Source organism: Oryctolagus cuniculus, chromosome 17, assembly GCF_964237555.1.
Source record: "Oryctolagus cuniculus chromosome 17, mOryCun1.1, whole genome shotgun sequence".
Lineage (NCBI taxonomy): Eukaryota > Metazoa > Chordata > Mammalia > Lagomorpha > Leporidae > Oryctolagus > Oryctolagus cuniculus.
Genome location: NC_091448.1, coordinates 5,757,808 through 5,825,005, shown reverse-complemented (window position 1 = coordinate 5,825,005; position 67,198 = coordinate 5,757,808). Strand labels below are relative to the sequence as shown.

The window sequence follows — 67,198 nt, the reverse complement described above, 5'->3', positions numbered from 1 at the left end:
CATGGCCAAGGGCGAGAAAGTGTAGACTGCAGTGGGTGGTGTTGGACTGATCCGGACTCTGACCCCTGCATGCACTACTTTTTTTTTTTTTTTTTTGACAGGCAGAGTGGACAGTGAGAGAGAGAGACAGAGAGAAAGGTCTTCCTTTGCTGTTGGTTCACCCTCCAATGGCCACCGTGGCTGGCGCTCTGTGGCTGGCGCACCGCGCTGATCCGATGGCAGGATCCAGGTGCTTCTCCTGGTCTCCCATGGGGTGCAGGGCCCAAGTACTTGGGCCATCCTCCACTGCACTCCCTGGCCACAGCAGAGAGCTGGCCTGGAAGAGGGGCAACCGGGACAGAATCCGGCACCCCGACCAGGACTAGAACCCGGTGTGCCGGCGCCGCTAGGCGGAGGATTAACCTAGTGAGCCACGGCGCCGGCCCCCTGCATGCACTACTTAGAAGCTGTGTGACTGTGGACAGCTTACTTAACCTCTCTGAACCTGGGGTTCTGTATCGGCTTGTAATGATTGTTGATTAAATGAGAGAAAAGGACGCCAAGTTCTGAGGACACAGTCCTAGGAGAGTTAGCACAGTGAGTTGGTAGCTCTGTGCAAACCAGATGGAAGAGCAGGATAAAATCAACCGAGGGCAGAGGTTAGAAGGAGGCTGCCGGGTTCCCTCACAAGGAAGAGGGAAGGTCCTAGCCCTCGCCTGACGTCGCTGAACTGGGACCTTCGTTCATAACCCAAGGGCTAAATTCTCAAAGAACACTCTGCCCAATTTCTTTCCAGGTCTCCAGAGCCTGCCATGGGAGAGGACTCTCTCCCCGGAAGCCCTGTGGTTGGGGCAGCTCAGGACACACTCAGGGGTGCTGAGGGATGGAGTGGGGCTCAGTCCTGTCCTGGGGGGGCCTGGGAGCACCCAGAAAGCGTGGGGCAGCAGCATGGGGTCTGGGGCGTGGGCCTCGCCTGCTGGGTGTGAGCCAGGTCATTGCCTCCCCCTGTCCGTTCCTCGGGGAAATTGGAGCGAGTTTGCTTTAGTATAATTCATCACGCTCGTAAAGGAGAAAAGTCACACAGTCAAATAAGCAGGTACACACAGCACCTCTGAAGTCCACGACTTTTCCTGAGAAGCTGCGAAGGCAGGAGGTCCTCCCTCTAAGACCCAGAAGAGGACAAGGACCCTGCAAGTCCCCACCTTGCTCCAGCATTTGCTTAGCTTGCCCAGCACAGAGGACGCGAGGGTTGGGAAGGCAGAAACCTCTATCTAGCACCAATACGGAAACATATTTAAAAGTAGCATATAAAGATCAATTACTTATCTACACACACAAGGAGCAACTTTATTTATTTATTTTTTCTTTGACAGGTAGAGTTAGACAGTAAAAGAGATGGGGGGGGGGTCTTCCTTCCGTTGGTTCACTCCCCAAATGGCCGCTACGGCCGGCGCACTGCACCGATCCAAAACCAGGAGCCAGGTGCTTCTCCTGGTCTCCCATGTGGTGCAGGGCCCAAGCACCTGGGCCATCCTCCTCTGCACTCCCTGGCCACAGCAGAGAGCTGGACTGGAAGAGGAGCAACCAGGACAGAATCCGGCGCCCTGACAGGGACTAGAACCCGGTGTGCCGGCGCCGCAGGTGGAGGATTAGCCCAGTGAGCCGTGGCGCCGGCCCGGAATTAAAATTTGAGCAAATATCTGAGCAAGTTTCAAGGAGAAAATAATATGTCAGCAAAAGACATTTGTTTTTAAGATTTTATTTATTTATTTGAAAGGCAGAGTTAAAGATAGTGAGAGGGAGACACAGAGAGAGAGGTCTTCCTTCTGTTGGCTCATTCCTCAAATGGCTGCAATGGCCAGAGCTGCACCAATCTGGAGCCAGGAGCCGGGAGCTTTTTCCAGGTCTCCCATGCAGGTGCAGAGGCCCAAGGACTTGTGCCAACTTCTACTGCTTTCCCAGGCCATAGCAGAGAGCTAGATGGGAAGAGGAGCAGCCGGGACTAGAACCGGAGCCCATATGGGATGCTGGTGCCAAAGGTGGAGGATTAACCTACTGCACCACGGCACCAGCCCCAGCAAAAGACATTTTAAAATTCAAAAATAATTGGAATTACCTACCATGTTCATGGATAGGGAAATTATCATGATGATGACTTGATACACTTACATCCAATGTTTCAACAGAGATTTTTTTTAAAAATTCCATTTTAGAAACTTGCCTAATTCCAAAATTTTTGTAGACAGGGAAATGGCCAATGTTTGCAAAGACAGTCGATAACAAAGAACATGACCTACCAGATATCAAGATTTCAAAATCCAGCTGTAGTGCTGATAACAACGTTGTGTAGGCTCCCTGATTGGCAGTTATCAATGTAATCAGAATAGAGGTGAGAAACAGATCCACACAGAAACTGAAGGGAGAGGATGCCGGGAGCGCCACTGCAGGGCAGCTGGGAAATCTGGATAATGTTGAAGCAGACAGAGGAGAGACAGTGGATCACTCCTCAGTCTAGACACAAAGGTCACTGACAGGCAGCTCAAGGGATTACATGTGAAAGGGAAACTCAAAAACACTTAGAGGTAATGTAGGGGAATATTTTTAAATTTTGGGGGTGGGTATCAATAATTTCTTTAAAAAAAGATTTATTTTATTTTCTGAAAGGCAGAGTAACAGAGCAGGGAAAGAGATAGAGAGTGATCTTCCCTCTTCTTGTTCACTCCCCAAATGGCTGCAATGGTCAGAGCTGGACCAGGCAGAAGCCAGGAGTCAGGAGCTTCATCCAGGTCTCCCACGTGGATGCAGGGGACCAAGGACTTGCCTATCCTCCACTGCTTTCTCAGGCCATAAGCATGAGCTGGATTGGAAGTGGAGCAGCCAGGATTCAACCTGACACCCGTATGGGATGCTGGCACGGCAGGCAGTGGCCTAAGCAGTTACACCACAACGCCGGGCCCGGGGACAAATACTTTCTTAAGCAGTTGCAAAAAGTATGAACCATAAAGGAAAATACTGAATAATTTGCTACAGGAAAGTGAAAACCCATTTCCCAAGATCTCATGAAGCTGACAAGCTACGAGAGTGTATTCAGAGCCCACAGACTAACGAAGGACTTGCAAAGAGTTTCTGCAAACACCCGAGGAAAACTCAGACAACAGAAATAGACGGAGGGGCCGGGCTGTGGCACAGTGGGTTAATCCTCCGACTGTGACACCAGCATCCCGTATGGGCGCCAGTCCTAGTCCTGGCGGCTCCACTTCTGGTCCAGCTCTCTGCTATGGCCTAGGAAAGCAGCAGAAGATGGCCCAAGCGCTTGGGCCCCTGCACTTGCATGGGAGACCAGGAGGAGGCTCCTGGCTTTGGATCAGCCCAGTTCTGGGCACTGCAGCCATTTGAGAAGTGAACCAGCGGATGGAAGACCTTTCTCTCTGTCTCATTCTCATTGTCTGTAACTCTACCTGTCAAATAAATAAATAAAATCTTATTTAAAAAAAAAGTAATAGATGGAAAACCAGAAGAGACATTTCACAACAATGTGATCCAGGTGGCCAACAAACCCGTGGGAGGGGCTTCAACTCCTGGGTCCTCTGTGCAATGAAAATGCAAATGACATGCAAATGACGACACAGAGATCCCATTTCTTCTGCCCTCAGTGGAGGAGGCTGGAGAGGCCTACAGGGTTGGGGCGAAGGGCCGGCGGGTGGGAGGGGCGGCTGCTGGGGTGACGTTGGGAGACAGTTTGGGGTTGTGTCCGCGGGGAGCTGCCTGAGCAACACAGCAAAGCACGCCCATGGCCCTGGAGTCTGGGGAGGCGCCTGCACTCCGGAAGCCGCGAACACGAGGGACCCAGGGGGGCATGTGCTTAAGGATGTCCTCAAGAATGTTGTAACAGTCGCCAAAAACAAGGAGGGGGAAGCACAAAGACAAAGAAGAAGATGACCGATGCCACCGACAGAAGGGACAGACGAGTCTCAGTGCCTTCATGCACAGAGCACAGAGCTTGCAAAGGACCGGCTCAGCCACGACCCTCCCAGGGGCAACGCGGGCGAGAACATCCCCGCCCTCAGCAATGAAGCTGGGTCCTCTCGTCTCGGCACAGTTCAAGAGCAAACGAGGCTGAAGGAGACGCCCCTTGGACATCCCGTGTGCTTCCTCCTCTGGCAGAACCCAGGCAGTGGCGAGCCCGGAATTCCGCAGAGCTGTGCAGGGGACGGGGCTCCCGCGCTGTGTGAGCTGCTGTGGCCCGCAGTGCGAGGCGTGCCCCAAACACCACCGCGGGTTACAGGCACATCGCGTGTGTATTGGCCGCGTTCATTTCTGTGTGGGCCTCACTGGCAGGTTAGGAAAAGCAGAGAGCATTCTCATGGAAATCCGGATCCTTCTGTTCCCCAAGGGTCTCCGTGGCATCAAGGCTGTGCACTCTTCCAGCTCAGCTGACTTGGCCTCGCCCAGGGCCCCGCTGCGGCCGGTTCACCCACAGGACAGCAGCCAGCATGGCCAGGAGCAGGGGCAGCTTCAGGAAGACCAGCAGCAGGCCGTGGACGCTGCCGAGCAGGGACCTGCAGGGGACGCCATGACACAGTGACTCACCTGGCCCCAGGGAGGCCCCGCTGCCCTGTGCTTCCTTCCTGTCCCTGTGGCTCAGGTCCTGTGCCCACTACACTCCAGGACAGGACCAAACCTGGACAGGGCAGCCCTGAGCCAAGGACCCGGGCCCTCTGACTGCCAGCCGAAGACTTGCCCTTGAACTTCGCCTGGTGGACGTCAGGAAAGGCAACGCCATGGCAGGGCTCCAGGGCAGTCCTGCGGCCAGGGAGTCCCCCTCCGCCTGCCCCATTTGGGGCCCGCTCCTCCTGGGATGCAGCGGTCAGTGCCGAGGTGTTGTTTGTTTCCTGTCTGCCCCTCCCAGGGCAGCACTCCCCGTGTTGGAGGGGCTGGTGTCGTTATGCTCAGGGAGGGAGCGAGGGCCTGCCCTGCGCATGTGCAGTGGAAGCCTGGCACGTGATGGTTGGAGAAGGAGGGATGAACGGCCCAGCTCGCGTTTGCTGGGCCTCAGAAGGTGGGGTTGTCAAAGTCGGATGGCACCGGTGACCAGGTGGAGGGGCGGAGGGAAGCAGAGGGGAGAGAGCACCCAGGTCCCTGCCCCCCACCCCACAGCAGCTGCTCCTGTGCAGCCCAGCCAGCCCTAAAGGCTCCTGTGCAAGGCATTGGCACTCCCTGCACAGGGGTGCCCGGGACTCCCGCCCCTGGATGCCTGACCCCCGACCCTGCAGGTCACTCACAGGACACGCGTGCTCCCCGAGGCTGCAAAACAGCAGCTCAGCAGACCCCGCCCACTGCCCCCACCTTCAGTGCCGCCGTCTCTCCAGACAGTCAGCAGACACCACAACTCCCAGCTCATTCCCGTGGGACTCCACCCCGCAGGTCAGACCTCCCGGCCTAGCGAGAACCATGTCCACGTGCTCACCCTTAGTCCGGGCTGAGAAGAGGGTCCCGCCCCAACTAGGACCTTCTCAGTGAGGCATGGGACCATGAGTACAGGCAGGGCTGGGAGGAGGGAGACACAGCCACACCCACCCAGAGGAGAAGCCCCCAGGAGGCACAGACCCAGACGCGGGCCCCTTACCAAGGGTGTGGGCTGGGCTGAGGGGGCTTCTCTCCGGTGTGTGCTGGCAGGGTCTTCGCTGGGATTGTGGGGCCTCCGTAGCTGGGGGCTGTGGCCGGGGCTGTGGGTGAAGCACAAGTCAGCAGGGGGCCCTCCCTGGGTCTCCCTCGCTCAGGCACAGCTCTGACTCCCACACACCAGGTCCCCCAGGGTGGGAGGGACGGAGGGCCCAGGGCCAACTTGTCCAGTGGCACAGCCAGGCCTGACCCAGGCTCCTGGGCCCCTCTCCAGTCCCGGGGCCAGGTGCTCCAGGGCCAGGTGTGCTCTTTCAGTTTGGCGGGGGGATCTGAGCACCTGGGGAAAGGCACACGGTGCCCAGGCCCGCCCCAGCCACACCCCTCCTTCTCAGGGAAGCACTTGCGATGCCCACTCTGCAGGCCCATCTGGCCGGGCCCTGGGCGTGACCAGGCAAGAGCACGGACAGTCAGCTGGAGCCACGCTCTACGTTGGAACCTGGGATCTACCCAGACCTTGGCCCCGAGCAGGTCCCCGGACCGCCCTCTCCAAGGGGCCTAATGACCAGGAAGAAAGATCTAGAGAGAGTGGACCGTGGGGGAGAGCGGCTTCTCCGGAAGCCAGCAGGGCAGAAGGCGTTCCCGTCAGCCCCAGCGCCCCGAGTGCGAGTTCTGCTCCCTGCTCTTCAGTGTGAGCCCACACGGGGGCCAGAGGGAGCCTCCCATGGCCAGAGAGCAAGGAGGGAAGCAGAGGAGCCCAGGACAAGGTCAGCAGACCCCGAAGGCAACGCAGCTCCTCGTGGGTGCGCTCAGACAGGCTGCGTCCCATTAGGGAGCGTGAGCAGCCCCGGGTGTGACCGCCCCAGACCCGCTTCCCACCCCAACCCCCTGCCCCGGGGAGCAGCCACTTTCAGGGGCTGTCTGGGCTCCCCCACAGGACAGCCTGGGGCAAGGATGGGGGAAGCCCACCCAGGAGCCTGTCTCCCCCTGCTGCCCCCTGGTGGCCGCTGCCAGGCTGGCTGCTGGGACTGTGGGTGGCAGGTGCAATGCAGCAGGGCCAGGGTCAGGGCAGCCTTGGGGGGAGGGGAGCTGTGCACTCAGGTTCAGTTCCCCCCAGGGAGGCTCCCGGAGAAGGGCCACGGGAGGTGGGTCTCATCACGACAGGAGGGCAGCAAAGACCCTGGGCCACGCCCACTGTCATCCAAGAAGACTTAGGCCTTGGGGCAGTGAGGTGGAATGTCAAGAAGGGGGTGGGACCGCGTAGAAGCCAGTGTGCTCCCTCTCCCCTCACAGATAATGACACACACACAGGGGGTCCTGAGCACCGGCCAACCTCACCCTCCATCCCATTGCTCTCCTTAGGGAAGGAACGGGCAGCCCCGGCTCAGGCAGCCCTGGTGCTGGGGCGAGGGGACTCACCCGGGGACACGAGCACCGTCACCAGGAAGAAGGTGTCCGGCTTCCATGGCTCATCCACCGCACACAGGTACGTGCCCGCGTCCTCGATGCTGAGGTTCTCCAAGGTCACAGTGAAGGTGAGGTTTGCAGGATGGTCCCTGATGGACACTCGGCCGCTCCGCGCTTCTACCTCTGGCAGTTTTGTCTTCACGATCTTCTGTCCTGGCAAACACGGGTGACGGCACCAGAATTTGGCCCGCGTCCTGTGTTCTTCCTCGTACCGGCACTGCACGCTCAGGGATCCCCCCTCGGTGCCTCTCACAGTGCTGGGGCCGCTCAGACAGAAACAGCCTGGAAGACACAAGCCCGAGTGCTGGGCCCTCCCCAGGCAGTCACGTGTGGGTCACGTGTGCTGAGGGCCAGCGCTGGAAAACAGCTTGCCCCCCCCCGAGTCTGGAGTTGGGGATGGGGTGGGAATGCAGAAGTGGCCACACAGCCGGGAAGGCTGGGCACAGGAAACAGCTTGTGTGTGTGTGTATGTGCGTGCACATGTGTGTGTGCGCACGTGTGTGTGTGCACACGTGTGTGTGTGATGTGCTCGAACAGCATTTCAGGCTGTATGATCAGGCCAGTAACTTTCGTTTTGTTGTTGTTGTTGTTGTTGTTGTTTTGTTTTTGACAGGCAGAGTGGACAGTGAGAGAGAGAGACAGAGAGAAAGGTCTTCCTTTGCCGTTGGTTCACCCTCCAATGGCTGCCATGACAGGCGTGCTGGGGCCTGCGCATCCCACTGATCCGAATCCAGGAGCCAGGTGCTTCTCCTGGTCTCCCATGGGGTGCAGGGCCCAAGCACTTGGGCCATCCTCCACTGCACTCCCTGGCCACAGCAGAGAGCTGGCCTGGAAGAGGGGCAACCGGGACAGAATCCGGCGCCCCGACGGGACTAGAACCTGGCGTGCCGGCACCGCAAGGTGGAGGATTAGCCTAGAGAGCCTCAGCGCCGGCCCGGGCCAGTAACTTTCCACGGCACCCCTCTTCCTGAGTGCTGACTCTGCAGTGGGTGTTGGGGGTCCTGACCCCCTGTATCGGGCCCTGCAGCCCACCTGTCACCTGTGAGCAGGTGCTGGATGCCCCTCAACCTCCCGCCCTCTCTCCACAACCCACCGCCCTCTCTTAGCTGACCCTTGCCCCTCGTCCCGTGCAGCCCTGCCCCTCTGTCCTGGTCCAGGCCCGGCCCACCCACCTTGAATGAGCAGGAGGAGCAGGGGAGGAGACAGCCACACAGCCCTGCGCCTGGAGGGCGTGTCTCCAGCACAGGTGTCGCTGGCAGCCATGCCAGGCCCAGGCAGGAACAAAGTGGAGCCTTGTCACAGAGGCAGAGTGTCCACTGCCCCACTGGGCTCTTCCACCCTCTCCACTTTCTGGTCCGGCCTCAGGTCTGACGCTAGAGGTGGTCAGGATGCAGGCAGTGAGAGACAGCAGGCAGCGAGAGATGGCAAGTGGCAGGGACTTAGAGTCCTGGCTCCTCTCACTCCCAGTGCCGGGCTTGGCCAGGGCTGTGGGTGTGCGTGCAGCTGCTGGTCTCAGGGCCCCACCCACGCCCAGCAGAGCCCACTGCACTGTTTCCTCCTCATTGGGACCTCCTCCCCTCTGTGATATGTAACTTCCTGTCTTCAGAAGTGATCGCCCCAGGGGTGGAGGCCATTCCCCTCCATCCTCTCTAGTTACTGTGATGACACTGAAGGGCTGTGTCCCCCCCACCAGCTGGACCAGAATGGTCGCTAGGGGGCCCGGACCCTCGGGGCTCTTTGCAATGGCTGATGGACCATGGTGCTCCTAGGGCGGGGGTACAGCGTAACTGAACAAAACTGAGGAGGGAGAGAGGGTGTGAACAGAAGGCTGTGTTAGCTAATCAGTGGGAACTCGTGAGCCCTCCCTCCGTGTTCGCACCTGTGACCTTTCTCAGACTCAGTGTCCTCAGCTGAGATGAAATCCTGGGCTCTTTGAGGACGCTCCCTGCAACACCGCAGCCAAAAGAGAGGAGAGCGGCCTCCCTCGGCCTCGCCCACCGCGGCGTACAACACCCCTGGGAAAAGCCAGACAGGGAGGCGCCCAGACCACCCCAGGGCTGTCAGGTGGACCCAACGTCTGAGCTGTCCCTGCTACCAAGGGACCCTCAGACACCGCCCCTGTTGGACGTGATCCCTGCTGGGTGCAGCCTGTGTGGAGGCCAGCGCCATCTCACCACCCGTCCCGTCCTGGGCCCCTCGACCACCGCGGCCGTATCCTAGAGTCACGACAGCATAATTGGGGTAGTTTTCTTAAGAGCTGCTAGGACCCTCATTTTGGCCAAATGAGCTAACAGAGACAGGATGGCAGGAAGCTGGGCCCCTCCCCCACGGCGGTGCAGGCTAGTGCAGCACCACATCCCGAGGATGTGGGCGAGATGGATGACCTCCCTCAAGATCTATGATGGGGGCCGGCGCTGTGGCGTAGCGGGTAAAGCCGCCACCTGCAGAGCCGGCATCCCATATGGGCATGATTGAGTGCCATGCTCTGCTTCCCATCCAGCTCCCTCTTAATGCGCCTGGGATAGCAGTGGAAGATGACCCAAGTCCTTGGGCCCTGCACTCCCATGGGAGACCCAGAAGAAGCTCCTGGTTCCTGGCTGCTGGGCCACCTAGGGAGTGAACCAGTGGATGGAAGATGGAAGACCTCTCTGTCTCTCTCTGCCTCTCTGTCACTCTGCCTTTCTTTGATTTCTCTTTTTCTTAAATAACACTAATTCTTTTTTTAAGATTATTTATTTGAGATATAGAGTTACAGACTCACTGAAAGGGAGAGACAGAGAGAGAAGTCTTCTGTCCTTTGGTTCACTCTCCAGTGGCCCCAAGGGCTGGAGCTGCACCGATCTGAAGCCAGCAGTCAGGAGCTTCATCCAGGTCTTCCACATGGATAATGCAAGGCACCAGGACTTGGCCATCCTCCACTGATTTCCCAGGCCATAAGCAGGGAGCTGGGTTGGAAGTGGAGCAGCCAGGACTCAACCCGACACCCGTATGGGATGCTGGCACGGCAGGCAGTGGCCTAAGCAGTTACACCACAACGCCGGCCCCGGGGACAAATACTTTCTTAAGCAGTTGCAAAAAGTATGAACCATAAAGGAAAATACTGAATAATTTGCTACAGGAAAGTGAAAACCCATTTCCCAAAGATCTCATGAAGCTGACAAGCTACGAGAGTGTATTCAGAGCCCACAGACTAACGAAGGACTTGCAAAGAGTTTCTGCAAACACCCGAGGAAAACTCAGACAACAGAAATAGACGGAGGGGCCGGGCTGTGGCACAGTGGGTTAATCCTCCGACTGTGGCACCAGCATCCCGTATGGACTCCAGTCCTAGTCCCGGCTGCTCCACTTCTGGTCCAGCTCTCTGCTATGGCCTGGGAAAGCAGTAGAAGATGGCCCAAGCGCTTGGGCCCCTGCACTTGCATGGGAGACCAGGAGGAGGCTCCTGGCTTTGGATCAGCCCAGTTCTGGCCATTGCAGCCATTTGAGAAGTGAACCAGCGGATGGAAGACCTTTCTCTCTGTCTCTCCCTCTCATTGTCTGTAACTCTACCTGTCAAATAAATAAATAAAATCTTATTTTAAAAAAAGTAATAGATGGAAGACCAGAAGAGACATTTCACAACAATGTGATCCAGGTGGCCAACAAACCCGTGGGAGGGGCTTCGACTCCTGGGTCCTCTGTGCAATGAAAATGCAAATGACATGCAAATGACAACACAGAGATCCCATTTCTTCTGCCCTCAGTGGAGGAGGCTGGAGAGGCCTACAGGGTTGGGGCAAAGGGCCGGCGGGTGGGAGGGGCGGCTGCTGGGGTGATTTTGGGAGACACTTTGGGGTTGTGTCCGCGGGGAGCTGCCTGAGCAACACAGCAAAGCACGGCCATGGCCATGGAGTCTGGGGAGGCGCCTGCACTCCAGGAGCCGCGAACACGAGGGACCCGGGGGGGGGGCATGTGCTTAAGGATGTCCTTAAGAATGTTGTAACAGTCGCCAAAAACAAGGAGGGGGAAGCACAAAGACAAAGAAGAAGATGACCGATGCCACCGACAGAAGGGACAGATGAGTCTCAGTGCCTTCATGCACAGAGCACAGAGCTTGCAAAGGACCGGCTCAGCCACGACCCTCCCAGGGGCAACGCGGGCGAGAACATCCCCGCCCTCAGCAATGAAGCTGGGTCCTCTCGTCTCGGCACAGTTCAAGAGCAAACGAGGCTGAAGGAGACGCCCCTTGGACATCCCGTGTGCTTCCTCCTCTGGCAGAACCCAGGCAGTGGCAAGCCCGGAATTCCGCAGAGCTGTGCAGGGGACGGGGCTCCCGCGCTGTGTGAGCTGCTGTGGCCCGCAGTGCGAGGCATCCCCCAAACACCACCGCGGGTTACAGGCACATCGCGTGTGTATTGGCCGCGTTCATTTCTGTGTGGGTCTCACTGGCAGGTTAGGAAAAGCAGAGAGCATTCTCATGGAAACCCAGATCCTTCTGTTCCCCAAGGGCCTCCGTGGCATCAAGGCTGTGCGCTCTTCCAGCTCAGCTGACTTGGCCTCGCCCAGGGCCCCGCTGCGGCCGGTTCACCCACAGGACAGCAGCCAGCATGGCCAGGAGCAGGGGCAGCTTCAGGAAGACCAGCAGCAGGCCGTGGACGCTGCCGAGCAGGGACCTGCAGGGGACGCCATGACACAGTGACTCACCTGGCCCCAGGGAGGCCCCGCTGCCCTGTGCTTCCTTCCTGTCCCTGTGGCTCAGGTCCTGTGTCCACTACACTCCAGGACAGGACCAAACCTGGACAGGGCAGCCCTGAGCCAAGGACCCGGGCCCTCTGACTGCCAGCCGAAGACTTGCCCTTGAACTTCGCCTGGTGGACGTCAGGAAAGGCAACGCCATGGCAGGGCTCCAGGGCAGTCCTGCGGCCAGGGAGTCCCCCTCCGCCTGCCCCATTTGGGGCCCGCTCCTCCTGGGATGCAGCGGTCAGTGCCGAGGTGTTGTTTGTTTCCTGTCTGCCCCTCCCAGGGCAGCACTCCCCGTGTTGGAGGGGCTGGTGTCGTTATGCTCAGGGAGGGAGCGAGGGCCTGCCCTGCGCATGTGCAGTGGAAGCCTGGCACGTGATGGTTGGAGAAGGAGGGATGAACGGCCCAGCTCGCGTTTGCTGGGCCTCAGAAGGTGGGGTTGTCAAAGTCGGATGGCACCGGTGACCAGGTGGAGGGGCGGAGGGAAGCAGAGGGGAGAGAGCACCCAGGTCCCTGCCCCCCACCCCACAGCAGCTGCTCCTGTGCAGCCCAGCCAGCCCTGAAGGCTCCTGTGCAAGGCATTGGCACTCCCTGCACAGGGGTGCCCGGGACTCCCGCCCCTGGGTGCCTGACCCCCGACCCTGCAGGTCACTCACACGACCCGTGTGCTCCCCGAGGCTGCAAAACAGCAGCTCAGCAGACCCCGCCCACTGCCCCCACCTTCAGTGCCACCGTCTCTCCAGACAGTCAGCAGACACCACAACTCCAGGCTCATTCCCGTGGGACTCCACCCCGCAGGTCAGACCTCCCGGCCGAGCGAGAACCGTGTCCACGTGCTCACCCTGGGTCCGGGCTGAGAAGAGGACCCAACCCAACTAGGACCTTCTCAGTGAGGCGTGGGACCATGAGTACAGGCAGGGCTGGGAGGAGGGAGACACAGCCACACCCACCCAGAGGAGAAGCCCCCAGGAGGCACAGACCCAGACGCGGGCCCCTTACCCAGGGTGTGGGCTGGGCTCAGGGGGTTTCTCTCCGGTGTGTGCTGGCAGGGTCGTCACTGGGATTGTGGGGCCTCCGTAGCTGGGGGCTGGGGTCGGGGCTGTGGCCGGGGCTGTGGGTGAAGCACAAGTCAGCAGGGGGCCCTCCCTGGGTCTCCCTCGCGCAGGCACAGCTCTGACTCCCACACACCAGGTCCCCCAGGGTGGGAGGGACGGATGGCCCAGGGCCAACTTGTCCAGTGGCACAGCCAGGCCTGACCCAGGCTCCTGGGCCCCTCTCCAGTCCCGGGGCCAGGTGCTCCAGGGCCAGGTGTGCTCTTTCAGTTTGGCGGGGGGATCTGAGCACCTGGGGAAAGGCACACGGTGCCCAGGCCCGCCCCAGCCACACCCCTCCTTCTCAGGGAAGCCCGGGGCGATGTCCACTCTGCAGGCCCATCTGGCCGGGCCCTGGACGTGACCAGGCAAGAGCAGGGACAGTCAGCTGGAGCCACGCTCTACGTTGGAACCTGGGATCTACCCAGACCTTGGCCCCGAGCAGGTCCCCGGACCGCCCTCTCCAAGGGGCCTAATGACCAGGAAGAAAGATCTAGAGAGAGTGGACCGTGGGGGAGAGCGGCTTCTCCGGAAGCCAGCAGGGCAGAAGGCGTTCCCGTCAGCCCCAGCGCCCCGAGTGCGAGTTCTGCTCCCTGCTCTTCAGTGTGAGCCCACACGGGGGCCAGAGGGCACCTCCCATGGCCAGAGAGCAAGGAGGGAAGCAGAGGAGCCCAGGACAAGGTCAGCAGACCCCGAAGGCAACGCAGCTCCTCGTGGTGCGCTCAGACAGGCTGCGTCCCATTAGGGAGCATGAGCAGCCCCGGGTGTGACCGCCCCAGACCCGCTTCCCACCCCAACCCCCCGCCCCGGGGAGCAGCCACTTTCAGGGGCTGTCTGGGCTCCCCCACAGGACAGCCTGGGGCAAGGATGGGGGAAGCCCACCCAGGAGCCTGGCTCCCCCTGCTGCCCCCTGGTGGCCGCTGCCAGGCTGGCTGCTGGGATTGTGGGTGGCAGGTGCAATGCAGCAGGGCCAGGGTCAGGGCAGCCTTGGGGGGAGGGGAGCTGTGCACTCAGGTTCAGTTCCCCCCAGGGAGGCTCCCGGAGACAGGGCCACGGGAGGTGGGGCTCGTGACGACAGGAGGGCAGCAAAGATCCGGGGACCCTGGGCCACGCCCACTGTCATCCAAGAAGACTTGGGCCTGGGGCAGTGAGGTGGAGCATCAAGAAGGGGGTGGGACCGCGTAGAAGCCAGTGTGCTCCCTCTCCCCTCACAGATAGTGACACACACACAGGGGGTCCTGAGCACCGGCCCAACCTCACCCTCCATCCCACTGCTCTCCTTAGGGAGGGAATGGGCAGCCCTGGCCTCAGGCAGCCCTGGTGCTGGGGCGAGGGGACTCACCTGGGGACACGAGCACCGTCACCAGGAAGAAGATGTCCCACCCCTGTGGCACATCCACCCCACACTGGTATGTGCCCGCGTCCTGGATGCTGAGGTTCTCCAAGGTCACGGTGAAGGTGAGGTTTGCAGGATGGTCCCTGATGGACACTCGGCCGCTCCGCGCTTCTAGCTCTGGCGGTTTTGTCATCACGATCTCTCGTCCTGGCAAACACCGGTGACGGCACCAGAATTTGGCCTGCATCCTGTGTTCTTCCTCGTACCGGCACTGCACGCTCAGGGATCCCCCCTCGGTGCCGCTCACAGTGCTGGGGCCGCTCAGACAGAAACAGCCTGGAAGACACAAGCCCGAGTGCTGGGCCCTCCCCAGGCAGTCACGTGTGGGTCACGTGTGCTGAGGGCCAGCGCTGGAAAACAGCTTGCCCCCGCCCCGAGTCTGGAGTTGGGGGTGGGGTGGGAATGCAGAAGTGGCCACACAGCCGGGAAGGCTGGGCACAGGAAACAGCTTGTGTGTGTGTGTATGTGCGTGCACACGTGTGTGTGTGCACACGTGTGTGTGTGATGTGCTCGAACAGCATTTCAGGCTGTATGATCAGGCCAGTAACTTTCGTTTTGTTGTTGTTGTTGTTGTTGTTGTTGTTTTGTTTTTGACAGGCAGAGTGGACAGTGAGAGAGAGAGACAGAGAGAAAGGTCTTCCTTTGCCGTTGGTTCACCCTCCAATGGCTGCCATGACAGGCGTGCTGGGGCCTGCGCATCCCACTGATCCGAATCCAGGAGCCAGGTGCTTCTCCTGGTCTCCCATGGGGTGCAGGGCCCAAGCACTTGGGCCATCCTCCACTGCACTCCCTGGCCACAGCAGAGAGCTGGCCTGGAAGAGGGGCAACCGGGACAGAATCCGGCGCCCCAACCAGGACTAGAACCTGGTGTGCCGGCACCGCAAGGTGGAGGATTAGCCTAGAGAACCTCAGCGCCGGCCCGGGCCAGTAACTTTCCACGGCACCCCTCTTCCTGAGTGCTGACTCTGCAGTGGGTGTTGGGGGTCCTGACCCCCTGTATCGGGCCCTGCAGCCCACCTGTCACCTGTGAGCAGGTGCTGGAAGCCCCTCAACCTCCCGCCCTCTCTCCACAACCCACCGCCCTCTCTTAGCTGACCCTTGCCCCTCGTCCCGTCCAGCCCTGCCCCTCTGTCCTGGTCCAGGCCCGGCCCACCCACCTTGAATGAGCAGGAGGAGCAGGGGAGGAGACAGCCACACAGCCCTGCGCCTGGAGGGCGTGTCTCCAGCACAGGTGTCGCTGGCAGCCATGCCAGGCCCAGGCAGGAACAAAGTGGAGCCTTGTCACAGAGGCAGAGTGTCCACTGCCCCACTGGGCTCTTCCACCCTCTCTACTTTCTGGTCCGGCCTCAGGTCTGACGCTAGAGGTGGTTCTGATGCAGGCAGCGAGAGACAGCAGGCAGCGAGAGATGGCAAGTGGCAGGGACTTAGAGTCCTGGCTCCTCTCACTCCCAGTGCCGGGCTTGGCCAGGGCTGTGGGTGTGCGTGCAGCTGCTGGTCTCAGGGCCCCACCCACGCTCAGCAGAGCCCACTGCACTGTTTCCTCCTCATTGGGACCTCCTCCCCTCTGTGATATGTAACTTCCTGTCTTCAGAAGTGATCGTCCCAGGGGTGGAGGCCATTCCCCTCCATCCTCTCTAGTTACTGTGATGACACTGAAGGGCTGTGTCCCCCCCACCAGCTGGACCAGAATGGTCGCTAGGGGGCCCGGACCCTCGGGGCTCTTTGCAATGGCTGATGGACCATGGTGCTCCTAGGGCGGGGGTACAGCGTAACTGAACAAAACTGAGGAGGGAGAGAGAGGGTGTGAACAGAAGGCAGTGTTAGCTAATCAGTGGGAACTCGTGAGCCCTCCCTCCGTGTTCGCACCTGTGACCTTTCTCAGACTCAGTGTCCTCGGCTGAGATGAAATCCTGGGCTCTTTGAGGACGCTCCCTGCAACACCGCAGCCAAAAGAGAGGAGAGCGGCCTCCCTCGGCCTCGCCCACCACGGCGTACAACACCCCTGGGAAAAGCCAGACAGGGAAGCGCCCAGACCACCCCAGGGCTGTCAGGTGGACCCAACGTCTGAGCTGTCCCTGCTACCAAGGGACCCTCAGACACCGCCCCTGTTGGATGTGATCCCTGCTGGGTGCAGCCTGTGTGGAGGCCAGCCCCATCTCACCACCCGTCCCGTCCTGGGCCCCTTGACCACTGTGGCCGTATCCTAGAGTCACGACAGCATAATTGGGGTAGTTTTCTTAAGAGCTGCTAGGACCCTCATTTTGGCCAAATGAGCTAACAGAGACAGGACGGCAGGAAGCTGGGCCCCTCCCCCACGGCGGTGCAGGCTTAGCAGCACCACATCCTGAGGGCTGTGGGCGAGATGGATGACCCTCCCTCAAGATCTATGATGGGGGCAGGCGCTGTGGCGTAGCGGGTAAAGCCGCCACCTGCAGAGCCGGCATCCCATATGGGCACGTTTGAGTGCCATGCTCTACTTCCCATCCAGCTCCCTGCTAATGCGCCTGGGATAGCTGTGGAAGATGACCCAAGTCCTTGGGCCCTGCACTCCCATGGGAGACCCAGAAGAAGCTCCTGGTTCCTGGCTGCTGGGCCACCTAGGGAGTGAACCAGTGGATGGAAGATGGAAGACCTCTCTGTCTCTCTCTGCCTCTCTGTAACTCTGCCTTTCTTTGATTTCTCTTTTTCTTAAATAACACTAATTCTTTTTTTAAGATTATTTATTTGAGATATAGAGTTACAGACTCACTGAAAGGGAGAGACAGAGAGAGAAGTCTTCTGTCCTTTGGTTCACTCTCCAGTGGCCCCAAGGGCTGGAGCTGCACCGATCTGAAGCCAGCAGTCAGGAGCTTCATCCAGGTCTTCCACATGGATAATGCAAGGCACCAGGACTTGGCCATCCTCCACTGCTTTCTCAGGCCATAAGCATGAGCTGGATTGGAAGAGGAGCAGCCAGGATTCAACCTGACACCCGTATGGGATGCTGGCACGGCAGGCAGTGGCCTAAGCAGTTACACCACAACGCCGGCCCCGGGGACAAATACTTTCTTAAGCAGTTGCAAAAAGTATGAACCATAAAGGAAAATACTGAATAATTTGCTACAGGAAAGTGAAAACCCATTTCCCAAAGATCTCATGAAGCTGACAAACTAGGAGAGTGTATTCAGAGCCCACAGACTAACGAAGGACTTGCAAAGAGTTTCTGCAAACACCCGAGGAAAACTCAGACAACAGAAATACACGGAGGGGCCGGGCTGTGGCGCAGTGGGTTAATCCTCCGACTGTGACACCAGCATCCCGTATGGGCGCCAGTCCTAGTCCCGGCTGCTCCACTTCTGGTCCAGCTCTCTGCTACGGCCTGGGAAAGCAGTAGAAGATGGCCCAAGCGCTTGGGCCCCTGCACTTGCATGGGAGACCAGGAGGAGGCTCCTGGCTTTGGATCAGCCCAGTTCTGGGCACTGCAGCCATTTGAGAAGTGAACCAGCGGATGGAAGACCTTTCTCTCTGTCTCTCCCTCTCATTGTCTGTAACTCTACCTGTCAAATAAATAAAATCTTATTTTTAAAAAAAGTAATAGATGGAAGACCAGAAGAGACATTTCACAACAATGTGATCCAGGTGGCCAACAAACCCGTGGGAGGGGCTTCAACTCCTGGGTCCTCTGTGCAATGAAAATGCAAATGACATGCAAATGACGACACAGAGATCCCATTTCTTCTGCCCTCAGTGGAGGAGGCTGGAGAGGCCTACAGGGTTGGGGCGAAGGGCCGGCGGGTGGGAGGGGCGGCGGCTAGGGTGACATTGGGAGACACTTTGGGGTTGTGTCCGCGGGGAGCTGCCTGAGCAACACAGCAAAGCACGCCCATGGCCCTGGAGTCTGGGGAGGCGCCTGCACTCCAGGAGCCGCGAACACGAGGGACCCAGGGGGGCATGTGCTTAAGGATGTCCTCAAGAATGTTGTAACAGTCGCCAAAAACAAGGAGGGGGAAGCACAAAGACAAAGAAGAAGATGACCGATGCCACCGACAGAAGGGACAGACGAGTCTCAGTGCCTTCATGCACAGAGCACAGAGCTTGCAAAGGACCGGCTCAGCCACGACCCTCCCAGGGGCAACGCGGGCGAGAACATCCCCGCCCTCAGCAATGAAGCTGGGTCCTCTCGTCTCGGCACAGTTCAAGAGCAAACGAGGCTGAAGGAGACGCCCCTTGGACATCCCGTGTGCTTCCTCCTCTGGCAGAACCCAGCAGTGGCGAGCCCGGAATTCCACAGAGCTGTGCAGGGGACAGGGCTCCCGCGCTGTGTGAGCCGCTATGGCCCGCAGTGCGAGGCGTGCCCCAAACACCACCGCGGTTACAGGCACATCGCTTGTGTACTGGGCACGTTCCTCTCTGTGAGGCCTCACTGGCAGGTTAGGAAAAGCAGAGAGCATTCTCATGGAAATCCGGATCCTTCTGTTCCCCAAGGGCCTCCATGGCATCAAGGCTGTGCGCTCTTCCAGCTCAGCTGACTTGGCCTCGCCCAGGGCCCCGCTGCGGCCGGTTCACCCACAGGACAGCAGCCAGCATGGCCAGGAGCAGGGGCAGCTTCAGGAAGACCAGCAGCAGGCCGTGGACGCTGCCGAGCAGGGACCTGCAGGGGACGCCATGACACAGTGACTCACCTGGCCCCAGGGAGGCCCCGCTGCCCTGTGCTTCCTTCCTGTCCCTGTGGCTCAGGTCCTGTGTCCACTACACTCCAGGACAGGACCAAACCTGGACAGGGCAGCCCTGAGCCAAGGACCCGGGCCCTCTGACTGCCAGCCGAAGACTTGCCCTTGAACTTCGCCTGGTGGACGTCAGGAAAGGCAACGCCATGGCAGGGCTCCAGGGCAGTCCTGCGGCCAGGGAGTCCCCCTCCGCCTGCCCCATTTGGGGCCCGCTCCTCCTGGGATGCAGCGGTCAGTGCCGAGGTGTTGTTTGTTTCCTGTCTGCCCCTCCCAGGGCAGCACTCCCCGTGTTGGAGGGGCTGGTGTCGTTATGCTCAGGGAGGGAGCGAGGGCCTGCCCTGCGCATGTGCAGTGGAAGCCTGGCACGTGATGGTTGGAGAAGGAGGGATGAACGGCCCAGCTCGGGTTTGCTGGGCCTCAGAAGGTGGGGTTGTCAAAGTAGGATGGCACCGGTGACCAGGTGGAGGGGCGGAGGGAAGCAGAGGGGAGAGAGCACCCAGGTCCCTGCCCCCCACCCCACAGCAGCTGCTCCTGTGCAGCCCAGCCAGCCCTGAAGGCTCCTGTGCAAGGTATTGGCACTCCCTGCACAGGGGTGCCCGGGACTCCCGCCCCGGGTGCCTGACCCCCGACCCTGCAGGTCACTCACAGGACCCGCGTGCTCCCCGAGGCTGCAAAACAGCAGCTCAGCAGACCCCACCCACTGCCCCCACCTTCAGTGCCACCGTCTCTCCAGACAGTCAGCAGACACCACAACTCCAGGCTCATTCCCGTGGGACTCCACCCCGCAGGTCAGACCTCCCGGCCGAGCGAGAACCGTGTCCACGTGCTCACCCTGGGTCCAGGCTGAGAAGAGGGCCCCACCCCAACTAGGACCTTCTCAGTGAGGCGTGGGACCATGAGTACAGGCAGGGCTGGGAGGAGGGAGACACAGCCACACCCACCCAGAGGAGAAGCCCCCAGGAGGCACAGACCCAGACGCGGGCCCCTTACCCAGGGTGTGGGCTGGGCTCAGGGGGTTTCTCTCCGGTGTGTGCTGGCAGGGTCGTCACGGGGATTGTGGGGCCTCCGTAGCTGGGGGCTGGGGTCGGGGTTGTGGGTGGGGCTGTGGGTGAAGCACAAGTCAGCAGGGGGCCCTCCCTGGGTCTCCCTCGCGCAGGCACAGCTCTGACTCCCACACACCAGGTCCCCCAGGGTGGGAGGGACGGAGGGCCCAGGGCCAACTTGTCCAGTGGCACAGCCAGGCCTGACCCAGGCTCCTGGGCCCCTCTCCAGTCCCGGGGCCAGGTGCTCCAGGGCCAGGTGTGCTCTTTCAGTTTGGCGGGGGGATCTGAGCACCTGGGGAAAGGCACACGGTGCCCAGGCCCGCCCCAGCCACACCCCTCCTTCTCAGGGAAGCCCGGGGCGATGTCCACTCTGCAGGCCCATCTGGCCGGGCCCTGGGCGTGACCAGGCAAGAGCAGGGACAGTCAGCTGGAGCCACGCTCTACGTTGGAACCTGGGATCTACCCAGACCTTGGCCCCGAGCAGGTCCCTGGACCGCCCTCTCCAAGGGGCCTAATGACCAGGAAGAAAGATCTAGAGAGAGTGGACCATGGGGGAGAGCGGCTTCTCCGGAAGCCAGCAGGGCAGAAGGCGTTCCCGTCAGCCCCAGCGCCCCGAGTGCGAGTTCTGCTCCCTGCTCTTCAGTGTGAGCCCACACGGGGGCCAGAGGGAGCCTCCCATGGCCAGAGAGCAAGGAGGGAAGCAGAGGAGCCCAGGACAAGGTCAGCAGACCCCGAAGGCAACACAGCTCCTCGTGGGTGCGCTCAGACAGGCTGCGTCCCATTAGGGAGCGTGAGCAGTCCCGGGTGTGACCGCCCCAGACCCGCTTCCCACCCCAACCCCCCGCCCCGGGGAGCAGCCACTTTCAGGGGCTGTCTGGGCTCCCCCACAGGACAGCCTGGGGCAAGGATGGGGGAAGCCCACCCAGGAGCCTGGCTCCTCCTGCTGCCCCCTGGTGGCCGCTGCCAGGCTGTCTGCTGGGACTGTGGGTGGCAGGTGCAAGGCAGCAGGGCCAGGGTCAGGGCAGCCTTGAGGGGAGGGGAGCTGTGCACTCAGGTTCATTCCCTGCAGGGAGGCTCCCGGAGACATGCCACGGGAGGTGGGGCTCGTGACCACAGGAGGGCAGCAAAGACCCTGGGCCACGCCCACTGTCATCCAAGAAGACTTAGGCCTTGGGGCAGTGAGGTGGAATGTCAAGAAGGGGGTGGGACCGGGTAGGAGCCCGTGCGCTCCCTCTCCCCTCACAGATAGTGACACACACACAGGGGGTCCTGAGCACCGGCCCAACCTCACCCTCCATCCCATTGCTCTCCTTAGGGAGGGAACGGGCAGCCCTGGCCTCAGGCAGCCCTGGTGCTGGGGCGAGGGGACTCACCTGGGGACACGAGCACCGTCACCAGGAAGAAGGTGTCCCACCCCTGTGGCACATCCACCCCACACTGGTATGTGCCCGCGTCCTGGATGCTGAGGTTCTCCAAGGTCACGGTGAAGGTGAGGTTTGCAGGATGGTCCCTGATGGACACTCGGCCGCTCCGCGCTTCTACCTCTGGCAGTTTTGTCTTCACGATCTTCTGTCCTGGCAAACACGGGTGACGGCACCAGAATTTGGCCCGCATCCTGTGTTCTTCCTCGTACCGGCACTGCACGCTCAGGGATCCCCCCTCGGTGCCGCTCACAGTGCTGGGGCCGCTCAGACAGAAACAGCCTGGAAGACACAAGCCCGAGTGCTGGGCCCTCCCCAGGCAGTCACTCGTGGGTCACGTGTGCTGAGGGCCAGCGCTGGAAAACAGCTTGCCCCACCCCACCGAGTCTGGAGTTGGGGGTGGGGTGGGAATGCAGAAGTGGCCACACAGCCGGGAAGGCTGGGCACAGGAAACAGCTTGTGTGTGTGTGTATGTGCATGCACATGTGTGTGTGCGCACGTGTGTGTGTGCGCACGTGTGTGTGTGCACACGTGTGTGTGTGATGTGCTCGAACAGCATTTCAGGCTGTATGATCAGGCCAGTAACTTTCGGGTTTTTTTTTTTTTTTATTTTTGACAGGCAGAGTGGACAGTGAGAGAGAGAGACAGAGAGAAAGGTCTTCCTTTGCCGTTGGTTCACCCTCCAATGGCCACCGTGGCTGGCGCTCTGCGGCCTGGGCATCCAACTGATCCGAAGGCAGGAGCCAGGTGCTTCTCCTGGTCTCCCATGGGGTGCAGGGCCCAAGCACTTGGGCCATCCTCCACTGCACTCCCGGGCAATAGCAGAGAGCTGGCCTGGAAGAGGGGCGACCGGGACAGAATCCGGCGCCCTGACCGGGACTAGAACCTGGCGTGCCGGCACTGCAAGGTGGAGGATTAGCCTAGTGAGCCGCGGCGCCGGCCCGGGCCAGTAACTTTCCAAGGCACCCCTCTTCCTGAGTGCTGACTCTGCAGTGGGTGCTGGGGGTCCTGACCTCGTGGATCGGGCCCTGCAGCCCACCTGTCACCTGTGAGCAGGTGCTGGAAGCCCCTCAACCTCCCACCCTCTCTCCACAACCCACCGCCCTCTCTTAGCTGACCCTTGCCCCTCGTCCCGTGCAGCCCTGCCCCTCCGTCCTGGTCCAGGCCCGGCCCACCCACCTTGAATGAGCAGGAGGAGCAGGGGGGGAGACAGCCATACAGCCCTGCGCCTGGAGGGCGTGTCTCCAGCACAGGTGTCGCTGGCAGCCATGCCAGGCCCAGGCAGGAACAAAGTGGAGCCTTGTCACAGAGGCAGAGTGTCCACTGCCCCACTGGGCTCTTCCACCCTCTCCACTTTCTGGTCCGGCCTCAGGTCTGACGCTAGAGGTGGTTCTGATGCAGGCAGCGAGAGACAGCAGGCAGCGAGAGACGGCAAGTGGCAGGGACTTAGAGTCCTGGCTCCTCTCACTCCCAGTGCCGGGCTTGGCCAGGGCTGTGGGTGTGGATGCAGCTGCTGGTCTCAGGGCCCCACCCATGCCCAGCAGAGCCCACTGCACTGTTTCCTCCTCATTGGGACCTCCTCCCCTCTGTGATATGTAACTTCCTCTCTTCAGAAGTGATCGCCCCATGGGTGGAGGCCATTCCCGTCCATCCTCTCTAGTTACTGTGATGACACTGAAGGGCTGTGTCCCCCCCACCAGCTGGACCAGAATGGTCGCTAGGGGGCCCGGACCCTCGGGGCTCTTCGCAATGGCTGATGGACCATGGTGCTCCTAGGGCGGGGGTACAGCGTAACTGAACAAAACCCAGGAGGGAGAGAGGGTGTGAACAGAAGGCAGTGTTAGCTAATCAGTGGGAACTCGTGAGCCCTCCCTCCGTGTTCGCACCTGTGACCTTTCTCAGACTCAGTGTCCTCGGCTGAGATGAAATCCTGGGCTCTTTGAGGACGCTCCCTGCAACACCGCAGCCAAAAGAGAGGAGAGCGGCCTCCCTCGGCCTCGCCCACCGCGGCGTACAACACCCCTGGGAAAAGCCAGACAGGGAGGCGCCCAGACCACCCCAGGGCTGTCAGGTGGACCCAACGTCTGAGCTGTCCCTGCTACCAAGGGACCCCCAGACACCACCCCTCTGCAACGTGATCCCTGCTGGGTGCAGTCTGTGTAGAGGCCAGCCCCATCTCACCACCCGTCCCGTCCTGGGCCCCTCGACCACCGTGGCCGTATCCTAGAGTCACGACCACATAATTGGGGTAGTTTTCTTAAGAGCTGCTAGGACCCTCATTTTGGCCAAATGAGCTAACAGAGACAGGATGGCAGGAAGCTGGGCCCCTCCCCCACGGCGGTGCAGGCTAGTGCAGCACCACATCCCGAGGGCTGTGGGCGAGATGGATGACCTCCCTCAAGATCTATGATGGGGGCCGGCGCTGTGGCGTAGCGGGTAAAGCCGCCACCTGCAGAGCCGGCATCCCATATGGGCACGATTGAGTGCCATGCTCTGCTTCCCATCCAGCTCCCTCTTAATGCGCCTGGGATAGCAGTGGAAGATGACCCAAGTCCTTGGCCCTGCACTCCCATGGGAGACCCAGAAGAAGCTCCTGGTTCCTGGCTGCTGGGCCACCTAGGGAGTGAACCAGTGGATGGAAGATGGAAGACCTCTCTGTCTCTCTCTGCCTCTCTGTAACTCTGCCTTTCTTTGATTTCTTTTTTTTCTTAAATAACACTAATTCTTTTTTTAAGATTATTTATTTGAGATATAGAGTTACAGACTCACTGAAAGGGAGAGACAGAGAGAGAAGTCTTCTGTCCTTTGGTTCACTCTCCAGTGGCCCCAAGGGCTGGAGCTGCACCGATCTGAAGCCAGCAGTCAGGAGCTTCATCCAGGTCTTCCACATGGATAATGCAAGGCACCAGGACTTGGCCATCCTCCACTGCTTACTCAGGCCATAAGCATGAGCTGGATTGGAAGCGGAGCAGCCAGGACTCAAACCGACACCCGTATGGGATGCTGGCACTGCAGGCGATGGCCTAAGCAGTTACACCACAAAGCCGGCCCCGGGGACAAATACTTTCTTAAGCAGTTGCAAAAAGTATGAACCATAAAGGAAAATACTGAATAATTTGCTACAGGAAAGTGAAAACCCATTTCCCAAAGATCTCATGAAGCTGACAAGCTACGAGAGTGTATTCAGAGCCCACAGACTAACGAAGGACTTGCAAAGAGTTTCTGCAAACACCCGAGGAAAACTCAGACAACAGAAATAGATGGAGGGGCCGGGCTGTGGCACAGTGGGTTAATCCTCCGACTGTGACACCAGCATCCCGTATGGGCGCCAGTCCTAGTCCTGGCGGCTCCACTTCTGGTCCAGCTCTCTGCTATGGCCTGGGAAAGCAGCAGAAGATGGCCCAAGCGCTTGGGCCCCTGCACTTGCATGGGAGACCAGGAGGAGGCTCCTGGCTTTGGATCAGCCCAGTTCTGGGCACTGCAGCCGTTTGAGAAGTGAACCAGCGGATGGAAGACCTTTCTCTCTGTCTCTCCCTCTCATTGTCTGTAACTCTACCTGTCAAATAAATAAATAAAATCTTATTTAAAAAAAAAGTAATAGATGGAAGACCAGAAGAGACATTTCACAACAATGTGATCCAGGTGGCCAACAAACCCGTGGGAGGGGCTTCAACTCCTGGGTCCTCTGTGCAATGAAAATGCAAATGACATGCAAATGACGACACAGAGATCCCATTTCTTCTGCCCTCAGTGGAGGAGGCTGGAGAGGCCTACAGGGTTGGGGCGAAGGGCCGGCCGGCGGGTGGGAGGGGCGGCTGCTGCGGTGATTTTGGGAGACACTTTGGGGTTGTGTCCGCGGGGAGCTGCCTGAGCAACACAGCAAAGCACGGCCATGGCCCTGGAGTCTAGGGAGGCGCCTGCACTCCAGGAGCCGCGAACACGAGGGACCCGGGGGGACATGTGCTTAAGGATGTCCTCAAGAATGTTGTAACAGTCGCCAAAAACAAGGAGGGGGAAGCACAAAGACAAAGAAGAAGATGACCGATGCCACCAACAGAAGGGACAGACGAGTCTCAGTGCCTTCATGCACAGAGCACGAGCTTGCAAAGGACCGGCTCAGCCACGACCCTCCCAGGGGCAACGCGGGCGAGAACATCCCCGCCCTCAGCAATGAAGCTGGGTCCTCTCGTCTCGGCACAGTTCAAGAGCAAACGAGGCTGAAGGAGACGCCCCTTGGACATCCCGTGTGCTTCCTCCTCTGGCAGAACCCAGGCAGTGGCAAGCACGGAATTCCGCAGAGCTGTGCAGGGGACGGGGCTCCCGCGCTGTGTGAGCTGCTGTGGCCCGCAGTGCGAGGTGTGCCCCAAACACCACCGCGGGTTACAGGCACATCCTGTGTGTACTGGGCGCGTTCCTCTCTGTGAGGCCTCACTGGCAGGTTAGGAAAAGCAGAGAGCATTCTCATGGAAATCCGGATCCTTCTGTTCCCCAAGGGCCTCCATGGCATCAAGGCTGTGCGCTCTTCCAGCTCAGCTGACTTGGCCTCGCCCAGGGCCCCGCTGCGGCCGGTTCACCCACAGGACAGCAGCCAGCATGGCCAGGAGCAGGGGCAGCTTCAGGAAGACCAGCAGCAGGCCGTGGACGCTGCCGAGCAGGGACCTGCAGGGGACGCCATGACACAGTGACTCACCTGGCCCCAGGGAGGCCCCGCTGCCCTGTGCTTCCTTCCTGTCCCTGTGGCTCAGGTCCTGTGTCCACTACACTCCAGGACAGGACCAAACCTGGACAGGGCAGCCCTGAGCCAAGGACCCGGGCCCTCTGACTGCCAGCCGAAGACTTGCCCTTGAACTTCGCCTGGTGGACGTCAGGAAAGGCAACGCCATGGCAGGGCTCCAGGGCAGTCCTGCGGCCAGGGAGTCCCCCTCCGCCTGCCCCATTTGGGGCCCGCTCCTCCTGGGATGCAGCGGTCAGTGCCGAGGTGTTGTTTGTTTCCTGTCTGCCCCTCCCAGGGCAGCACTCCCCGTGTTGGAGGGGCTGGTGTCGTTATGCTCAGGGAGGGAGCGAGGGCCTGCCCTGCGCATGTGCAGTGGAAGCCTGGCACGTGATGGTTGGAGAAGGAGGGATGAACGGCCCAGCTCGGGTTTGCTGGGCCTCAGAAGGTGGGGTTGTCAAAGTCGGATGGCACCGGTGACCAGGTGGAGGGGCGGAGGGAAGCAGAGGGGAGAGAGCACCCAGGTCCCTGCCCCCCACCCCACAGCAGCTGCTCCTGTGCAGCCCAGCCAGCCCTGAAGGCTCCTGTGCAAGGCATTGGCACTCCCTGCACAGGGGTGCCCGGGACTCCCGCCCCGGGTGCCTGACCCCCGACCCTGCAGGTCACTCACAGGACCCGCGTGCTCCCCGAGGCTGCAAACAGCAGCTCAGCAGACCCCGCCCACTGCCCCCACCTTCAGTGCTGCCGTCTCTCCAGACAGTCAGCAGACACCACAACTCCCGGCTCATTCCCATGGGACTCCACCCCGCAGGTCAGACCTCCCGGCCGAGCGAGAACCGTGTCCACGTGCTCACCCTGGGTCCGGGCTGAGAAGAGGGTCCCGCCCCAACTATTACCTTCTCAGTGAGGCGTGGGACCATGAGTACAGGCAGGGCTGGGAGGAGGGAGACACAGCCACACCCACCCAGAGGAGAAGCCCCCAGGAGGCACAGACCCAGACGCGGGCCCCTTACCGAGGGTGTGGGCTGGGCTCAGGGGGCTTCTCTCCAGTGTGTGCTGGCAGGGTCGTCACTGGGATTGTGGAGCCTCCGTAGCTGGGGGCTGGGGTCGGGGCTGTGGGTGGGGCTGTGGGTGAAGCACAAGTCAGCAGGGGGCCCTCCCTGGGTCTCCCTCGCGCAGGCACAGCTCTGACTCCCACATACCAGGTCCCCCAGGGTGGGAGGGACGGATGGCCCAGGGCCAACTTGTCCAGTGGCACAGCCAGGCCTGACCCAGGCTCCTGGGCCCCTCTCCAGTCCCAGGGCCAGGTGCTCCAGGGCCAGGTGTGCACACGGTGCCCAGGCCCGCCCCAGCCACACCCCTCCTTCTCAGGGAAGCCCGGGGCGATGTCTACTCTGCAGGCCCATCTGGCCGGGCCCTGGGCGTGACCAGGCAAGAGCACGGACAGTCAGCTGGAGCCACGCTCTACGTTGGAACCTGGGATCTACCCAGACCTTGGCCCCGAGCAGGTCCCCGGACCGCCCTCTCCAAGGGGCCTAATGACCAGGAAGAAAGATCTAGAGAGAGTGGACCGTGGGGGAGAGCGGCTTCTCCGGAAGCCAGCAGGGCAGAAGGCGTTCCCGTCAGCCCCAGCGCCCCGAGTGCGAGTTCTGCTCCCTGCTCTTCAGTGTGAGCCCACACGGGGGCCAGAGGGCACCTCCCATGGCCAGAGAGCAAGGAGGGAAGCAGAGGAGCCCAGGACAAGGTCAGCAGACCCCAAAGGCAACACAGCTCCTCGTGAGTGCGCTCAGACAGGCTGCGTCCCATTAGGGAGCGTGAGCAGCCCCGGGTGTGACCGCCCCAGACCCGCTTCCCACCCCAACCCCCTGCCCCGGGGAGCAGCCACTTTCAGGGGCTGTCTGGGCTCCCCCACAGGACAGCCTGGGGCAAGGATGGGGGAAGCCCACCCAGGAGCCTGGCTCCCCCTGCTGCCCCCTGGTGGCCGCTGCCAGGCTGTCTGCTGGGATTGTGGGTGGCAGGTGCAAGGCAGCAGGGCCAGGGTCAGGGCAGCCTTGAGGGGAGGGGAGCTGTGCACTCAGGTTCAGTTCCCCCCAGGGGAGACAGGGCCACGGGAGGTGGGGCTCATCACGACAGGAGGGCAGCAAAGACCCTGGGCCACGCCCACTGTCATCCAAGAAGACTTAGGCCTTGGGACAGTGTGGTGGAATGTCAAGAAGGGGGTGGGACCGGGTAGGAGCCAGTGCGCTCCCTCTCCCCTCACAGATAGTGACACACACACAGGGGGTCCTGAGCACCGGCCCAACCTCACCCTCCATCCCACTGCTCTCCTTAGGGAGGGAACGGGCAGCCCTGGCCTCAGGCAGCCCTGGTGCTGGGGCGAGGGGACTCACCTGGGGACACGAGCACCATCACCAGGAAGAAGATGTCCCACTTCCATGGCTCATTTACCCCACACTGGTATGTGCCCGCGTCCTGGATGCTGAGGTTCTCCAAGGTCACGGTGAAGGTGAGGTTTGCAGGATGGTCCCTGATGGACACTCGGCCGCTCCGCGCTTCTTCCTCTGGCAGTTTTGTCTTCACGATCTCCTGTGCTGGCAAACACGGGTGACTGCACCAGAATTTGGCCCGAATCCTGAGTTCTTCCTGGTACCGGCACTGCACGCTCAGGGATCCCCCCTCGGTGCCGCTCACAGTGCTGGGGCCGCTCAGACAGAAACAGCCTGGAAGACACAAGCCCGAGTGCTGGGCCCTCCCCAGGCAGTCACGTGTGGGTCACGTGTGCTGAGGGCCAGCGCTGGAAAACAGCTTGCCCCCGCCCCGAGTCTGGAGTTGGGGGTGGGGTGGGAATGCAGAAGTGGCCACACAGCCGGGAAGGCTGGGCACAGGAAACAGCTTGTGTGTGTGTGTATGTGCGTGCACACGTGTGTGTGTGCACACGTGTGTGTGTGATGTGCTCGAACAGCATTTCAGGCTGTATGATCAGGCCAGTAACTTTCGTTTTGTTGTTGTTGTTGTTGTTGTTGTTGTTTTGTTTTTGACAGGCAGAGTGGACAGTGAGAGAGAGAGACAGAGAGAAAGGTCTTCCTTTGCCGTTGGTTCACCCTCCAATGGCTGCCATGACAGGCGTGCTGGGGCCTGCGCATCCCACTGATCCGAATCCAGGAGCCAGGTGCTTCTCCTGGTCTCCCATGGGGTGCAGGGCCCAAGCACTTGGGCCATCCTCCACTGCACTCCCTGGCCACAGCAGAGAGCTGGCCTGGAAGAGGGGCAACCGGGACAGAATCCGGCGCCCCAACCAGGACTAGAACCTGGTGTGCCGGCACCGCAAGGTGGAGGATTAGCCTAGAGAACCTCAGCGCCGGCCCGGGCCAGTAACTTTCCACGGCACCCCTCTTCCTGAGTGCTGACTCTGCAGTGGGTGTTGGGGGTCCTGACCCCCTGTATCGGGCCCTGCAGCCCACCTGTCACCTGTGAGCAGGTGCTGGAAGCCCCTCAACCTCCCGCCCTCTCTCCACAACCCACCGCCCTCTCTTAGCTGACCCTTGCCCCTCGTCCCGTCCAGCCCTGCCCCTCTGTCCTGGTCCAGGCCCGGCCCACCCACCTTGAATGAGCAGGAGGAGCAGGGGAGGAGACAGCCACACAGCCCTGCGCCTGGAGGGCGTGTCTCCAGCACAGGTGTCGCTGGCAGCCATGCCAGGCCCAGGCAGGAACAAAGTGGAGCCTTGTCACAGAGGCAGAGTGTCCACTGCCCCACTGGGCTCTTCCACCCTCTCTACTTTCTGGTCCGGCCTCAGGTCTGACGCTAGAGGTGGTTCTGATGCAGGCAGCGAGAGACAGCAGGCAGCGAGAGATGGCAAGTGGCAGGGACTTAGAGTCCTGGCTCCTCTCACTCCCAGTGCCGGGCTTGGCCAGGGCTGTGGGTGTGCGTGCAGCTGCTGGTCTCAGGGCCCCACCCACGCCCAGCAGAGCCCACTGCACTGCTTCCTCCTCATTGGGACATCCTCCCCTCTGTGATATGTAACTTCCTGTCTTCAGAAGTGATCATCCCAGGGGTGGAGGCCATTCCCGTCCATCCTCTCTAGTTCCCGTGATGACACTGAAGGGCTGTGTCCCCCCCACCAGCTGGACCAGAATGGTCGCTAGGGGGCCCGGACCCTCGGGGCTCTTCGCAATGGCTGATGGACCATGGTGCTCCTAGGGCGGGGGTACAGCGTAACTGAACAAAACCCAGGAGGGAGAGAGGGTGTGAACAGAAGGCAGTGTTAGCTAATCAGTGGGAACTCGTGAGCCCTCCCTCCGTGTTCGCACCTGTGACCTTTCTCAGACTCAGTGTCCTCGGCTGAGATGAAATCCTGGGCTCTTTGAGGACGCTCCCTGCAACACCGCAGCCAAAAGAGAGGAGAGCGGCCTCCCTCAGCCTCACCCACGGTGGCGTACAACACCCCTGGGAAAAGCCAGACAGGGAAGCGCCCAGACCACCCCAGGGCTGTCAGGTGGACCCAACGTCTGAGCTGTCCCTGCTACCAAGGGACCCTCAGACACCGCCCCTGTTGGATGTGATCCCTGCTGGGTGCAGCCTGTGTAGAGGCCAGCCCCATCTCAGCACCCGTCCCGTCCTGGGCCCCTCGACCACCGTGGCCGTATCCTAGAGTCACGACAGCATAATTGGGGTAGTTTTCTTAAGAGCTGCTAGGACCCTCATTTTGGCCAAATGAGCTAACAGAGACAGGATGGCAGGAAGCTGGGCCCCTCCCCCACGGCGGTGCAGGCTTAGCAGCACCACATCCTGAGGGCTGTGGGCGAGTTGGATGACCTCCCTCAAGATCTATGATGGGGGCAGGCGCTGTGGCGTAGCGGGTAAAGCCGCCACCTGCAGAGCCGGCATCCCATATGGGCACGTTTGAGTGCCATGCTCTACTTCTGATCCAGCTCCCTGCTAATGCGCCTGGGATAGCAGTGGAAGATGACCCAAGTCCTTGGGCCCTGCACTCCCATGGGAGACCCAGAAGAAGCTCCTGGTTCCTGGCTGCTGGGCCACCTAGGGAGTGAACCAGTGGATGGAAGATGGAAGACCTCTCTGTCTCTCTCTGCCTCTCTGTAACTCTGCCTTTCTTTGATTTCTCTTTTTCTTAAATAACACTAATTCTTTTTTTAAGATTATTTATTTGAGATATAGAGTTACAGACTCACTGAAAGGGAGAGACAGAGAGAGAAGTCTTCTGTCCTTTGGTTCACTCTCCAGTGGCCCCAAGGGCTGGAGCTGCACCGATCTGAAGCCAGCAGTCAGGAGCTTCATCCAGGTCTTCCACATGGATAATGCAAGGCACCAGGACTTGGCCATCCTCCACTGCTTTCTCAGGCCATAAGCATGAGCTGGATTGGAAGTGGAGCAGCCAGGATTCAACCTGACACCCGTATGGAATGCTGGCACGGCAGGCAGTGGCCTAAGCAGTTACACCACAATGCCGGCCCCGGGGACAAATAGTTTCTTAAGCAGTTGCAAAAAGTATGAACCATAAAGGAAAATACTGAATAATTTGCTACAGGAAAGTGAAAACCCATTTCCCAAAGATCTCATGAAGCTGACAAACTAGGAGAGTGTATTCAGAGCCCACAGACTAACGAAGGACTTGCAAAGAGTTTCTGCAAACACCCGAGGAAAACTCAGACAACAGAAATAGATGGAGGGGCCGGGCTGTGGCACAGTGGGTTAATCCTCCGACTGTGACACCAGCATCCCGTATGGGCACCAGTCCTAGTCCTGGCGGCCCCACTTCTGGTCCAGCTCTCTGCTATGGACTGGGAAAGCAGTAGAAGATGGCCCAAGCGCTTGGGCCCCTGCACCCACATGGGAGACCAGGAGGAGGCTCCTGGCTTTGGATCAGCCCAGTTCTGGGCACTGCAGCCATTTGAGAAGTGAACCGGGCCGGCGCCGCGGCTCACTAGGCTAATCCTCCGCCTAGCGGCGCCGGCACACCGGGTTCTAGTCCCGGTCGGGGCGCCGGATTCTGTCCCGGTTGCCCCTCTTCCAGGCCAGCCCTCTGCTGTGGCCAGGGAGTGCAGTGGAGGATGGCCCAGGTGCTTGGGCCCTGCACCCCATGGGAGACCAGGATAAGCACCTGGCTCCTGGCTCCTGCCATCGGATCAGCGCGGTGCGCCGGCCACAGCGCGCCGGCCGCGGCGGCCATTGGAGGGTGAACCAAAGGCAAAGGAAGACCTTTCTCTCTGTCTCTCTCTCTCACTGTCCACTCTGCCTGTCAAAAAAAAAAAAAAAAAAGAGAAGTGAACCAACGGATGGAAGACCTTTCTCTCTGTCTCTCATTCTCATTGTCTGTAACTCTACCTGTCAAATAAATAAATAAAATCTTATTTTAAAAAAAGTAATAGATGGAAGACCAGAAGAGACATTTCACAACAATGTGATCCAGGTGGCCAACAAACCCGTGGGAGGGGCTTCAACTCCTGGGTCCTCTGTGCAATGAAAATGCAAATGACATGCAAATGACGACACAGAGATCCCATTTCTTCTGCCCTCAGTGGAGGAGGCTGGAGAGGCCTACAGGGTTGGGGCAAAGGGCCGGCGGGTGGGAGGGGCGGCTGCTGCGGTGACCTTGGGAGACACTTTGGGGTTGTGTCCGCGGGGAGCTGCCTGAGCAACACAGCAAAGCACGCCCATGGCCATGGAGTCTGGGGAGGCGCCTGCACTCCAGGAGCCGTGAACACGAGGGACCCAGGGGGACATGTGCTTAAGGATGTCCTTAAGAATGTTGTAACAGTCGCCAAAAACAAGGCGGGGGAAGCACAAAGACAAAGAAGAAGATGACCGATGCCACCGACAGAAGGGACAGACGAGTCTCAGTGCCTTCATGCACAGAGCACAGAGCTTGCAAAGGACCGGCTCAGCCACGACCCTCCCAGGGGCAACGCGGGCGAGAACATCCCCGCCCTCAGCAATGAAGCTGGGTCCTCTCTTCTCGGCACAGTTCAAGAGCAAACGAGGCTGAAGGAGACGCCCCTTGGACATCCCGTGTGCTTCCTCCTCTGGCAGAACCCAGGCAGTGGCGAGCCCGGAATTCCGCAGAGCTGTGCAGGGGACGGGGCTCCCGCGCTGTGTGAGCCGCTATGGCCCGCAGTACGAGGCGTGTCCCAAGCCCATCGCGGTCACAGTCACATCGCTTGTGTACTGGGTGCGTTCCTCTCTGTGAGGCCTCACTGGCAGGTTAGGAAAAGCAGAGAGCATTCTCATGGAAATCCGGATCCTTCTGTTCCCCAAGGGCCTCCATGGCATCAAGGCTGTGCGCTCTTCCAGCTCAGCTGACTTGGCCTCGCCCAGGGCCCCGCTGCGGCCGGTTCACCCACAGGACAGCAGCCAGCATGGCCAGGAGCAGGGGCAGCTTCAGGAAGACCAGCAGCAGGCCGTGGACGCTGCCGAGCAGGGACCTGCAGGGGACGCCATGACACAGTGACTCACCTGGCCCCAGGGAGGCCCCGCTGCCCTGTGCTTCCTTCCTGTCCCTGTGGCTCAGGTCCTGTGTCCACTACACTCCAGGACAGGACCAAACCTGGACAGGGCAGCCCTGAGCCAAGGACCCGGGCCCTCTGACTGCCAGCCGAAGACTTGCCCTTGAACTTCGCCTGGTGGACGTCAGGAAAGGCAACGCCATGGCAGGGCTCCAGGGCAGTCCTGCGGCCAGGGAGTCCCCCTCCGCCTGCCCCATTTGGGGCCCGCTCCTCCTGGGATGCAGCGGTCAGTGCCGAGGTGTTGTTTGTTTCCTGTCTGCCCCTCCCAGGGCAGCACTCCCCGTGTTGGAGGGGCTGGTGTCGTTATGCTCAGGGAGGGAGCGAGGGCCTGCCCTGCGCATGTGCAGTGGAAGCCTGGCACGTGATGGTTGGAGAAGGAGGGATGAACGGCCCAGCTCGGGTTTGCTGGGCCTCAGAAGGTGGGGTTGTCAAAGTCGGATGGCACCGGTGACCAGGTGGAGGGGCGGAGGGAAGCAGAGGGGAGAGAGCACCCAGGTCCCTGCCCCCCACCCCACAGCAGCTGCTCCTGTGCAGCCCAGCCAGCCCTGAAGGCTCCTGTGCAAGGCATTGGCACTCCCTGCACAGGGGTGCCCGGGACTCCCGCCCCGGGTGCCTGACCCCCGACCCTGCAGGGCACTCACACGACCCGTGTGCTCCCCGAGGCTGCAAAACAGCAGCTCAGCAGACCCCGCCCACTGCCCCCACCTTCAGTGCCTCCGTCTCTCCAGACAGTCAGCAGACACCACAACTCCCGGCTCATTCCCGTGGGACTCCACCCCGCAGGTCAGACCTCCCGGCCGAGCGAGAACCGTGTCCACGTGCTCACCCTGGGTCCGGGCTGAGAAGAGGGTCCCGCCCCAACTAGGACCTTCTCAGTGAGGCGTGGGACCATGAGTACAGGCAGGGCTGGGAGGAGGGAGACACAGCCACACCCACCCAGAGGAGAAGCCCCCAGGAGGCACAGACCCAGACGCGGGCCCCTTACCCAGGGTGTGGGCTGGGCTCAGGGGGCTTCTCTCCGGTGTGTGCTGGCAGGGTCATCGCTGGGATTGTGGAGCCTCCGTAGCTGGGGGCTGGGGTCGGGGCTGTGGGTGAAGCACAAGTCAGCAGGGGGCCCTCCCTGGGTCTCCCTCGCGCAGGCACAGCTCTGACTCCCACATACCAGGTCCCCCAGGGTGGGAGGGACGGAGGGCCCAGGGCCAACTTGTCCAGTGGCACAGCCAGGCCTGACCCAGGCTCCTGGGCCCCTCTCCAGTCCCAGGGCCAGGTGCTCCAGGGCCAGGTGTGCACACGGTGCCCAGGCCCGCCCCAGCCACACCCCTCCTTCTCAGGGAAGCCCGGGGCGATGTCCACTCTGCAGGCCCATCTGGCCAGGCCCTGGGCGTGACCAGGCAAGAGCAGGGACAGTCAGCTGGAGCCACGCTCTACGTTGGAACCTGGGATCTACCCAGACCTTGGCCCCGAGCAGGTCCCTGGACCGCCCTCTCCAAGGGGCCTAATGACCAGGAAGAAAGATCTAGAGAGAGTGGACCGTGGGGGAGAGCGGCTTCTCCGGAAGCCAGCAGGGCAGAAGGCGTTCCCGTCAGCCCCAGCGCCCCGAGTGCGAGTTCTGCTCCCTGCTCTTCAGTGTGAGCCCACACGGGGGCCAGAGGGAGCCTCCCATGGCCAGAGAGCAAGGAGGGAAGCAGAGGAGCCCAGGACAAGGTCAGCAGACCCCGAAGGCAACGCAGCTCCTCGTGGGTGCGCTCAGACAGGCTGTGTCCCATTAGGGAGCGTGAGCAGCCCCGGGTGTGACCGCCCCAGACCCGCTTCCCACCCCAACCCCCCGCCCCGGGGAGCAGCCACTTTCAGGGGCTGTCTGGGCTCCCCCACAGGACAGCCTGGGGCAAGGATGGGGGAAGCCCACCCAGGAGCCTGGCTCCCCCTGCTGCCCCCTGGTGGCCGCTGCCAGGCTGTCTGCTGGGATTGTGGGTGGCAGGTGCAAGGCAGCAGGGCCAGGGTCAGGGCAGCCTTGGGGGGAGGGGAGCTGTGCACTCAGGTTCAGTTCCCCGCAGGGAGGCTCCCGGAGAAGGGCCACGGGAGGTGGGGCTCGTGACGACAGGAGGGCAGCAAAGATCCGGGGACCCTGGGCCACGCCCACTGTCATCCAAGAAGACTTAGGCCTGGGGCAGTGAGGTGGAGCATCAAGAAGGGGGTGGGACCGGGTAGGAGCCAGTGCGCTCCCTCTCCCCTCACAGATAGTGACACACACACAGGGGGTCCTGAGCACCGACCAACCTCACCCTCCATCCCACTGCTCTCCTTAGGGAGGGAACGGGCAGCTCCTGCTCAGGCAGCCCTGGTGCTGGGGCGAGGGGACTCACCTGGGGACACGAGCACCATCACCAGGAAGATGTCCCACTTCCATGGCTCATCCACCCCACACTGGTATGTGCCCGTGTCCTGGATGCTGAGGTTCTCCAAGGTCACGGTGAAGGTGAGGTTTGCAGGATGGTCCCTGATGGACACTCGGCCGCTCCGCGCTTCTAGCTCTGGCGGTTTCGTCATCACGATTCTCCGTCCTGGCAAACGCCAGTGACGGCACCAGAATTTGGCCCGCGTCCTGTGTTCTTCCTGGTACCGGCACTGCACGCTCAGGGATCCCCCCTCGGTGCCTCTCACAGTGCTGGGGCCGCTCAGACAGAAACAGCCTGGAAGAGAGAAGCCCGAGTGCTGGGCCCTCCCCAGGCAGTCACGTGTGGGTCACGTGTGCTGAGGGCCAGCGCTGGAAAACAGCTTGCCCCCCCCCGAGTCTGGAGTTGGGGGTGGGGTGGGAATGCAGAAGTGGCCACACAGCCGGGAAGGCTGGGCACAGGAAACAGCTTGTGTGTGTGTGTGTGTGTGTGCACACGTGTGTGTGTGATGTGCTCGAACAGCATTTCAGGCTGTATGATCAGGCCAGTAACTTTCGTTTTGTTGTTGTTGTTGTTGTTGTTTTGTTTTTGACAGGCAGAGTGGACAGTGAGAGAGAGAGACAGAGAGAAAGGTCTTCCTTTGCCGTTGGTTCACCCTCCAATGGCTGCCATGACAGGCGTGCTGGGGCCTGCGCATCCCACTGATCCGAATCCAGGAGCCAGGTGCTTCTCCTGGTCTCCCATGGGGTGCAGGGCCCAAGCACTTGGGCCATCCTCCACTGCACTCCCTGGCCACAGCAGAGAGCTGGCCTGGAAGAGGGGCAACCGGGACAGAATCCGGCGCCCCAACCAGGACTAGAACCTGGTGTGCCGGCACCGCAAGGTGGAGGATTAGCCTAGAGAACCTCAGCGCCGGCCCGGGCCAGTAACTTTCCACGGCACCCCTCTTCCTGAGTGCTGACTCTGCAGTGGGTGTTGGGGGTCCTGACCTTGTGGATCGGGCCCTGCAGCCCACCTGTCACCTGTGAGCAGGTGCTGGAAGCCCCTCAACCTCCCGCCCTCTCTCCACAACCCACCGCCCTCTCTTAGCTGACCCTTGCCCCTCGTCCCGTGCAGCCCTGCCCCTCCGTCCTGGTCCAGGCCCGGCCCACCCACCTTGAATGAGCAGGAGGAGCAGGGGGGGAGACAGCCACACAGCCCTGCGCCTGGAGGGCGTGTCTCCAGCACAGGTGTCGCTGGCAGCCATGCCAGGCCCAGGCAGGAACAAAGTGGAGCCTTGTCACAGAGGCAGAGTGTCCACTGCCCCACTGGGCTCTTCCACCCTCTCCACTTTCTGGTCCGGCCTCAGGTCTGACGCTAGAGGTGGTCAGGATGCAGGCAGCAAGAGACAGCAGGCAGCATGAGACAGCAGGCAGCGAGAGACGGCAAGTGGCAGGGACTTAGAGTCCTGGCTCCTCTCACTCCCAGTGCCGGGCTTGGCCAGGGCTGTGGGTGTGGATGCAGCTGCTGGTCTCAGGGCCCCACCCACGCCCAGCAGAGCCCACTGCACTGTTTCCTCCTCATTGGGACCTCCTCCCCTCTGTGATATGTAACTTCCTGTCTTCAGAAGTGATCGTCCCAGGGGTGGAGGCCATTCCCGTCCATCCTCTCTAGTTACTGTGATGACACTGAAGGGCTGTGTCCCCCCCACCAGCTGGACCAGAATGGTCGCTAGGGGGCCCGGACCCTCGGGGCTCTTCGCAATGGCTGATGGACCATGGTGCTCCTAGGGCGGGGGTACAGCGTAACTGAACAAAACTGAGGAGGGAGAGAGGGTGTGAACAGAAGGCAGTGTTAGCTAATCAGTGGGAACTCGTGAGCCCTCCCTCCGTGTTCGCACCTGTGACCTTTCTCAGACTCAGTGTCCTCGGCTGAGATGAAATCCTGGGCTCTTTGAGGACGCTCCCTGCAACACCGCAGCCAAAAGAGAGGAGAGCGGCCTCCCTCGGCCTCGCCCACCGCGGCGTACAACACCCCTGGGAAAAGCCAGACAGGGAGGCGCCCAGACCACCCCAGGGCTGTCAGGTGGACCCAACGTCTGAGCTGTCCCTGCTACCAAGGGACCCCCAGACACCACCCCTCTGCAACGTGATCCCTGCTGGGTGCAGCCTGTGTGGAGGCCAGCCCCATCTCACCAAGCGTCCCGTCCTGGGCATCTGGGCCACCATGGCCATATTAGGTCACGACCACATAATTGGGGTAGTTTTCTTAAGAGCTGCTAGGAGGCCAGCGCCTCGGCTCAATAGGCTAATCCTCTGCCTTGCGGCGCCGGCACATCGGGTTCTAGTCCCGGTTGGGGCGCCAGATTCTGTCCCGGTTGCCCCTCTTCCAGGCCAGCTCTCTGCTGAGCCTGGGAGTGCAGTGGAGGATGGCCCAAGTGCTTGGGCCCTGCACCCCATGGGAGACCAGGAGAAGCACCTGGCTCCTGCCTTCGGATCAGCACGGTGCGCTGGCCGCAGCGCACCAGCCGTGGCGGCCATTGGAGGGTGAACCAACATCAAAAGGAAGACCTTTCTCTCTGTCTCTCTCTCTCACTGTCCACTCTGCTTGTCAAAAAAAATTTGCTAGGACCCACATTTTGGCCCAATGTGCTAACAGAGACAGGATGGCAGGAAGCTGGACCCCTCCCCCACGGCGGTGCAGGCTAGTGCAGCACCACATCCCGAGGGCTGTGGGCAAGATGGATGACCTCCTTCAAGATCTATGGATGGGGGCTGGCGCTGTGGTGTAGCAGGTAAAGTCGCCACCTGCAGAGCCAGCATCCCATATGGGCACGTTTGAGTGCCATGCTCTACTTCTGATCCAGCTCCCTGCTAATGCGCCTGGGATAGCAGTGGAAGATGACCCAAGTCCTTGGGCCCTGCACTCCCATGGGAGACCCAGAAGAAGCTCCTGGTTCTTGGCTGTTGCACCATCTGGGGAGTGAAGCAGGGGATGGAAGACCTCTCTGTCTCTCTCTGCCTCTCTGTAACTCTAACTTTCTTTGTTTTTTTTTTTTCTTTTTTAAAGAACACTAATTCTTTTTTAAAGATTATGTATTTATTTATTTGAGAGGTAGAGTTACAGACACAGTGAGAGGTAGAGACAGAGAGAGAAGTCTTCTGTCCGTTGGTTCACTCCCCAATGGCCGCAACGGCTAGAGCTGCGCCAACCCGAAGCCCAGAGCAAGGAGCTTTTTCCTGGTCTCCCACATGGGTGCCGGGGTCCAAGGACTTGGGCCATCTTCTACTGCTTTCCCAGACCATAGCAGAGAGAAGGATTGGATGAGGGGCAGCCAGGACTTGAACCGGTGCCCAAATGGGATGCCAGCACTGCAGGCGGAGGATTAACCTACTGTGCCACGGCACCAGCCTCTCTGCCTTTCAAATAAATAAATAAATCTTTTTAAAAAAATAAGAAGCAGCTGGCAATCAGGTCATGCTGCCCATGTTCCTTGCCCGGCGTTTCTCCCACCACCGATGCCAGTGATGGATTTGCTGTGTGGGGGGCGAGCAGACCCAAGATTGTCGTTCCGTAAAAGGTCCTGCCAATGTCAGCCCAGCGTGAGGTGCAGCCACAGAGAAGGCGCAGGAATCGGGGTTTCCCTCGTCTCTTGCCAAACTCGATCCCACAGTGAGAAGCAAGAAACGGAACTGAAAGGGGTGGGGCGAGGGACTGCAGTTCAGATACTGGAGGAGGAAGTTGGAGGCCACATCACGTGGCTGCACACCCCAACCTCACAGCCACAGGCTCACGGCTCCGGCAGGTGTCTCAGAGGGCAGCTCCTGGCCAGTGGTGCCCTCCCAGCGTCTCTTCTAGATCTTCTGCAGCAATCGGGGTCTCCCCAAGGAGCAGGTTGGAGAAGTGCTTCCTGGGAGATGCAGGCAGGAGCTCAAAGGAAGCTGGGTGGCAGTGCAGGCGACGCAGCTCAGGGGGGAAGCCGGAGGGCAGGAGACACAGCCTCCCAGGCCAGCAAGCACAGCTCCTGGGCCACTGAACAGTGTGACTTTCCTGTCACCTGCCCAGTCACCATTCCCGTGGCCCTGTCTGGTTGGCCCTAGAGGAGGCTTGATGGGCGGTGCACAGCTCAGGGGGTTCAGGAAGGGAGTGGGCAGAGGCTGGACACACGGGGCAGGGCTGGAGCAGGCAGGCCAGGAACAAAGGTTTGGAGCCTAAATCCCCACTGCTTGCAGCACTGGCATCCCATGTGGGTGCTGGTTCGAGTCCCAGCTGCTCCACTTCCAGCCCAGCTCCTTGCTAATGCATCGAGACAGCAGTGCAAGATGACCTATGTACTTGGATCCCTGCCCGCATGAGGGAGACCCCGATGACGCTCCTGGCTTCAGGTCAGCCCTGCTCCAGCTGTTGCTGCCATTTGGGGAGTGAACCAGGGGATGGAAGCTCTATCCCTCTCTATCTGCAACTCTACCTCTCAAATAAATAAATAAATCTTTAAAAAAGATTCTATAATGTGTAACTTTTTTATCATTAGTTGAAAGGCAGAGTTACACAGAGAGGAGGAGAGGCATAGAGATCCCCCAACTGCTGGTTCACTCCCCACATGGCTGCAGTGACTGGGGCTGAGCCAGGCCAAGTCTAGTCTAGCTTCATTGGGGTCTCCCACATGGGAGCAGGGGCCCAAGCACTTGGGTCATTTTGCACTGCTTTCTCAGGCCATAGCAGGGAGCTGGACCAGAAGTGGAGCAGCCGGGACTCGAACTGGTGCCCAAATGGGATGGCGGCGTCACAGTCGAGGCTCAGCCTCAGTGTGTAACCTTTATCCACTGTGTTCACTCCAGCCCCATAACTCCCTTTAGGTTGGTTTTTGTTTGCTTTTCCGAAATTCAAGGACAGAAAAGCCTCTGTTTGACTTGTTTGGGCTGGCCCGGGTAGTTGGTCTGCAGGCAGCACAGGAAGTTGTTCGGGTTCCGAGGAGGCCCGGAACGGCAAGACCTGAAGGGGGTGCTGCCACCTGATCCCCAGTCACGAGGCAGGCAGCAGGGCTGGCTCTGCCCCTGAGCGCCAGGTAGAGGCTGGCCCACGCCTCTTCCCTGCAGGGCCATCTGTGCACCTTAGAAGGTCAAAGCCCCTGCCTGCTGGGGACACCATATGGCCCAGGCACGGATACCAGGCTCTGAGGCTCCAGGAGGACACTCACGACTTAGGCAGACTTGCAGGTGTGTTTCCGTTTTGCTCACCATCTTTTTCCCAGTGGAGTGTGTGGCTTGTGTGTCAACAGGAAAAAGTTCCATTTCTGCTTTTCTTTAGAGAGTAGGAGTGCCTGGATCCAGAGGGCCACCAAGCCACGTGGTGACGGCTGGCTGAAGGATGGCTGTCCCTCAGAGGGGGCGTCCAAGGGTCCAGCCCTCCTCACCCACCACCGCCTCCTCTGCTCTACCATGTCCTCCAGAGAAGGGGCACCTTAGCTTCCTGCTCCTTGGCCTGCACAGGGGAGTCCCTCTGCCAGCAGGGGAGCCAGCGTCTGCCTCCTCCCCGGCCCCAGCCACTTCCTGGGCTCCATGCGAGTGCACCGTGGCACGCCTGCCACTGGTGTGAGCTGGTTTGATGGGGGCACTGGCACAGCTGTAGCCCCTCTCGTTGGTCTTGACTGATCTGTGGGTGCCAGGTCTCTGCTCCCCTCTTGAGGACAAAGCCTTTCCAACCCTTGTGCTGTTTGTCTCTGATCCCAGAGGGCATGAGCCTGTGCCTCTCATGTTTTATTTTAACATCCTCTGGCTCCAGGACCCAGGCTCAGGTGCAAGGCCTGGAGGAAATGAGGAGATTGTGGGGCACAGGTATCTGGACTCCAAACCACCCCATATAAGCATCTTGGCCCTCTGTCCTGCATCCAAGCCTTCTCTAACCTTAGTTTATGCTTTGCTCATGAAACCATTCTCCTCTCCTACAAAGAGCCACCGCTCTAGCCACCACTTCCCCATACTTGTATATCCCTGTGTTCAGGGGGAGATTTGGTTTAGGCTCTTTGCATCGGCCCTCCAAATTGCGGGATTCTTGGGAGAACGGCTCAGGCAGGACAGGGCATAAAAGTGAGAATTCTGGAAAACCTGCCTCCAGGGTCCGGTGGGCAATGGGAATTCTTGGAGACCCCACCCACCCGTGTCTTATTACAGGCACCCTCACGGAGAAGCTCTGGTTTACCAGGACCAACTCCTGTTCTGGGGTTCACCGTGCAGCCTCCCTGGAGGGGGGGGGTTCAGGACCAAGGACAGAGCCCTCAGAGCGCAGTTAGGGATCACAGGTAGAAGGAAGAGACACAGGACAAGGACGATGAGCAACCACGGACCACGGATGTCTCAGGAGGAGCAGAGGTAGAGTGAGAGGCTCCCAGTTGCCTGAGCCATCACCACTGCCTCCCGGGGATTGCGTGAGCAGGGAGCTGGGGTCAGGGGCAGACTGCAGGGCAGGACATGTGGTCTCAAGAAGTGGCTCTGGTGGCCACAGCGTGGCGCACTTGGTTAATCCTCTGCCTGCGGCGCCAGCATCCCATTTGGGTGCTGGTTCTAGTCCCGGTTGCCCCTCTTCCAGTCCAGCTCTCTGCTGTGGACCAGGAAGGCAGTGGAGGATGGCCCAAGTGCTTGGGCCTCTGCACCCGCATGGGAGACCAGGAGGAAGCACCTGGCTCCTGGCTTCAGATCAGCCCACTCTGGCTGTAGCGGCCATTTGGGGGGTGAACCAATGGAGGGAAGACCTTCCTCTCTGTCTCCTCTCTCACTGTCTAATTCTATCTGTCAAATTAAAAAAAAAGTGGCTCTGGTGGCAGCGTGGGACAGCTCTGGCTCAGAGGCATCTTCCCCACAGAGAAACAGGAACCATCAGGGGACGGAAGTGCAGATTTTGCTACATGAGGATTTCAGACTTTTCCGCCTGTAAGTTTGACAGCAACTTAGGGGCAGACAACTTCAGTGCTGGGGAGAGTAGGAGAAGGGACGTCCTTCGATTCCAGCCACCGTACCTTGCACCTGCACTGCTGCCTCCCCACACCCACCATCGGTCCACCCTTCCTGAAATCCTTGCCTCTGGTGACGTGCTATCCTGAACAGCATCGGTGACTCAGAGAAAGGCCAGCGGCCTCTTCCCCACCCTGGCTCACCTCCCGCTCCTGGAGTCAGAGCTGGGAACTGAGCCCAGGTGCTCCGATATGGGATGCAGGTGCCTCGTCTGCTAGGCTATATGCCCCCCTCCTGAGAAGTCCTTTATATGGGTTTGGGGGTCTGGGCCTAGGAGTGAGTGGAAGAGGGAGGCTGCTCTTTATAAGCAAGAGGGGTGATTTTGGACCTGGGTGGGGCAGAGGGAAGTGGGGAGTAGAGTGTGGGAAGCAGAGCGTGAGAAGCCGAAGTGCAGGAAACGGGAGGCAGGCAGCTGCGGGGGGGTGGAAATCCACGCCTTGCACCACATGACACTCGCTGAGCTCCCCACAGCTTGAGCAAAGATCAGACACTCCCGACAGCTTGGTGTGGACTTGAGCGTGTGCACGCATGCACATGCGTGTGTGAGAGGACGCAGAGAAGGGGCCGAGTGTGGCATCCAGGCTGACGTGAGTCGGCAACGGGAGGATACACATGCGGTGGCCGAGGGAGCAGCGGGGCTGGGCAGGGATGGTGGAGGAGCTCTGGGCATTGACAGGACGGCCCAGACCTGAGCACATCCCCTCCAGACTTGACCAGAGACCAGAGCATGCGATGGAGGAGCCCCTGACCTCCGGCTCCTATGCCTGCCCCTCCCTCCCTGTCACCACCTGCCTCTCCTACCCCTCTCTGCCTCGAACCTTGGCTGCCTGCGTTAGGCCCGGTGCTCACCGGGGAGATGCTGCCACACTCAGCTTCCTCACTGCACCAGCCAGACCTGGCCCAGGAAAACCCCAGTGTGGCTGCCCAGCTCTCCTTCCCCCTCCCCCACCCTCCTCTGCTCACCCCCCGCCCATGCTCCCTTGACTCCTGGGAAGTGGCTTCTGACCTGGCACCTGCTGACCTCTCACCGTCTCTCCTGCTGTGAGGAAACTTCCCAACCCCCGCTCCACACCTGTGGTCGCCCCAGGCCGGTGTCCCTGCAAGGTTAGAAGTGGCCCCTCCCCCACCCCTCACCTCCTCCTTTCCCACAGAGGGTGCAGCCCCGGCCACACCTTCTTCCAGGTGCTGCCCAGAGTTCAGAGCTGCTCCTCCCCACAGTGGAAACTTACCAGACGTCCAGCCGGGAGCCCCGGGAGGGGGACCCAGGACTGCTCGTGCAGCTTCCACCAGGAGCTGCCGCTGCAGAGCGGTGAGCCCTGCCAGGGCTGAACTCCTGCCTCTCCAGTCACGAAGGTTCCAGCAGCAGATGGACAGAGTAAAGATGGCCTCCCAGGCTCCCCCTCCTGGGAAGGCTTTGATGCTATTTGAAGAGGCAATGCAGGCAAGAGCTGGCCTGAGTGTCCCTGGCTTCAGGGAGTGTGGGAGGGGCTCCCTCCTCTGGAATTGACCCTGACCCGCTTACATCTGGGCTAACAGGAAGTCTCCCTCCAGCCCCTACTGCTCCCGGTACCCACTCGTCAATGGTGGTAACTCACAAATCGTCCACCGCGTTCTCTAGTGCGTCGTCACCATCGACATGAGTTCGGGCACCGGCCACGTGTAAGGAGCTACATCTCTTCCAGTGTCTTCCCAAATCTAAGGGTCTGGATTGGGGGAGTCCGTGGAGATCAGCCAGTCCTCGCCCATTTGCCTATGCTACTGATACCTACGTTCAACCAGGGTCCAGCGTACTCTTTTTTTTTTTTTTCCCATCTCTGTCTTTTTCATCCATCATTCTGGAAGGTGTCCCGTCATTGCATGGGCAATTTCAACCACAAAGCTCTTCCTGCAAACACTAAGGATGTTCTCTAAGACTTCTCTTGAACCTACTCCCTGCAGAGAGGCGAGCTTTTGTGCATTTTCAGACGCTGGGTGTCTTTCTGAGGATTTCCTCTTCTGGGGACGGGGGTGGATTTCATTGACTTGTTTACACCATGCCCTGTTCCGGGGAGGATTCGAGGGGGATTCTACAGCCGTCATTATTTCTTTCTCACAACCCTTCCCGATCCCTTTAAGCTAATAAGCTCTGGCAAAACAGAACAGTTGCTGATTCCAGAACTTTCAATGACCCTTAATATCCCCACCTTTTTTGCATAAGATACTCCTTTCCAGCTTCCTGCTACTGTGCAGCCTGGGAGTGCGCGGGTCCCCGCCACCCACGTGGAAGACGTGGAAGACCCACGTTGAGTTCCTGGCTCCTGGCTTCTGCCTGGCCCAGCCCTGGCTGTGACACGTATCTGGGGAGTGAACCAGCACATGGAACACCTGTAACTCTGCCTTTCAAACACATTAATGAGCTAACTTTTTTAAGGTCATAATTTTAAGCACGTAATGAGCTAACTTTCTTTTAAGTTTTTTTTTTTTTAAATATTCCTCTTCTACTTAGTCAACTCATTCACCCTTCAAGAAGGACTTCCAGGGAAGCCTCAGCGAGGTCTCCCTTTCTCCCAAAAGCAAAGTTCAGGTCCCTGCTGCGTGACCTCAGGGCCACACATGAGAGAATTTCCAGAAAGTTCCACGTTGGAAGTACACGGGATCTCCAGAAAGGTCATCGAAAATGCTTATTATGAAAAACTATGCATGGATTTCAATTTTTCTGCACCCAAATAAACTTATTTTTAAATTGCAAACTTTTAAAGTCTCCTCATATTGTGGTTCTTTTACTTTCTGTTTTGTTCAACTGGGAGTCCCTTGAGCACAGAGCTTAATCTTGATCATTTTTAAAGAATATAGGCCGGCGCCGCGGCTCACTAGGCTAATCCTCCACCTTGCGGCGCCGGCACACCGGGTTCTAGTCCTGGTCGGGGCGCTGAATTCTCTCCCAGTTGCCCCTCTTCTAGGCCAGCTCTCTGCTGTGGCCCAGGAGTGCAGTGGAGGATGGCCCAGGTGCTTGGGCCCTGCATCCCATGGGAGACCAGGAGAAGCACCTGGCTCCTGCCATCAGATCAGCAGTGCACCGGCTGCGGCGGCCATTGGAGGGTGAACCAACGGCAAAAGGAAGACCTTTCTCTCTGTCTGTCTCTCTCTCACTGTCCACTCTGCCTGTCAGAAAAAAAAAAAAAAAAGAATATTTGTTTTATCTATTTGAAAGGCAGAGTTACAGAGGGTGGGGAGAGAAGAAGGGAGAGAGAGGTCTTTTGTCCACTGGTTCACTCCCCAAATGGCTTTAACAACTGGGGCTGGGCCAGGCCGAAGCCAGGAGCCAGGAGCTTCATCCAGGTCTCCCCCCGGGGCTCCGGCTCCAACTTCCAAACTTCCTGCAAGGAAGCTGCACCTGCCCATCGCCATGAGCCCAATCCAGCATAAAGGTCACGGTCGAGAGCATGGATTTTAGAATCACACAGACTCAGGGCCAGCGCTGTGGCGTAGTAGATTAAGCCTCTGCCTATGGAGCTGGCATCCCATATGGGTCCCGGTTCATGTCCTAGCTGCTCCTCTTCCGATCCAGCTCCCTGCTAATGCACCTGGGAAAGCAGTAGAAGATGGCCCAAATACTAAGGTCCCTGCACACACACGGGAGACCCAGAAGAAGCTCCTGGCTTCAGATATGCCCAGCTCCGGCCGTTGTGGCCATTGAGGGAGTGAACCAATGGGTGGAAAACCCCTCTCTCTGTCTCTCCCTCTCTTTATCTGTCCCTCTACCTCTCAAATAAACAATCTTAAACAACAACAACAAAAAAAAAGCATCACACAGACTCTCCTCTCCACCACTCACTGCCCGTGGGCCCTGGGCACGGAGATCAATCATTCTCATTCTCCGTCTCCTCTTTCAGATGAGCCACGGGGACAACTCGTCCCTCATAGCGCTGTCATGGGAAATGAGTTAATGCGAGTATGGTGCTTGGCAAAAGACGCGGAACGCGGCGACATTCAGTAGATGTGAAGATCTTTAAAATAGCCCTGGACCGTTGAAATGGCCGCTCCCCGGGTCTCAACCACGTGTGCACTCTCTCAAATCCAACTCACGCGCCCAGGCAGTCTTCTCTGGGACACAGGTCTCAGAGGACGGGGCTTGACCTTAGCCGCTAAGATGCCCCTACCCACTCGGGGGTCACCTCCTGGCTCCGCTCCCGACTCCAGCTTCCAGCCCACGCACACCGTGGGGAGCAGCAGTGAGTGCCCTAACACCCGGTGGGAGCCCCAGATTGAGTTCTGGGCTCCCGGCTTCAGCCTGGCCCAGCACAGACTAGCACAGACATTGGAATAAAGCAATGGTTGGGGGCTAGCGCTCTCTCTCTCTCTCTCTCTTGCTCTCTCTCTTTCTCACCCTCTCTGTCACTCTTTCAAATAAATAAAATATGGTTTTAAAAATATATTCAATAAAGGGAAACCACAGATACTAGAAATGTAAAAGGAACTGAAACACAGGACGTGTGCAGAATCTGACACCAAAAGCCGTCGGGGACTCGCTAGGAGAAATGAACATGGGTCTTAGAAGCAGAGGGGCTGGTGTTTAAGCAGACAGGAGCTGAAGCCTCAGGCCCACACCAGAGCAGGGGCACAGCTCCCGAGAGGTCAGGACCCCAAACCCCAGGGATGGGCTCACAGGACCACTGAGGTGCCTTGGCTCCCTGGAGCCCTGAGGCACTGAGGGGTCTCCCAGGACAGCAAGCACCCAAGTTGCCCTACAGAGAGGGGCATGAGCCACAGTCACCCTTCCCGTGGCATGGGACTGCCAGAAAAAGCAACCGAGCTAAACAGGTTGGCCAATGAGGAGACCCGAAGGCCTCGGCTGGGATGAACACGAGCCAGCCCACATCTCAGCTCAGGCTGCGGCTCGTGCAGCCCGGAGCTAAGGGGGCATTTCCACCTCTATAGCAGGGGACTTCCGAAAGTTCACAGGAAAGGGAATTACAAGATTAGGTTTATTTTAATGCCAAAAAAAAATGAAACCCATGCATAGGTTTTTGCATCTCCATGAACTTTTCTGAAGACCCTGAATCTGTGGCTGGAGGGAAAAAAATTCTGCATGACACGGGTGAATTGTGCGAAACTCAGAGTCCAGCGCGCGCGTCAGTTTGGCAGTAACACAACCACCCTCGTTCCCTCACGCGTTGTCCGATGGCTGCTTCCAGGCCACAAGGGCAGAGCAGGGTGGCAATGACAGGGAGGACCACGGAGAGCCTGAATGTGTCCTGTCTGCCCTGACACAGACTCCCCCGTCCCCTGGGCCCAGTCCTGCCCACTGGTACCCAGCAGCCACTCTCACTGGGGATCCTGAACCAGCACAGCCCAGGGGGCCGTCACCCTGAGGGCCATGGAAGCTGCTTCCGAGGGTGTGACGAGTGATCAGGGCCCAGACAGCGCAGAGACAGCCCCAGGCCGGGGACTGGATTCCAGCAGAGTCCAGCTGGGCCCCGTGAGGGGGCTCGCCCGCATCCGTCTGGCCCCAGCTGCTTCGGCCAAGCCCCTTCAGCCTCATGTGGCTGCTGGAGAGGTCGGCTCTCCTCCGATCCCGCCCCCTTCCCCACTACTGCAGCCCCACGTGGTCTCGGAGGCAGGGGGATTTCCCCTGAGCACTTGCCCTGGCCCTGCAGGCAGCAGCGCTCACCTGCTCCTCTAGCGACACCTACGGCCTCCTGCCTGGCATCTCCAGGCCCACCCACCGCCCACGGCCCTGTTGTGCCCTGCACCCAGCTCCACCGGCACCTCATGACTGCCCAGCAGCCACCACTCCCCGCCTCTCCCCTGCGCAGTACTCCCGCCCAGAACTCCCGCTTCCTGTCTCTGGGTTTTCATAAGGGCTACCGCTCTTGCATGGCCCTGAAATGCCCTCCTTGCAGGGAAAAGAGAAATCAAGTTACAGGGCCGTTCTTAGGAGCGCTGTGTTTCCTGCTGATATAATTAGAAGATCAAGAGAGAACTGAAAACAGCAGAAGCTTGTGGAGAAAGGGGGCGGCTGGTGGGGTTGGCAACGTGGGTGGAGAAGGTGCTCGTGGGTGAGCCGGTTGGCAGAGACACGGCATCTGGGGCTACCAGGAACCTAGCTCGGCATGCTGCCACCCGGCCCCAGCTCCCTCAGTTGGCTGCCAGGTTTCCCTGTTTCTCAGGGACCTACACTGGGTGCAGGTGCCTCCACACACATCCTCCGGGACCCTCTGTCTGCAGAAAGAAGGGCCCTGGCCCAGAGACGCCGGGGCTGCAGGCTGGGAGGAAGAGGGAGGGTGGGGCCCGAGGGTGGGGAGCCAGATGTGTGTGTTGGAGTAGGGGCAGGCGGGGGGTGAAGTCAGAGATGGGACCCCCCCCCGAGCATCTCAGGCTCCTCTCCCCCAACCCTGAGGACTTGGGGTGAGCGTCTTCCTGGGGCAGAGGGGGCATCTGGTCTGCTCGGGCCTGGAACGTACATCAGCCCAGCCCCCACTTGACAGTGGACACAGCCTTGAGCCGCCTTCCCAGGGCCGTGTGGGGCAGGGCGGGGCGGGGGCCAGGCACTTGTTGCTATAGCTGCATCGCCCCTCCCATGAAGGTCTTTCCTGCTCACAGGCGTCCGCTCTGCCCACCTCTCCACGAGGGGCCTGGGGTCCCGAGGCTGTGTTCAGCCAACCTAGAGGGGCCACGTCTCTGGGTGCGGCCACCGACCATGGCCCTGGCATTAACGCCAAGAGCGCAGAGTGTGCATTGACCCAAGTGCTCATCCGTTCTTCCATCCCACAGACGTCTGGCTAAGCACCCACCAGCTGCCAGCAGCTCACTCACTCTGGGGACGTGGGGTGAGGCAGAAAGACAAGGGCTGCATGCCGCGGAGCTGAGGTTCCATAGGGGAGCCAGAGGACTGTGCCGGCCCCATCGCCTCGCGGGGAGTGCCCCACACCTACTCATCCGGGTGATCCGCGAGCCAGCCTGGGGGGCAGAACTCCTGTCCTCTCCACGTCGCCAGGGAGCAAGCTGCGTTCCCTGGGGCAGACACTGGCAGAAGGCCGTGTGCCGTGTGGCTGGGCAGAGGCGGAGGCCCGACAGCCCCGCTCCGGGCTCTGTGCCTGTACCTGCCACCCACCTGGCAGCTGACAGTGGAGAAACCACAATGACGCAGAGATTCCTGGGGGCCTCTCAGAGGGAAGTGAGCAGCAGTGCGTCCAAGAGCCACCGAGAGGGTCAGGAAAAGCCCCTGGGTGGGTGATGTTTGGGCTGAGGCCCCAAGGGTGGCACCGCCCTGGCATGTAAAGAGTTAAGGCTGTGGTCCCAGCCAGGGCCTGATTGGCTCCCCAGGAGGCACGTGTCACCGTCCAGAGACCTATTTGGTCGTTGTATGAAGCACCTGTTGGGTGGAGGCCACAGACGCTGTGACTGCCTGTGATGCACAGGACGGTCCCCGGGGCGGGGGGTGATCTAGCCCAGACTGAGAACCCTGACCTGAGGGAGAGGGCAGGGGCAACAGCCAGTGCCAAGGCCCTGGAGCGGGGCAGTGTTTGGGGATTCAGTGAGCGGGGAGGAAACCAGGGAGGCTGCAGCCCGTGCAGGCGGGGCAGTGGGCTGGGAGATGCTGGGAGGGCCTGCTCTCCGCAGGGCTGGCACCCGGCCCCGCCCACTGCCGCAGGTGCACAGAGTCGCACAGAATTAGCCACTAATCAGCCACTATTCCACAAGTTCAGTTCTCGGCTTTGGCTGGGGAATTCCCAGAGATAAGCAAGAAGTGAATAAAACAGAGCTACCAGGTGGACACCCGTCCCTGTCTCCACCGTACGCCGGGTGCTCTTCTTCTGATCCGGCTCTCTGCTGTGGCCTGGGAAAGCAGTGGAAGATGGCCCAAGTGCTTGGGCCCCTGCACCTGCGTGGGAGACCTGGAGGAAGCTCCTGGCTCCTGGGTTCGGATCAGCCCAGTTCCAGCTGCTGCAGTCATTTGGGGAGTGAAACAAGTGATGGAAGATCTCTCTCTGTGTCTCTGCCTCTCTCTGTAACTCTGCCTCTCAAGTAAATAAATCTGAAGAAGGAGGAGGAGGAGGAGGAGGAGAAGTGAACAGGAAGGCATGCGCAATGGACACCTGTGACTGTGGAGTTTCCTGTCCACCCTCACAGCCAAGTCCGGCTTTGATTTGTGTGCTTTCAAGTCTGTTTCTGCCTTCGTGCCTCTCCCCCACCACTCACCCTGGGCAGCTGACTCACTTGGCCCCGCTCACGAAATCGACTCCTCGCGGCCGTCATGGTTCACTTCCTTTCCCTCGCTTCCCACCAAGCTGCTCTCGACGCAACACTGCCAGTGCGAAGCTGAGCCCGGACTCGGGGAGAGGACTCTGCGGGGAGAGCTGGAGTCGCGGGGGAGGCCTGGAGCTCCACGGAAGAGTGGCCCGGGGCCCGCCCAAAGCAGCCAAGGCCTCTCCCAAACCAGACAGGGCCAGGGAGAGAACAGGGACAGGGAGGGTCAAGGTCAGAGTCCCCTGGGCCAGCGGTCTTACCTTGAGGTCAGAGGAAAAGCTGGGAACTGGCAAACACAAAGCCGAATTTGCATCTCGTTCCAGGAACCCCCACAGTCCCTGTACACACCCCAGCTTACCAGCCGCCCCAGCCCTGCGCAGGGGCCCCAATACCCCAACTTCTCATTGAACCAACATCTGGGGTGCATCCAACAAGCACGGAGCCTGGGAGCAGTGAAGAGCATGGGGCTGGTGGCAGCTTGGGTAGCTTACGATTCCGGGGCTTTTTTTTTTTTCTAAGATTTTTTTTTTTTTTGAGAGGTAGAGTTACAGACAGTGAGAGGGAGACAGAGAGAAAGGTCTTCCTTCCGTTGGTTCACTCCCCAAACAGCCGCCACAGTTGGCACTGTGCCGATCTGAAGTCAGGAGCCAGGTGCTTCTTCCTGGTCTCCCACGAGGGTGCAGGGCCCAAGCACTTGGGCCATCCTCCACTGCCCTCCCGGGCCACAGCAGAGAGCTGGCCTGGAAGAGGAGCAGCCGGGACTAGAACCCAGCGCCCATATGGGATACCGGCACCGCAGGCAGAGGGTCAACCACGTGAGCCATGGCGCCAGCCCTGATTCCGGGGCTTTCCCAAGCGTGTGTCAGCAGTGGCCGTGTAACCCGGCGAGGTAGGCAGGAGTATTACTCCCTCTGCAGGCGGGGAACAGAGCGAAGCCTTGAGGCAGGAGTCAGCACTTCTGGATCAGGGTGGAGCCAACCTCTGAACACTATCAGAGCTCCCGGCACTGCACCTGGCCCTGCTGTTGGCCCTGCTGGCTGCGTCAATCAACAGCCATAGGTGGCCGGGGTGGCACACCTGTGGGCTCGCCGCTGAGCGCTCATCCCACCCACAGTAACGGTTTTGGATCCTCACCGTTCGGGGTCCCTTCCGAGGGTGTCGTGACCGAGAGTCCCGGCACTGTCGGAAGTGCAGGGTCTCAGCCCCTGGCCACGAGGAAGGTTGAGGAGGCTCGAGTGTCTCACCCGGGGCCACGTGGTGCACGAGCATCCGAATTCGGCTTCGTCCTCGGGGTCTGCAGGGCCCCGAAAGGCTCACAGCCTGAGCCGCAGCGTCACACACACAGAGAGGAGCAAGGGAGCCCTTCCCACCCAAACCAACACGGAGGCTCCGCGTCTGAAGGGCCCCGGGTCTCTACGGCAGCGGACCAGGGACCTGAGCGCCCTCAGGGGAGTGGCCTGCAGAGCGGGTGTGCAAGCACACACGTGTGCCCTCGCAGCCACACTCAAGCTCTCTGGTGCGTCTGCCTTCCCTCACTCCTGCCCTCTCTCTCACTCTCTCACCCCCCGGTCTCAGACACACAAGTCCCTCTCTTTGGGAACAGGGTGGGGACCCCAGGACATTTGCCACTGAGCAAGCAGCCAGTGTCCCCGTGGCCCAGGGAGGACAGCAGCGGCCCTTGCTGCACATCACGCACACCTGCACCTCCTGGCTCAGGCGCTCCGCGGCCAGCATGAACGAGCCCTCGCTGCCCGGGGCCGTCTTAGCGGGTGCACGGTCCTGCTCTCCTGTCCCAGCACGTGAGGTGGGAGCCGCGCACACGAGATGCCCTCAGCGTGGTTTCCTCAGGGCTCAGCACATAGCAGAGCCCCTCGCTGCGCCGGCACTCACACACTGTCCCCCTCTGATCCCGCACACTGCGGGGAGAACACCCGTAGAATTCAGGTCTCCTGCTGGCGGTCGAGGCTCATCAACTCGGGACGCCCTATCAGCCGCCGCAGCCACTCAGGATAAGAATTCCCTAGAGCCGGCGCCGTGGCTCACTAGGCTAATCCTCCACCTTGCGGCGCCGGCACACCGGGTTCTAGTCCCAGTCGGAGTGCCGGATTCTGTCCCGGTTGCCCCTCTTCCTGTCCAGCTCTCTGCTGTGGCCAGGGAGTGCAGTGGAGGATGGCCCAAGTGCTTGGGCCCTGCACCCGCATGGGAGACCAGGAAAAGCACCTGGCTCCTGCCATCGGATCAGCGCGGTGCGCCGGCCGCAGCGCACCAGCCGCGGTGGCCATTGGAGGGTGAACCAACGGCAAAAGGAAGACCTTTCTCTCTGTCTCTGTCTCTCTCTCTTACTGTCCACTCTGCCTGTCAAAAAAAAAAAAAAAAGAATTCCCTAGAGAAGTTAGGGAGCCCCCGAGTTGAAGCCCAAGCTGGCTCAGGAACTTTCTAGAAGGAAAGACCCCAGAGAATCGGTGATCCCAGACGTGGGGAGGGGACAAGGACAGGAGTAGTCAGGGTGACGGCTCAGAGCATTCGGGGACCTACAGCCCATTTCAGCGGTGGCTCCCTGGCCTCCGCACCTGTGACCGCCACCTTCCTAGCCCGCAGGACAGCGGCGGCCGAGTGCTCCTGCCAGTCCCAGCTGCCCAACCCAGCATCTCCCGTGCGCTAGCACCGCTCGCTGGCAGCTGACGGCCGCGGGCCACTCAGGGCTGCGCCAGGTCCCAGAGAAACCCTTTTTTTTTTTTTTTTTTTTTTGACAGGCAGAGTGGACAGTGAGAGAGAGAGACAGAGAGAAAGGTCTTCCTTTGCTGTTGGTTCACCCTCCAATGGCCACCGCGGCTGGTGCGCTGCGGCCGGCACACCGTGCTGATCCGAAGGCAGGAGCCAGGAGCCAGGTGCTTTTCCTGGTCTCCCATGGGGTGCAGGGCCCAAGCACCTGGGCCATCCTCCACTGCACTCCCTGGCCACAGCAGAGAGCTGGCCTGGAAGAGGGGCAACCGGGACAGAATCCGGCGCCCCGACTGGGACTAGAACCCGGTGTGCCGGCGCCGCTAGGCGGAGGATTAGCCCAGTGAGCCGCGGCGCCGGCCTCAGAGAAACCCTTTGACAACCGCTCATCGGATGTCGGCTCTGTGAGAACGGCACGCCTGGCTTTTCCAAGCACTCCTGGGCCTGTCACTGGCTTCTGTTATCTGATTTTCTCCAGGATAAAATGGCTTCTCCCAAACCATCTCTTTCCAGCTTCACTTGGCTGGAAATTTGTTTTACAGCTGTTTTTCCACCTGAGGTCTATTTGGGGGTCATTTGCAGTAAATTCTCCAATGCAGACATCTTCAATGCTTCACTTTAGCCATGAACGCTCTCTCGGTACTGCTGTGACTCACTGCCCACCCCCCTTCAAGGCCAAAGGAGAGAAGTTTGTCAACAGCATCCCATATGGGCACCAGTTCGAGTCCCGGCTGCTCCACCTCCATTCCAGCTCTCTGCTAATGCACCTGGGAAAGCAGCAGAAGATGGCCCAAGTGCCTGGGCTCCTGCACCCACGTGAGAGACCTGGAAGAAGCTCCTGGCTCCTGGCATCAGCCTGGCACAGCCCCAGTCCCAGGAGTTGCGGCCATTTGGGGAGTGAACTAGCGGATGGAAGACCTCTCTCCCTTCCTCTCTCCTTCTCTCTTTGTATCTCTGCCTTCCAAATAAATAAGTAAATCTTTTTTTAAAAAATGTACGGAGGTCAGCAGAGAAGTGGACCACAGAGGAGCTGGAAGATCCATCTCATGGAACTTGAACTTCACCCCGGCAGTGGCTGAGACGCAGGGACCTCGCTTGCAGAGGTGGGGAGTCTGGTAATCGAAATCTGAGTCTCACGAGTGGGCGGGGGAAAGAGCCGGCTTCCTCCACTGGAGGTGATGGAGAAGGCGTTACCCATGAATCCAGGCCTTCTGGCTTTGACGGTGACGGTGATCAGACCGCGGACACCGGGGATGGAGCTGCCGGCTCACTGGGCTGACAGGGAAACACGGAGTGTGGGCTGGGCCGTGGCGAGTCTGAGGGCTTCTGGAACCTTCCAGGCACCACTTGCAGATCCGGGGTGGGGCCCGAGGCAGCAGGGGGGCGGACTCGCTTACTGAGGACGCTGCCAGAGGCGCCGGTGAGACGGAAAGAGTGGGCAAGAAGCGCTGGAGAGAACGTCCTCCCTAAAGGGAGTGAGTGACAGTGTCTGGCACCACAAGGCCAAGGTAGGCAGGACACAAAGTCGCCTCCAGTCCAGCCGGGGGCGGGGCCGCCACAGGCTCTCACAGCCAGAGGCCAAGATAATGGGGGACAGGCGGGGCTGGACGTCAGAGTGAGGCCTCCCTGTCTTTTTTCAAAGGATTCGTTTATTGATTTGAAAGGCAGAGTTACAGAGAGAGGAGGGAGAGATAGAGAGAGATCTTCCATCCACTGGTTGGCTCCCCAAATGGCCACAGCAGCCAGGGTTGGTCAGGCGGAAGCCACGAGCCAGGGACTCCATCCGGGTCTCCAGCATGAGCAGCAGGGGCCCAAGCACTTGGGCCATCATTTGCTGCCTGCCCAGGAGCATTCGCAGGAAGCTGGATCAGAAGTGGAGCAGCCGGGATTGGAACTGCGCTCCGATATGGGAAGCCAGTGTCACAAGCGGCGGCTTAGCCCCCACTGTGCCGCCACACGGAGCCCCGTCCCTGCCTTCTTCCTTCTCCCGGCTGGGCTGCAGCCCCCCAGCTGCACAGTCCATGTTCTCACGGACTGAGCGACAGCCAGCTGCACCCAGGGCTCACGGGGAGCTCGCTCCCTGTCTTCAGGGACGGCCGGTGCTGTCTCCTGAGCTTAGGCCGCTCCCTGCCTCCCTCGGCTTGGTGAACGCCTACTCTGCTTTCAAGTCTTACTGAGCACTCACTGCGTGCCAGGTGCTCGGCTGGGTGCGGGACACAGATGTCCTCCTGGTGGTGGGGGGGAACCATGAGAAACATGCAAGGTGCCCCAGTGCCCTGAAACAAGGAAGGGGGAGCTGTGTCACAGACCCAGGAAGGTCTCTGTGGTCGCTGATACCTGAGCAGAGGCTTGGGAGAAGACAGCACACTGCTAGCTGGGGATAGAGGGCTCAAGGCAGAGGGACCCGCCAGTTCAAAGGTCCTGGGGCAGGCGAAAAGAGGCTAGTGCGTCTGGAGGAGAGGGAGTGAGAGCAGAGTGGGAAGAGATGAGATGGGGGTGGGAGCAGAGCGTCATCAGAGCGTGGCCGCCAGCAGCCTGTGTGGGGAGCTGGATGGGAGCCACTGCCCCTGCTCTGAGCGGCTCACACTGGCTGTGGCGAGGAGCAGCGGCTGTCAGAGGCAAGGATGGAGACTGGGAGTCCATGAAGGGGCGGCCGCATGTGTGAGAGGACGGTGCCTGGACCAGGTGGGGGCGGGGAGGGGTGACAGTGCCTGCTTGGTCCATCGCGGCTGTCCTGGGACGACGTCCACTTGTGCTCGTCTGGTGGACGTCCGACTGCCCCACGGGGCTGGGAGACTCCAGAGCGAGGGCAGGGGCTTCTTTGTTCACCGGCACCAGCACCTACAATGGACGCTCTGACCATTTTGTTGAATGAATGAATGAATGAACGAACTCCCACCAAAAATCAGCACCCAGCCTGCTAAGTCCGCGTGGGAAACGCAGCCTGCGCTCCCCGCTGGGGCTCGGTGGGAGGCAGTCACCCAGCGTCCGCTCGTGCCCGGCACCTCCCAGGCACAACACTGAAGAAGAGCACACGTCGGCCGCGTGGTCTCAGCCCGGGTCTGCCAGCCGCGGCTGGAGACGCAATGATTGCAGACAGTGACCGCTTACCCTGTGCCAGAGGTGACTCTGACGCTCCCTGGACGCCTCCTTCAACCCTCGTGCCAAACAGGCAGGCGCTGCCCTAGTTTTCAGAGGTGGACGCACGGGGTTTTGTGACTCACCCATGACCTCGCAGCTGGAAAGAGGCAGACCAGGCAGTCCACGCCTCTCCTGGCAGGCTGCGGCCGACTTCCGGGGTCTCCGAAGCTTCCCGCTCTCTCCCAGTCACACCCCCTCTGACCTCTGACCTGCAGGAGCCCCAGTGCCTGGAACCTCCCGCAGTCTCCCGGTCTCCCACTTCCTCCTGGCTTCTCTCTCTTCTGGTCCTGGTAAGTCTACTTCTCCAAGTGCCATCACCGCGCCTTCCTGGGCCGTGCTGGGAGACTCTTGCCCCAAGCCTCGGAAGCTGCTCCAGTCCCACTGCAGAGTCGCCCCAGGGCAGGGCAGGTCGAGGGAGAGACTTCCACACAACCCCAAATCCCCTACCCCAGGAAATCTGAGTCCCACCCCCTCTTTCCCTTGGCCACGTGTCAGGCCCCAGAGGGCGGGCCGCGGGCACCAGAGCCCAGATGCAGAACCCAGGTGCCCTGGGGGAGTGACCATGGTGTAGGAACCTTCGACAACCCCCCTACCCCCACCCCCACCCCCACCCCTGCAGAAGCCGCAGACCAGGGTGGGCAAGGTCTGGCCGGGCAGCTCCACACTGCCGCCTGCTGGGGAAGCCGCTCCAGGACAGGCTCTCTCTCCGTCCTGCAAACCCAGGGCTCTGGACGCCGGGAGCCAAAGTCCCACTTCAGAGCCATCAGCTTATGTCCTGGCTTAGACCAGGCCCTGTGAGTCAGGAGACAAAGGAATGGCCACCGGTTTTCTTGATTCCGTTGGATTCTCGAGACTCAAAACACCAGGACTAAAGGCGGCGGGGTACGCGGATGTAGCCCACTGCGCGTCCGAAAGTGATGGGCGCAGAGTGGGGTGCGGCGGGGAGGGGAGCGCGCGCCCCCTAGCGGAAGCCACGAGAAGACGGGAAGGGGCGCGGGAGAAGTTTGTAGTCCCGTGTGGGGCTTTGCATTTTCCAAGGATGCACTCAGTTGCGCAGGGTCGGAGGCTGAGCCAGGCCTTTGGGCTGGCTGCTTTCCCTGCTGAGCGATGCCTGAAGGGAGGCGGGACTGGGGACACGTGTGCCACGCCGTCGCCCTTCCAGGTCTGCTCCATCCCAGCGTTTAAATGGACACTGACAGAGTACACAGTCCACAGGGGACCCTGTCCTCTGAGCATCACAGACTATCTCCGTCTTTCTGGCAGCCATGCCCAGAGTCCTTGGCTGAACCTGTGAGGTCTCCCAGTCCCCAGGGGCCACAGAGAGGCGGGGAGTCCGGAGGACGCTGGGCAGTGGCTTGGGCGGCGTGGGCTCTCCCGGCTCCCCTGACCTGGGCGGAGTGTCTCCCACCTGCAGGAGGCCACCAGACGCCTGAGGCCTCGGCTCCCACAGGGTGGTCTCCAAGTGCTGGAGGGAGCACAGAGGGAGACGCCTCCAGGCACCGCCGTGGCACTGTGGCGGCTTCCAGATCGGCCCGCGTTTAAACAAGACATCTGGTAACAGCAGCTGCACTAGGAGGCTCCCTGCTTCCCGGGGGTGGATGCTGTGGCGCAGTCCATTAGGCCACTGCCTGTGTCACCTGCACCCCATATCCGAGTGCCTGGGGTTGAGTCCTACGCCCTCCACTTCCAATGCAGCTGCCTGCTAATGCCCTGGGGAGGCAGCCGATGACGGCCCAGGTACATCGGTCCCTGCCACCTGCGTGGGCAACCCTGATGGAGCTACTGGCTCCTGCTTTAGCCTGGGCCAGGTCTGACTGTTGCAGGCATTTGGGGAGTGAACCGGCAGAGCGAACATCTCTTCTCTCTCTCTCTCTCCCTCCCTGCTTTTCAAATAAATAAATAAATCTAAAATATAAATATAAAACGTATATACAACCTATACGTTTTGAATGATAATGTAATGCACACCTGATACCCCCCACCCAGCTTAAGAGACTGCCTTAAAACTTTCCTCTGTCCTGATTCGAGCGTGACATGCATTTGCTGCATGCATTTTGCAGGAGCCAGAAGACTGATAAAACAATTATCGCCGCCGCGGCACCGCCGCACTGCTCTGGCAACACTACTTCCCTGTTATTCTGGCTGCGAACTGCTTGTCTGAGACTGAGGCTGTGTCACACAAAGGGTCCCACTTCGCCATCACCACCATGTTCCTTGGGCCAGCCGATCTCCTAGCATCTTTCCACCACCAAGATGACAATTTTGAAATATTCTGGCTTTGGCATGGAGAGCTGGTTTTCCAGATGCAAGAATTGGTGGATTAGGGGAAATCTTTCCTGTCCGGCTCCCGCCCCCAACACAGAGCAAATTGAAAGTTGGGAGAGTGCATCTTGCTGGGTCCCAATGTCCCTCCTGCCCCAGCTGGGGAGCGGGGAAACTGAGACTCAGAGGGAAACGGCTCCTCTTGCCCGGTGAGTAGAAGCCACGGTGAGGGCGGAGACTGGCCTGGCTTTCTTCAAGTGCCCATTGCTGCCGATGGCCAGGCTCATTCGGAATGAGACCCGACACGAGACGGTCACGAGATGTGGAGGTGGCTGACATCACCTGGGGAGGGCATAGGGAGAGAGGACGAGAGGGAGTGAGACCTAGAAGAGCGAGAAGAAGACGCAGACTTGAGGGGAAATGGCCGACGAGACAGACAGGGAGGGAAACAGAGAGCACAGGCCACAGGGCCATGGTGGCCCAAGTTCAAGGGCAGAAGGAGTAGCCCAGGGCATCCGGGCCCAGGAACAGCTGTCCAGGAGAGGGGGCTGGGGCCACCGGTGACCTACCCAGAGGCCACGGAGGGAGGGGCGTGGGGGCAGAGGAAGATGAGGGGGTGGAGCCCAGAAAGGTGTGAGGTGGCAGAAGTTGGGGGGAGGGCATGGTCGCCTCCACTGTAGCCACAGGGGTCACAGGCCAGACACCTCCTGACACCCTCAACCCCCATTCAACCAAGCATCACATCAAACGCTTGTGGGGCCAGTACCAGCTAATCCTTCTTCCTACCACTTCCTCACTGGGCCACTAAAGTGGGTGGGAGAAAAAGGTGTCATGGGGCGGACTTGGTGGTGTAGCAGGTTAAGCCACCGCCTGCAACACCGACATCCGGTACCCAAGTAGCTGGGGTCAGGTCCTGCCTCTGCTCCAAGGCAGCTTCTGCTGATGCGCCTAGGGGGCAGCAGGTGATGACCCACATAGCTGAGTCCCTGCCACCCACACGAGAGACCTGGAGGGAGCTCCTGGCTCCTGGCTTCAGCCTAGCCCCGCCCTGGCTGTTGCAAGCATTTGAAGATAGGAGTTTGGCCCCACTGCTGTCTCTGCCTCTCCGTGTATGTGTGTGTGTGTGTGTGTGTGAGAGAGAGAGAGAGAGAGAGAGAGAGAGAGAGAGAGAGAGATCCTCCCTTTCAAATAAACAAATCTTTCTTTAAAAGGTGGAATTTGTCCAGAGGGAGGAGGTAGAACAACAGAGACCAGCCCCTCTCCGACCTAGGGCCGTCCCCAAAGAAGCAAGGTCTCCCCAGGTCTCCCAGGCACTCGCCCTGTTCTCCTGGGACTCTGTCCCAGCTCTCTGAAGGAAGCAAAGCCTTGTTTGCAGCTACGTTTGGGGACGCCATCGTCTGCCCACAGCCAAACAGCCACTGCAGACACAGCAGTGTCCCTCTGCCAGCCTGCACCCTCACGCCCCTCCCTGGAGCCTGCACCTCACACCCCAGGGAAACCGCAGTGCTGGCACTGGGGCCATGCAATGACAGGGTTGGTGAAAGACAGACAGCGCAGCCTCAGGGAGCCGGTTCCAGGCGGCCTTTATTTAGTGCGACTCACAGCCACTAATTACCTGGCTGGCAATTATGTCATATGGCTGTGATGTCCTAGCTGACGGGACAGCACAAGACGACACCTGCAATGTGGCTTCTGGAAACAGGAAAGACGTAGCACCAAGCTCTCGTCCCCGGAGCGGGTCTTACAAACAGGCTCCCCTCCGGCCCAGCCCCAGCCGCGGCTCGGCGACCTCACTCCGTCTGGGTGCTGACGCGCACCTGACAATCACAAGCCCCTGGCTTCCGTCACTTTCTGATGAGTGCAGCGTTTCTCCCCGCTGCCTGTGCCTGGTTTTCAGAGCGGCAGGTGATCTAAGACCGCCCATCTGTTCCCAGCTCTCAAATACCAGGTGTAAAGAAATCGTCACTCTGAATGAAAAACCCCACACAGCCATCCGAGGCTGCTCCGGATCGCCTCCGTTCCTCTTTGCTCTCTTCCTTCCTTCAATTCCTCTCCACCCGATCCACACTCCCCCCTCTTCCTGTGTCACCCTCAGCCCTCCACTTCCTGTCCTCTGTTGCCCACTTCTTCACCTTTCCACGGTCAAGACCACGGTGAGGGCACAGAAGGGGAGGAGCTTCTGCGACCTCCAGAGTGAGTGTCCCTAGGTGTCTCTCTCGCTTCACCCTAGACCTGGCCCTCGCCCCTCCAGGCCCAGGTCTCTGTCTTTGCAGCCTGCTAACAAGGATTTTCCATCCATTCTTCCCCACTCTTGTTCTCTTGACTGCATGGCAGAACATTGATACGCATAACAAGTCTCTTGCTTAACACAGCTTCTGTACCCAAAGCCAACTTCACTACAACACGTTATAGGTGAGGTAGGAACTCATTACTCTTTCCTCCAACGTCTAAATGTTGCAAGGCAAGGCTGATGCGACAGCTCCATGCACCTCAAGGTCTTTCCAGCCCACGACTCTACCACCCAACATCCGGCTTCCATCTCAAGGTCAGGTGATGGCCCATTTCCTTCACTGCCTCCACATTCCAGACAGGGGAAGTGAGGAAGGGGAGAGGAAGGTTTCCTCCCTCCTTTCTAAGGGCGTGACTCCTGATCACGCGTGTCAGGGGCAGCTAAGTCACACACCTAGCTGCAAGGGAGCCGGGAAACACTTTGACTTCCCAGCTGAAACTTCTGTAAGTCTAAAGTAAGGATCATGCAGGTATGGGGGGGGGGCGGTGTCCAGAAGCAACCAGACTCTTCCTCCTGCTCAAACTCAAGTTCTTCATCTCTTTGGGGAATTAGGCGCTCTCTCTTGGTAGCTTTCAGGGCACTCTGGTTGAGAGGGACGAAAAACAGCCATCAGTTCAGTGGCTCCCAGATTCGTCTTCATGCCGCTCTTAGAGTTTCATAACATTGCATCTTCCCAAGCCTCCCCCTAGAAGATCCAGAACAGAAAGGCTGCGAGACTCGTATTTTGATAAGGGCTCCAACTCCCCCACCCTCTCCGCTGCCCAATTCCAAGGCAGCCATCTGGACTGTGCAGAGGACAATGCGGCTAGATCTCGCCACCCCTGCCAGGTCTGATCATTGCCTCTCCTCTGCGCGCTCCCCAGCCGGTGGACCCTCGCTCTACGTACGGAGCTCCGTTACCTGGGCACCACCGTGAGCCGGGCACCAGGCTGAGGTTTACGGGTGATCTCGCGTCATCCACACGAAAGCCCTCGGAGCTCAGCACCATCAGCGTCCAGCAAAGGGGAGCAGAGACAGCGCACGCCTGGAAGAGGAGCGCCCACCCGCCATGCAGCTCCATCCCCGCTGCAGGGCGCAGTCCGAGCTCTGTCGCAATCCAGCTGTGTCGTGATACCTGGCCAGGCCACAGATTCCTCTATGCTGAGAAGGGGCATCGGACTTCCTTCTCTGCTACTAGGCGTAGCAACGTGTGGTGTAGGATGAGTAACACAGACGGCATTGTGCCATCAGGAAAGCCTCCGTGGTCCACGAGGGGAAGACCGCGCACAGGGAACACAGGCTGTGCACTGCCACCTCCTGTCCATGTATCCCTCTCCATCCTGGGAGGTTCGTGCTATTGCTCCCCATTTTTTAAAATTTTTTGACAGGCAGGGTTAGAGAGAGAGAGAGAGAGAGAGAGAGAGAGAGAGAGAAAGGTCTTCCTTTTCTGTTGGTTCACCCCTCAAATGGCCGCTACAGCCGGCGCTGCGCCAATCCGAAGCCAGGAGCAAGGTGCTTCTCCTGGTCTCCCATGCGGGTGCAGGGCCCAAGCACTCGGGCCATCCTCCACTGCCTTCCTGGGCCACAGCAGAGAGCTGGACTGGAAGAGGAGCAACCGGGACAGAATCTGGCGCCCCAACCGGGACTAGAACCCGGTGTGCCGGCGCTGCAGGTAGAGAATTAGCCAAGTGAGCTGTGGCACCAGCCTGCTCCCCATTTTTTAGAGATTTATTTATTTTCAAGGCAGATTAAAGACAGGCAGAGGCAAAGAGAGAGAGAGACAGAGGTCTTCCATCTGCTGGTTCACTCCCCAGATGGCTGCAATGGCCGGAGCAGCACCGATCCAAACCCAGGAGCCAAGAGCTTCTTCCGGGTCTCCCACGCGGGTGCAGGGCCCAAGGACTTGGGCCATCTTCCACTGTTTTCCCAGCCATAGCAGAGAGCTGGATCAGAAGAGGAGCAGCCGGGACTTGAACCGGTGCCCACATGGGATGCTGGCACTGCAGGCGGCGGCTGTACCCGCTCTGCCACAGCGCCGGCCCTGCTCCCCATATTTACAGTGAGAAAACTGGGACTCAGGAAGACCACACAGTCTGAGTCACAAACCTGGGAAGCAGCTCAAGGGGGGCCCCGCGTCGCGTCTGTCTGAACCCCACTCCAGTTTCGTTTCAGTTCCTCACCTGGTTGTCCAGAGAATCCTGCAGCCCAGGAGGCTGGGGCAGCGTGCAGCGGCCTTCGAGTAAATGCTGCCCAGGTGGAGAGATAACAGCGGATTCTTGCACGTAGAACACAGAAGATGCATGAAAAAGTCCACTGCGGGGCCGGCGCCGTGGCTCACTTGGCTAATCCTCTGCCTGCCGCGCCAGCATCCCATATGGGAGCCGGGTTCTAGTCCCGGCTGCTCCTCTTCCAGTCCAGCTCTCTGCTGTGGCCCGGGAGGGCAGTGGAGGATGCCCCAAGTGCTTGGGCCCTGCACCCGCATGGGAGACCAGGCTCCTGGCTTCAGATCGGTGCAGCTGCAGCCGTTGCAGCCATTTGGGGGTGAACCAATGGAAGGAAGACCTTTCTCTCTCTCTCTTTCTCTCTCTCTGTCAAATAAAAAAATAAAAAATAAATAAAATTTTTAAAAAGTTCACTGCAGCGCTGTTTACAACACGCTCCATCAGGAGCCACCCGTCTCTGCGGGAGAACAGATGGAAACGACACGGTGCACTCCCTTGGCAGTCAGGACAGCAGACTACAGCACCACGCCCCAATGCGGCAGAATCTTCACTACGCAACCTCAGCTGAAATAAAATGTGTGCTTTTAAGAATGCAAATTGATGCAATAAAATTATCTAAAAGGGAGCCAAGGGAGGGATGTCCAGAGGTCAGGGTGGTCAGGGAAGGCAGAGAACAGAGATGGAGCAGTACACAGCCAAGTGTGATGGCAAGGTCCTGGCGTTTGTTCTGGGTTTCCAGGTTCTCGGCACGCTGGCATGAGTGACCGCCATTCATGGATGAGCTCTGAGCATGTCCGAATTCAGATATTCTGACCAAGCTAATCCTGTCCACCCTGAGGTCCAATTTAAACAGAAACTAGGTTAGCGGGTGGGTTTGACATCTTCCATTGCCAGCGTCCCAGTTTTTGGGCTCACTGGGCGCTTTGAGGAAAATAATCAGCAAGGAGCTTCTTCTGCCTTCTGCCTCTTCTGGAAAGTTCCCCAGATGGAATGCCCTGCCCTCTGCGAGCAAGTGGCTGTCTGTGTGAGAAGGGCAGGACCGTGCCCAGGGAGGTGTGATGTCAGCAAAGAAAGACTCAAGGAAGTGATGCCTCCCACGCGGAGATGGGCACACGTGACACACGCACACGTGCACTCACACATGCATGACACATGCACCTGCTGCTGCCTGGGGGGAGGAGGGGCTCACCATATACCCAGAGTCAAGGGCAACCCCTGAAGAACAAATCCCGTCCCGAAAGACAGCGTGTGCCTCTAAAATCCCAGCAAGAGGTAAGTGACAGATATCTTTCAACAGACAAACGCTAACTGTGTACGTTCTTGAGATTCAATGTGATGATGTGACACTCGTTGTAGATGCTGTAGGATGACTCACTCAAGCTGGTTGGCCTATGCACCAGCTCACACACTTACCATTTTCTTGTGCTGAGAACTTTTTAAGTCTACTCTTGAGGCTGGTGCTGTGGCATAGCAGATAAAGCTGCTGCCTGCAGCCCCGGCATCCCATACGGGCGCTGGTTCGAGTCCCAGCTTCTCCACTTCCAATCCCACTCTGGGCTAATTCACCTAGAAAGGCAGCAGAGGATGGCCCAGTCCTTGAACCCCTGCACCCAGGTGGGGGACCTGGATGAAGCTCCTGGCTCCTGGCTTTGGATCAGCCCAGCTCTGGCCATTTGGGCCATTTGGAGAGTAAACTGGTGGATAGATTCTCTCTCTCTCTCTCTCTCTCTCTCTCTCTCTCTCTCTCTCTCTCTCCTATTCAAGTAAACAAACAAATCTTAAAAAATAAAGTCTACTCTTTCTACAAATTTAAATCATATATTATTGGGACCAGTGCTGTGGTGTAGTGGGTTAAGTCTCCACCTGTGGTGCCGGCATGTTATATAGGCGCTGATTCGAGTCCCGGCTGCTCCTCTTCTGATCCATCTCTCTGCTATGGCCTGGGAAATCAGTGAAAGATGGCCTGGGTCCTTGGGCTCCTGCACCCGTGTAGGAGACACGGAGGAGGCTCCTGGCTCCTGGCTTCGGATAAGCCAGGCTCTGGTCATTCTGGCCATTTGAGCAATAAACCAGAGAATGGAAGACCTTTCTTTCTGTCTCTCCCTCTGTCTGTCTGTAACTCTACCCCTCAAATAAATAAATATAAAAAGACATGCTCTATTGCTAGCTATTGGTCACTATACTGTGCAACCCAATCACTAAATCTCAGTTCTGGTATGTTGCACCTTTGACGGAAGCGTCCCTTACAAGTGTATTTGCTATGGAAAGAGGACTCTGTGCCCAGGAAATGAGTGGAAATGGTGACTGAGAGAAGCAGCCAGTCAACATTGCTGACTTTGCCACTTGGCCTGGTGCCCCCTGAATGCTGGGTACGAAGCCGCTGGTCCTGGGGATATGAGCTTAGCGCTTCCTCAACAGCACAGTCCCTGGGTCCTGAGACGCTGGGGGCCGGTGTCCACAAGGAGGCGGCAGTGAGTCACAAGGCTCTGTGCTCAGCGGAGGCAGCGGCCCCTGTGCTCTGCTGGACTCTGCCACACAGGAGCAGTGGCAGAGCTAACGACCCTCGGAAGGCCCGCAGGTGCACGGTGTCCTAGCTCACTGCCATTGTCTTGCTGCCACAGGTTCCAGGTAAAAAGGGGTCGTCTTCTGTGCCTGGCCTTGGTTTCCTGTGTGCACTATGCTTTTCCCATGTGTGTTCCAGGAATGAGGGCGTGGGGACAACGTATGTTCTTCCAGCACACCTCTGGAGAGGCACAGCCCCTGGCAGACCCCCTTGGCTTCTCCACTTCCTGACCCTGACGAAGCAGCAGGAAAGGTTGCAACCCATAGCCAACCAGCCCTGCGTGCCGGGGAGATTTCCCAGCTGTGGAACTAGAAGCACTGAGCGGGTCTCCACAGCCCCTTCCTGAGCCACAGTTCCCTGCTGATGAGTCTGCGTGAACGAGGCTGCCGAGGGCTCGAGGGACAGGGAAGGCAGTGCAACCAGGGCCAGACTCCTGGAGACGGAATCTTGTCTGCCAACTGCACGGCCTCGGTGATGAACTTGACGTCCCTGAGCCACACTTTCCCCCCGCAGAGGCCGGTGGGTGAGAGCAAGTGAGGTGATCCCTATGAAGAGTCTGAGACACTGGCGGGCCCGGTAAAGGCTCAGGCTTTCGTTATTCACCTGGATCTCCCCAAAAGCCCCACTAGGGGAGGTGGAGGAAGGCACGGCAGCAGAACTGGAGATCTTGCGAAGTGGCCGGGGGAGCCTTGGACACCCTCGCCTGTTGGAGGCCCTGCATCAGCCTCCAAGACCATGA

General features: G+C 59.6%; 4 protein-coding genes across 5 annotated transcripts; all 4 read right to left on the bottom strand.

Annotated features, from left to right (window-relative positions):
* Positions 1 to 1,722: 1,722 nt before the first annotated feature.
* Positions 1,723 to 8,592, bottom strand: LOC138846023 (CMRF35-like molecule 6). Its single transcript, XM_070060357.1, has 4 exons — positions 8,238 to 8,592; positions 7,018 to 7,347; positions 5,606 to 5,705; positions 1,723 to 4,538 (listed from the first exon to the last, which is right to left on the bottom strand). Exons 1-4 carry the CDS (start codon positions 8,326 to 8,328, stop codon positions 4,409 to 4,411), a joined length of 651 nt encoding a protein of 216 aa, XP_069916458.1. The 5' UTR covers positions 8,329 to 8,592; the 3' UTR covers positions 1,723 to 4,408.
* A 2,181-nt stretch (positions 8,593 to 10,773) lies between these two features.
* On the bottom strand, positions 10,774 to 37,547 carry LOC103346273 (CMRF35-like molecule 6). Of its 2 annotated transcripts, none has more exons than XM_008252142.4 (4): positions 37,222 to 37,547; positions 36,037 to 36,363; positions 12,784 to 12,895; positions 10,774 to 11,717 (listed from the first exon to the last, which is right to left on the bottom strand). In XM_008252142.4, exons 1-4 carry the CDS (start codon positions 37,310 to 37,312, stop codon positions 11,588 to 11,590), a joined length of 660 nt encoding a protein of 219 aa, XP_008250364.2. In that variant the 5' UTR covers positions 37,313 to 37,547; the 3' UTR covers positions 10,774 to 11,587. The 2 variants fall into 2 exon arrangements, with proteins under 2 accessions (XP_008250364.2, XP_069916456.1); XM_070060355.1 differs by lacking the exons at positions 36,037 to 36,363; positions 37,222 to 37,547 and adding exons at positions 14,218 to 14,547; positions 15,429 to 15,743.
* On the bottom strand, positions 17,964 to 22,984 carry LOC138846022 (CMRF35-like molecule 6). The gene is made up of 4 exons (XM_070060356.1): positions 22,621 to 22,984; positions 21,394 to 21,723; positions 19,968 to 20,079; positions 17,964 to 18,901 (listed from the first exon to the last, which is right to left on the bottom strand). Exons 1-4 carry the CDS (start codon positions 22,709 to 22,711, stop codon positions 18,772 to 18,774), a joined length of 663 nt encoding a protein of 220 aa, XP_069916457.1. The 5' UTR covers positions 22,712 to 22,984; the 3' UTR covers positions 17,964 to 18,771.
* On the bottom strand, positions 25,059 to 30,054 carry LOC138842967 (CMRF35-like molecule 6). The gene is made up of 4 exons (XM_008252140.4): positions 29,754 to 30,054; positions 28,543 to 28,872; positions 27,166 to 27,277; positions 25,059 to 26,100 (listed from the first exon to the last, which is right to left on the bottom strand). The coding sequence occupies exons 1-4, from the start codon at positions 29,842 to 29,844 to the stop codon at positions 25,971 to 25,973; spliced, it is 663 nt and encodes a 220-aa protein (XP_008250362.3). The 5' UTR covers positions 29,845 to 30,054; the 3' UTR covers positions 25,059 to 25,970.
* Positions 37,548 to 67,198: the final 29,651 nt, after the last annotated feature.

Bases quoted from the DNA above. Each gene is read 5' to 3' on its own strand.
- LOC138846023 (XM_070060357.1), bottom strand. From the start codon at position 8,328: ATGGCTGCCAGCGACACCTGTGCTGGAGACACGCCCTCCAGGCGCAGG. The intron at 7,348-8,237 runs GTGGGTGGGCCG...TGTGTCTTCCAG, and splicing joins GCTCCTCCTGCTCATTCAAG to GCTGTTTCTGTCTGAGCGGC. The intron at 4,539-5,605 runs GTAAGGGGCCCG...CGTCCCCTGCAG, and splicing joins CAGCCCAGCCCACACCCTTG to GTCCCTGCTCGGCAGCGTCC.
- LOC103346273 (XM_070060355.1), bottom strand. From the start codon at position 15,519: ATGGCTGCCAGCGACACCTGTGCTGGAGACACGCCCTCCAGGCGCAGG. The intron at 14,548-15,428 runs GTGGGTGGGCCG...TGTGTCTTCCAG, and splicing joins GCTCCTCCTGCTCATTCAAG to GCTGTTTCTGTCTGAGCGGC. The intron at 12,896-14,217 runs GTGAGTCCCCTC...CTTCACCCACAG, and splicing joins GACGGTGCTCGTGTCCCCAG to CCCCGGCCACAGCCCCGACC.
- LOC138846022 (XM_070060356.1), bottom strand. From the start codon at position 22,711: ATGGCTGCCAGCGACACCTGTGCTGGAGACACGCCCTCCAGGCGCAGG. The intron at 21,724-22,620 runs GTGGGTGGGCCG...TGTGTCTTCCAG, and splicing joins GCTCCTCCTGCTCATTCAAG to GCTGTTTCTGTCTGAGCGGC. The intron at 18,902-19,967 runs GTAAGGGGCCCG...CGTCCCCTGCAG, and splicing joins GAGCCCAGCCCACACCCTGG to GTCCCTGCTCGGCAGCGTCC.
- LOC138842967 (XM_008252140.4), bottom strand. From the start codon at position 29,844: ATGGCTGCCAGCGACACCTGTGCTGGAGACACGCCCTCCAGGCGCAGG. The intron at 27,278-28,542 runs GTGAGTCCCCTC...CTTCACCCACAG, and splicing joins GATGGTGCTCGTGTCCCCAG to CCCCACCCACAGCCCCGACC. The intron at 26,101-27,165 runs GTAAGGGGCCCG...CGTCCCCTGCAG, and splicing joins GAGCCCAGCCCACACCCTCG to GTCCCTGCTCGGCAGCGTCC.